Source organism: Ictidomys tridecemlineatus, chromosome 5 (assembly GCF_052094955.1).
Source record: "Ictidomys tridecemlineatus isolate mIctTri1 chromosome 5, mIctTri1.hap1, whole genome shotgun sequence".
In the NCBI taxonomy this organism is placed as follows: Eukaryota; Metazoa; Chordata; class Mammalia; order Rodentia; family Sciuridae; genus Ictidomys; species Ictidomys tridecemlineatus.
Window position 1 is genome coordinate 187,404,769 of NC_135481.1, and position 70,147 is coordinate 187,474,915.

Here is a 70,147-nt window from a genome sequence, read left to right on the forward strand (position 1 = left end):
GTGGGTGGAGCCTGGCGGTCATTCGGCAGCGCTTCCTGGGTGGTGGGGGCCAGTGGGGATGGCAGACCAGCTCCTGAGCGAGGGCTCTGGGGGCAAGACAGGTCCTTCCCAGCAGCCCTCAAGCCCTGGACCACAAGAGATGCTGGTGGGAGGGTGGGGGAAGGGCCCAGGTGAGCAGGTGGCGAGGAGGGGCACTTTGGGGGCCTGGGGACACAGGGCGCCCGCTGTGCCCGTGGAGGCGCTGTGTTGAGAACAGCCTGCAGGGCCTGGAGGCACCTTCATCTACAGCATAAGCTGGGGTTTTGTTCTCTAGATGATTGAGAGGCCCATCCTCAGCACTCTCTGGTAAAATCACTCTGTCTGAGTCGCTTCTTTGAAATAATTCTGTCTCCTCCATTTTCGGTGGCACAGAAAAATGAAGGGGAATCAATGGGCTCTTAAGCGCCCCAGGGAGGGACACAGTGTGCAGAGGCGAGAGGAGTAAGAACAGGTGGTGGGCTGCTCTTGCTGGTGATGATGGGTATGGCCTGGTTCACCCAGGGGCACTTCCCTGGCACCCCTCGCCCCCATGAGAATCTCTGTGGAGTGTGACGGCCTGCTCAGCCGACACAGCTTCCCATTCTACAGACTGGGTGGGCAGGAGCTGAGAATCCCCCAAGTACCAAGCTCATTTCCTAGGCCGCTGGCTGGAATCCACAGTCAAGTGGACCCGAGAGGGCGTCCATGCTCCCACCAGCGGCCCAACTGCTGTGACCCTGTTGCCAGGGCTCCAGGGGAGCCAGGGCAAGCAGCCGTCACATCCTAAAGCCTTTTGGCCCCCAGGAAAGTAAGGCCTTTGGCTGGCTCCCACTTTCCCCGACACGGGCACGCAGGCCAGACCCTGGGCCTGCAGCTGGTCCCCAGCTGGGTCCCGGCCCTGAGGCTGCCTTTGTGTCCACACAAGGGAGACTGAGTTCCTCCCCTGCTCCTTGACCCTACATCCTGTATCCATGCAGAAGCAGCCCCCTGGCGGGGGGAGCGGATGGTGCCAGCTGCCCCAGAGAAGGAGCCAGACCACCTCGGTGACCTCTGCCTCCTCTGGGGTATCTCAGGAAAGCCGGGCAAGAGCTGCTTATTGCAAGCCATTAAGCAAGCTAATGACCCGTGAAGGCTCCCAGCCCCTCCAGCCACTGGCCGTGCCTCCCCAGTGCTCAGGAGCCTGCTGTCTCCCCCTCACGTGGCCGCTGCCCACAACTACTTTTATTGTGGGGGTGCGTTTTCTCAGACAGGATTGGGCCTTGGAGCCAGGGCATTGTATACAGCAGGCAGTTAATAAATATTTGCTTGCGGCCAGGTCCAGAGTCACCTTGATTTCCAGAGCTGTGGAGGGACCTGGGGTCCAGGGACGATTGGAGCAAGGTGGCCTGTGGGCTCAGGACACAGCTAGAGATGTGAGCCCTCCAGACCTGCAGCCAGGTTCCTCATTCCCACGACCCCCATGGAAAAGGTGGCTGCCACCACCCCATTTGTCAGGACCTAAGTTCTAATCTCTTCCCCAGCTCCACTGGGATGAAAGACAAAAGGTAGCAGAGACTTTGTCATCCAAACTTGTGGGAACCTGGCTTCCATACCTGCTTTACTTGGGCCCCAGGTATGAGGAACAGACTCTGAATCCAGGATTGGTTTCCAGGAGTCCAGCCTACATTGCTTAGGATTCTGCTCGGAGTGAGGTTAGAGCCAAGGAAACACAGTCTGGAATGTGCAGGGAGCCAGATAGCCCTCCCTATAGGCTGTGGGACCCTGGAAGAGCCATAAAAGCCCATAGAGCCTCCACATTAGTGTGTGCTGTGCATTCTCAGACAACCTGAACAGCTGAGCTGGACCTGCAGCCGCCATCTTCCACCCCAGACTCCAGGGCTCTTGTCTGCAAAAAGAGCTTGATTGGCTGGATCTCAAAAGCCAGAACTAGTGGAAGAAGCTGGTGGTGGCCTGAGCCCCCTACCACAGTAGACACCAGGTCTGTTTTTAAGACATAGGTGTGGGGGAAAGAATGAGACAAAGCCAGGATGTGGTGTGGTCATATTTATTTAAAATTCAAGTGAATTCCACAGGGCCAGGGAGGACTCCTCTTACCCCACAGAGTGGGGTCCCTGGCAGCCAGTCACATCTTTCTGGGGGTGGGCTGGCTGAATGCCCCTGAGGCGTCACTTGGAGCGAGGGCCTGAGCTTTCAGCATGGAGCTGCCATGAGCAGGATCTGGGCCAGAGACAGCACAGGCAGAGGTGGGCAGCCTTTGGGCTCAGGTGGTGCTACGGGCCCCAGGGTGCAGGGGAAGCACAGTTTGCAGAAGCGGACAGAGGAGACCTGCAGATAGCTCGAACAGAAACAAACCCCAATGCTTCCACCCCAGCCCCTCCCTGGACCCCACCAAGCCCCAAGCTATCTTCTAAGACGTGGGAAGGAGCTGTTTCCGTTGCCACCCGGTCACACACAAAAACCAACCAAGGCCCATCTTAAGGTCTGATCTTTAAATTGCTTAAAATTAATCAGTGCAAAGTGAGGTAAAAAGCCTGGCCTCCAGGCCAAGGCGGGAGGCTGGTCTTACACGAGCCTGCGTCTCTTGGAGTCCCGACCCACGGTACCCTCCTGTGTCTCTGCCTCACAGCCCAGTGGGGACACCAGGTTCAGCAGGGGATCCTCAGAGGCTCCACCAAAGAGTGCCAGCAGAAGAGCCACTCCAAAGCCAGTGGCTCGTTCACCCTGTGGCAGAGGGGGGAGAAACCCTGAGCTCCCACAGCCTCCTCCTGGCCCTGGCCGGCCAGCCTACCAAGGCAGGTTCCCCCAGGCCTTTTCTTGGGGAGGGGATCCTGGAGCACAGCCAGAGTCCTGGGCCTCCCAGTCGCGTCCTGCCACCCTCAGGGCCAACAAATGGGTGAGGCCCTGGGCACAACCCCAAATGCTGTTCCTGAACCCCCAGATCTGCTCAGGATGGGGAGGAGTCAGAAGGAGAGTCCTGGGCCCCTTGCTGAGCATGGGGTAGCTAGGAGGGACAACACAAGGCAACCACTCTATTCCCAGGGATGAAGAGACCAGAGGTGGGGGGGGTATCACAGCTGGCCGGAGGCTGGGCCATGGACAATGTGACCCTTGACACAGACTGAGCTCGGTCAGCAGCTCTGGAGACAGAGAGGCTCCATAAGGACAAGAGGAGGGGCTGGCCCAGGCCAGCAAGGAGGGGTGGGGCAGGGGAGTATCCTAGCAGGAGGCAAGGACACCGGGGTGGTCCAAGGCACTTACTGCATGCACTGGTGCGGCGATGTCCAGGTGGACCCAGACCCCAGGCCAGTCGAAGCCGATGTGTGAGGCAATGAAGAGGCCCGCGCAGGAGCTGGGACTATTGTCACGGTCCTGCAGAGGCCAGATGCAGCAGCAGGAGGGGTTTGGGTAGCTCCCAGGTGCCTGTGGGGTCTCCCGCCATGTCTGCCCTGTCCCATCATCCCTCGATTGAGCCTCACCATGGCTGTGAGGAGCCCATGTGGCCAGCAGCAAATGTGAGGGGAGGCTGAGGTCCAGCTGGAGGGCCTTAGCCACGGGCTGAGGAGTCAGCTCCACTCCAGGACAGGGGGAGCAGTGGGGGACCCAATGTGGCAACTGACTCAGACCCAGGAGTGAGTACAGAGCCCCAGATAAGTGGCAGGGAGGCCAGCGAGAGGCCTGTCTGCCTTGCGAACTGAACAGGCTCTTCCTGGACCTGCAACTGTACCCTGACACGCCACACAGGAGCCCCAGCATTGCTTCTGCAGCTCTGGGCACAGTCTCCAGGGAGCATGAACCCCGTGGGGGTATGGCCTGCCCACCTGTCTGGGCACAGCCCCTAGCCTCAGACCTACCGCCACCGAGTTCTTCATGTCAGCCACAGCCGAGGTAAACTCGCTGAAGTGCAGCTCCGGGCAGTAGACCAGGGGGTGCACCAGGTCCCCGCACTTCCGGCCGGCCTTCACACAGGCCGCTTCCCACTCGGCGCTGTTGGTGAGCACGGCTGCATGGTACTTCCCTGTGGCGATGCCCTGGGTCAGCGTAACCAGGAGGAGGGCAGGAGAGAAACACAAAAGACAAAAGAGGGACAGAGAGGCAGACAGGGAAACAAAGAAACCAACAGAGAGGTGTGAGAACCCAAAAGAAAGAAACCGCACTGTGAGCTAGAGCCTGTGGAGGACAGGCTAGGGGTCAGGGTCCCAGCTCGCCTCTTTACCTGCGTGGCACAAACCCCTCCTGCCACCTCAGCTGAAGGTGAGAAGTTTGATGCCAGCATCCCCATCCCACCTGCCTTCCCCACCTCAGCCTCTCAGCAGCTACAGCTAAGCCTGGGGCACCCACCTGAGCCCCGGTCAGCGTGGCCATGTCAAGGATAATGTCTGCTCCAAGGTCTTTGCAGGCGTAGGACACGCCATCAGCAAGCACCAGCCTGCCCTCTGCATCTGTGTTGTTGATCTCCACTGTCCTGGGGGTCAGCAGAGAGCCCACTCAGGAATGCAGCTCTCCGGGGTGACGAGAGGGACTCCCCTCTGGGACCACAGAGACTCCATTTATTTTTTCAATATTGTTTTAGTTGTAGATGGACATAATACCTTTATTTTCTTTAATTATTTTTATTGATACTGAGGATTGAACCCAGTGCCTCACACATGCTAGGCAAGTGCTCTACTACTGATCCACACCCCAGCTCCACAGAGACTTCATTTAGAGCTCCTGGTCCCTCAAGATTCCCGACCATCCCCATCCTTCCCTAGGAGGCAGGGACACCCTGTCCCCCTACAGGGCAGCACAGATGGCATCATGGTGGAGTTCCTCCCACCCTTGGCTGAATTTAGGGCTGACTTGGCCTGACCCTGGGAAGAAGGCCACAAGTGCACACTATAGGGTAAAGGCAGCAAGGGATCAGGGAAGGGCAAGTCCAGCCTTACTTTCCCGAGTACAGCAGGTGGATGTCATCAGGCCTCGTGGCACGGGGCCCCACTGAGTTCTCAGCCAAGCAGAACACAGCATGGAGGTTGTCTTTGAAACCCTGGAGGGAGAAGTGGGCAGAGGCTTCAGATACAGCTGGAGGCTTAGGAGGGATAGGGCCAGCCAGGAGCTCTCAGACTCAAAGATAGACAGACAGAAGCTCCCAGGTGCACAGCAGGCAGCTCCAGGCAAGACCCGATGGGATGCCACCTGCTCCACCAGTGCACTCATGGGTGCGTCTCCTGAGCCCCTGTCCTCTGGAACCTGTGTGGTCTGGCATGACTACGTTGTGGTCATGTGTTCTAGCAGGACTCCCACCGGAGAGCTGTGTCCTTCCCAGAGCACAGTATCAGGAGGCACACCTCGACTGTGCCCCTGTTCTGGAGTTGCGCATGGCTACAGCAAGTGCCATGCTCCAATGAACACGGGCCTCTAACCAGCCTGCTTCCCACCTGCTTCCTCGCTCCACTCTTAACACCTGTTGATCATTTGTACCTGAAAGAATGATCACTGTGGTGTTGGCCAGATGACTTCCTATTCCCATTGTCCCCTCTATGGTTAGTGATCAGAATCCCATTGTAAGAAATGGTCCCTGGTTATTCTCCATTCATTTGCTGATCCCCACCAGAGTGGGTATGGGGCTTCCGAGGCTGCTCTGTGGGCTGAATCACTACGTCATTATTTATCTTGTGGCTCTCATTGAGGCACATTCCTTCTTGAGGCCCGCAGGAGACTGCAAACAAGATGGACGGCAGTGTCCACATGGAGCCTGTGGCCACGGTGCCTGTGGGAGGGGGATTTTTATATTCAGCAGGGCCCTTGGTACCCCTTAGGTCACTGGCTATGGCCCTGCAGGCAGAGGGGAACTGACACCCCTCATGGCTGCCCACTAATGCATCAGTGTGAACTGCCAAGGGGCTTCCTGTGAAAAGGGAATTCAAACTGGAAAGAGTCTGCTCTGCGGCATTTTCCAGCCAGCCTGTCCCATGTGCCAGAGGGCACCCTGCTGGAGCAGCAGTCAGGGTAAATGGCCCTATGATCCCTCCAACTCTCCCACAGTGAGCACCCTACAGCTGGGCCGGCTCCCTGAGCTCCCTTCTGATACGCATATCTTCCAGGGAAGTGAGGTCTGGATGTGCCAGTGAGGTCCTGGGGGGAGGAAGGGAAGGGCCAGGCAGTAGGAGTCTGGTGTCACCACCTGCAGCCCAGCAGCTGCGCCAGGCAAGGGCCTTATTGAATGCTGGCCGCTTCCCTTGTTAGTCTCCAGCCAGCAAGGAGCACAGACACCTGCTCCTTCTCCAAATGCCCCCACCTGGGCTCTGCAGGACAGCAGTGCTCACCTGTAAGCCCTAGAAGACCCTGTCCACGTGAGGCACTAGCAGGGCACAGGCAAGAGCCAGCCTGACAGTGGAGCAGGGACTCTGGGATGTTCCAACCTCTGGCATCCTGTACCTCCCATGTACCCACGGACCGGGCTGCAACGACTGTTAGAGGGAGCCACCTAAGCCATATGGGAGGCACACAGAAAACCAGGAGGCCCCGCACTGGCCTCTGGCTCCTCTCCCATGCAGGCTACAGGTGGAACACCTGACCAGTCTGAGCCACAACTGTGTCAAGACCTTCTGGGTTTTTGTTTTTCAATTTTAAGTTTACCCCAAGGAACCAGCCTTCTCGGGTAGTGCCTAAGGGAGAAGAACATCCTGTATCTAGTAACACTAAAGGGCTCAGACTCTCAAAAGCTGCCTTGGAAAAGCTGCAATAAGGAGCTTATGGCTTAGGACACCCAGGGCACACTCTGTTAAATAAGCATGTTTTACTGCTCTGGGACTTCTGGGCTTCCCAGGATGTCACCCAAGAGTGATCACAGCCAGCAGGCAAGGTCAAGTCTTGAGTTTCTACCAAAGTGAGGGAGGAAGCAGGCTGGGCATGGGAGTGGGGGAGTCAATCCTGGGGAGACATTTCCTAGAAGAGTGTCGATGCCCACAAGGCTGTGGGTGGAATGACTGGAACACTTGGGCGGGGGGCTCAGCCCAGGGTCCGTTCTTTGGGATCATGCTTACTGCATGCCACGTGGCTTTAGGCCAGCCTCCCTCAATCCAAGCCAGGCCTTGAGTAGTGGGCAGGGTGGACCTGCCCTCAGGCTCTCACAGTCTGAGGAAGACATGATCATCCAGAGCAGCCCTGATAAAAGAAGAGAAGCTCTGGGACCCATGAAGGACCCAAGTGCAGAGAAGGGACGGGCCCAGCTGTGCAGACACAGGAGGGACCCTGGCTGGGGCTGGAGTGGAAAGCGCAGGGCAGAGCCCACAGGAAAGCCCAGAACGAGCACCTGCAGAGGATGGGGTCTCACTCACCTGCTTGACGGCAGCTCTGAAGGCCCCCAGGACAGCTGCGGCACCCCCACAGTCCCGCTTCATCCCAGGCATGGTGGTCTGCAGAAGCACAACAGTGGGGCAGGAGAATGACTCATGGGGACATGCAGTCCAGCTGGCAGCTGTCCCTGCAGCCCCCACCCCACCTGCACAGCCCCACACAGGGCTCCCAGCCCACGAGGACCTGAGGCCAGGCCATGGAGCTCGCCCAGGATGCATGACACTGACTCTCGAAGGAGCTATTCTCTAAGCAGCGGGAGGAAACGGCCAAGGACGGGGGCACCCTTTGGTTTCAGTAGAGTTTGGAACTGCTAAGTGGTAACTGGGAGGTAGGGAGAGCGAGAGCCACCCAGAGCTCTGGATTCGCAGTGTGGAGCATCACGAACACCAGCACCACACTGATCCAGCCACCCAGCCCCCATGTCAGCCTGGGTCTATCGGCAGGGCCTCTTCACATCCACTTCTCCACCTGAATTGTGAGGAAGAAACCAAGGTGCAGGAAGCTTCTGTGGCTCCCCCAGGGATACCGGTCAGCATGGAGGGTCTGGACCAGGCTTCCAGGTGGCCATCAAAATTATGGTCCCTCCTGGACTCGGAATCCTGAGGTGATGAGCTCACCAACGAGCCAACTCGCTTGTGTTCTCCACACCTTGCAGGTTCCTGCCCCACACACTTAGGGTAAGGAAGGCTGCTGCCCAGCCAGCACCCCGTACAACAGCCTGGCAGTTGGCATTTGCATGGCTCTGGCTCCCAGCAGCAGAGCCCTGGCAGAGTAAGCCTCAAGGCTGTGGAAGGCCCCCCTGGGGGTTCTCCCTCTCTAGGCACAGCTTGGGGTGCACGGCAGCCTGTCCACTTGTCCTGAGCAGGACCCCACCCTGGTTTCTGACCTGCCAGCCTGGCACACTCTCACACTCCTCTCAATTCCTGCCCTTACCCTCCACCAGCACCTTCCCGGAACCACCTCCACCTGGCTGTCTGCCCTTTGCTGCTGCTTCTCTGGGTGGGTGCCTCCTGTCCCTGGTCCCCACCTCTAGCTGTCAGCACAACCTGGTCACCCTAATGTCAGTGCATCCCATCAGAAAGGGCCAGCTCCACCTTCCTCCACAGTTCAACATCTCCTGACTGAGCTGGGTCCCGGAGCCCTAGGTAGAGACACGCCCTGTGAGGATGGGAGAGCCATCTTCCATAAACTACAACCGCGAGAGTGCTTACACACGTCTACATTTTATAGGTTCCCAGCTGTAACTGACAAGTTCATATTTTAAATTAACAACAGGTGCTCAGACATAAAGATTTGAACTTCAAATTCACTGAGTGATTCTTGAGCCCTGATTGTATTACATGAGTCTTCAATTTTGGTGGAAAGTATTTTTAGATATAAACTGAGCTGCTTTTATAATTGAGTGGAAATGATCCATCTAGCACTACTGAAAACAAACTGTCTTTTCGCCCTAATTGTTGGGCAGGCATGGGGCTGTATAAATGGAAAAACGGGGCCTTGGGTTTGAAATCTAACTATTTCAAAATGATCTGCACAGAAACCGTCTCCAGACGGCTGTTCTCGGAACATCGCATGTCCTCGGAACATCACATGTCCTTGTCACAGGTGCCACTGTGCCACCTCCCAATCATAGGCAGAAAACTGCCAGGTTCACGAATATAGCTCGATTGATTGCACAAAGTTCCACCAGCCCCTGAGTGTCCTTTCCATCTTTAAAAAAGAAGCGATGATCCTGGTGATGCTTAGAGTCATTCACCCTTTTTGTTCATTAACTAATGGTGCAGAAGTCCAGGGAGGGTGAAAGAGCTGGAGCCCCCCACAGGATCACAGCCACAGCCCAAGAGAATGAGGAGTCACTGAGTTCCTCCCCAGGCCATCCAGGAAAAGAAATTTCACTGAGGAAGTCCCTTGCTGGAGCAGTGCAGTTGATTTTCGAGACCTCGACCCCAAGTGTAAGCACTATCACTGTTCTGTGTAGCCAAGGCACTGCTGCTATGTCTGCCAGGGTGGCTGGTCCCAGTAGAAGCTCTGTGGCCTCTGTTTGAGAGAAGGGCTCTACCAGTCACTCTGCCTAGGGGCAAGAGACAAGGGAGGCACTCACATGGAGGTATCTGGCAGGTATTTTCTAAAGTGAACAAAGTGAGCTTCTCATCTCCAGCAAACAGCCAACACTGGTTATCACCAATGGTAACTCTTGAGCTCTCAAGCACAGATCAGAACCTTGGAAAACGTCCACATACCACCTGATGGGCTCCCCCTGACACAAGGATTTTTCTGATGAGCTGGGCAGTGACATTAGCAAATCTGAGCTTTTGAAAGTATATAGTTAGATGTGTTAAAATGTGGGGTTTCTGCCTCCCTCTGTGAACCCATATTCTCCAAATGACCCATGAATGATATGACAAACACACGTCTAAGGCTCAACAACTAGTAGATGAGAGCTCAGAAGTGCACTGATGGCTTCAGATTTCATGTCATAACCAACCTTTAAGAAAATACCACTTGTCGAGTTTTGGTGTAATAGCAAAGAATGACTGATTACCCGACATATTTCTCCCTGTTCCAATCATAAAATGTGTGAGGCCAGATTTTCTTAATATATTATGAATGAAACATATTGCAATAGACTGGACACAGAGGCAGATACAGACCCCAGCTGACTTCTATTAAGCAGATACTAGCGAGTTGCCAAAAATGTACGATGCTACTCTTCTCATTATATTTTTTAAAATTTTTGGAGTTTTTTCACAAAATTATTCTGCTTATGTTAATGTGTAACAGATTTGTGTTGTTTTCAGATGAATTATAAAGATCTTTTACACATCTCAGTTTTAATTTCTAGCACAGTGATATTAATAAGTATTAATAGGTGTCACTATCAATGTCAATAGTGTGCTCTACCAAAAAGTCCACTGGTTCTTGAGTTTCAGATACATGATAAATAAAGCCTCTTTGGTATTAATACTTTTTAAGAGTATAAAGGGGTCCAGAGTAACATCTGAGACTTGCTATTCCATGCTGATCCTGATTTGCCTTTGAAATCTCTGCAAATGAAATTGCAACGGTTCTTGCAAACTTGGGAGCTCTGCTGGCCCCAACCAGCTTGCTTTTTGAGAAGGGCAATTGCTACACCATTTGCTCTTGAGATGGCCACTATATTTCTCCCTGTGTTGAGTTTTGTACCAGTCCTTAGGTGAGGTTGTGAGTACCTTCAGGTCCTGACTTGAATCTGCCAACTTCTGGGTGGGGAGGGTGGGGGCTCAGTGAGTAGCCCAGAGCCCAGCCTCGTAAGGCTCAGGAAAAGGCCGACTCATTAACAGTTCTAAGTGCAGGGGACAGGTGGACAAGTTCAAAGTGGATGGTCCTGGGCACTGGGCCATTCCATGTAGCACAGGGCCTGCACAGTACTCTGACCTTAGAAGGAGGCTGGGGCTGTCTCATTTTTGGAGAATGACCTGGAGCCATGGAAGGTACCCCATGATGTTTTCTCTTCTAGCTCTCCTGAGACCAAGGCCTCCCTGGAGCCACCTGTCTGAGACCAAACAGGTGAGTTAGGCGCCCAAGGAAGCAGAGTTAGAGCCATGGGCAGGAGATGTTCCCAGGAAGAAACCCTGCGTCTTCCTCTGGCCCTCCAACAAGCCAACCTTAAGAATGAGCATCGGATCCCAGGAGAAGAGAGGCCACCCTCTGCAGGCCAGGAAGCAGCTGCCCAGGGCAACAGCAAGGGAGTGTGGGTGCAGGGCAGGCAGCCAGTACCCGGTGGGGGCGCATGGCTTGTGCAGGATTTAAAAGTATTTGTGAGGGGCTCACAGTGGGCCTCCTTGTTAGTATAACTGTGCACTGGTGTCTCTAAGGTGTCAGTAATCAAAGATTTCTTTCAAAGAACACCCGTGGCTGGTGGAAACGTGAACAACTGCTTTGGCGTCTGCTGCATCTTAACCGTGTCTGTGAAGCTTTGTGCCCATCTCTTCCTCACTCATCCCTGGGCAGTGCCCTCCTACAGGAGGATATGCTGGCCAGCTGCACCCCTGCCCGCCTGCCAGCCACTGGCAAGGGTTTTAGGGACTGGCTCTGCTGACTGGGGCCCCGGCTGGTCCCCTCTCCCTCTGCCATTCTGTCCACACATGAAAGCCGTTAGAGTGGATCCTGGGGAACCGAGAGCATGGCCAGTGCTGCAGTTTGTGGAATGTCCTGTGGGACAGGATGTCCAGAAATCTCCACGGAGTCCTGTGGTGAGGACCTCAGTATCTGCACCTCCATCACCTCATGTGACCCAAATGCCTCACAATCTAATTAGCAGCATCGTTGCACCAGTGGTGACTAAAGACAGACAGGAGCTGGGGCTGCTTGTCGGACACGGATGAGTGGAGAAGGCTGATGTGAGGAAGGTAAGCCCGGAAAAGCCGAGGCCCAAACACTCGAGCACAGCGTCCATTACAACAGACCAACATGGAGGCTTAAGTTTTTTTCTATTAAAAAATCCGTTAATGAGAGGCTGGGGATGTAGCTCCGTTGGTAGAATGCTCGTCTCACATGCACAAGGCCTTGGGTTCAATCCCCAGCACCACCAAAAAAAATTTAAAAAATACACTAATGATATTTAAAGTATTGTGCACTGCTGGTTTCTTTACTTGTACTGGGATATTTATTTTCTTTTTAATTTCTTTACTAGCATATTAATATGTAGGGAATTCAATAAAAGAGTGTTCACTATTGGTGGGGCTATTTTTAAACCTTTATTATTAGTTTCATTTCCTGATTAGTCCTGAAAATAATTTTGTTTTTTTTTAGAGGAGGGATATTAAAAAACCATCATCCACTCCAGGTATTAAATACTTTAGGTATGCAGGAAGTACTCATCACAGCAGCACAAGTCTCTACCCTAAACACCAACCAACACTGGATCAATGTCAGGGAGGCAACAGGGAGTGGAGGGGCCTGCGACAAACCAGGGATGGAGGCTGTGCTCACGAGGTAGCCACCACTCAGCCCCGGAGGAATGTACCAGGTGAGAATCCAGAACTTCTGAGTTTACAAATGATGAAGAATCCAGTCTTTTAGAGAACTTTTCCTGTTTTGAAGTGTTCAACTTCTAAACCATATGGGTCAAGGGCATGCATGTGTGGGCCCTCTGGCTGTGGCCAGCTCCTGGGGCCTTCTCTGGATGAGCGGAGCTTGTTCTCTCCCCGCTGCCCTTTTCTCTCCTAGGCCCTCTTCTGGGTCTCCTAGGGAGTCGAGGTACTCCCTTCCCACTTGGCTCCTTCCCAGACCTTCCCTGAGAGCCCATCCCAGGCCTGGGCACAGTGGCTGCTCCACAGTGTGCCAAGTCAGCTGCCCAGATGGACACCCGTGTGGAGAGTGCTGGCCACACAGGTGAAGGTCAGCGCTGACATTCCTCAGGCATCCGGGCATGCCCTCGAGAAGCCATATCACAGGTTCTCCGTGGACAGCCACTCAGCACATCCCCCTAAGAAGTGCTTCCCTCGCCTTGGTGGAGCACCTGTTTCTGAGAGGCCCTGTTCAGCCCCGCCACACAGCATTCCTTCATGGAAACCTGGGGTGGACCAGGAGACCCGCCAGCTCTTCAGCCTGACCTCCCTGGCCCTGCTTCTCACCCTTTCACCATTTCTGTGGCTCCCCTCTGGCGACTGTCCAAGGTTTGCTGTTCCTGTGTCCTGTACCAAGCGTGAGCTCCAAGTGTCCCCACAAAACTGCTCCTTCTCAGAAAAGGAAAAGACTCATGGACTCCCTCCCTAAATCATCCCAACTCTGAGCCCTAGGGAACCTGGCTATCTCCCTACGGCCGCTCTGGGGGAGCACGATGAGCTGGCCTTGACCCAACCCTTGGACCCACCTCACCTTCCCTTTGATGCTGAGGCCCCCGGTGTCATAGACGATGCCCTTGCCTACCCACGCAATGGTCTGCGTGGCTCCGTCCGGGCTGTGGCTGAGGACCGCCAGAGCTGGGGGGTGCAGGGCAGCTTTGCCTACCCCATAGATCCCTGTAGGAGTAGGGAGAGGAGGGTGAGGTGCAGGCTGCACAGGCAGGGACTCCAGAAGGCCCTGGGCACATCCACCCCGGATACTGGCTCACAGATACTCTCCTGGACAGCTGTGCTGCCCTAGCCCTGGCCCAGCTCCCTCCTGCCCCAGCCTGCATGGAACCTGGGAGCGCAAATTAGTTCCAATGTCTGAGGCTGCTAGTGATCCTGTGCAAAGTATCATCAGGCAAGAAAATCTACTGAGCAAAAAAAAACACTGTATCATTTCCAAAAGGAAACGAACAGGCTCCCAGAGTAAAATCATTCTTGGATGACGCTTCAAGGCCACCCGGCCCACACTCATCCCCCGGCCCTGAGCCTGCCTGCCTGGGAAGCCTGTACTGCCTGCCGCAGCCCACTCCCACAACCCATGGCTTGCTCACCCCCCGGGTTTACATGCCACTTTTCCCAAGAAAAACAGAACTTCCCAGGGCAGAGGCCACACCCCCTGGTGCCTGGGCCTCTGAGTCAAGAGGTCATGGTGGCTGCCGGACAAGCTCCCGCAGAACCCAAGGCAAACACCACCTCTGAGAAACTTGCCCCAACCTAGGAGGCTTCTACCTCCTGGTTTATGTGTCTGTGGGTGCGCTTAGTGACCCCTCCACTGGGTATTCACGTCCTGTGCAGTATGGGCAAGTCCTAACCAAGAGCACAGCAGAGGTGACAAGATGCCTCTCCTGGGATGAGATGACAAAAAAGCAGGCTCCCACCTCCCACTCTCCCTAGAGCCCAGCTCTGAGGGCAGCTGCCGTGCTGTGAGCTACCCGTGGAGAGGCACAGGGCACAGCAGGGAGAGGCCCTGGGCCACGGAGGCATCCCCAAGTCCCCATGGAGGTGTGGGAAGCTGTCTATTGCCTCCAGCTGCCAGCTACCTTGGGGCTAATCTGTTTGGCAGCCACAGGTAACTACAGCACCGGACCCCCAGCCCCCAGCCCTGGGAAAGCCCCGGGGCAGCCCAGGCACATGCCTTTCTCTGGTTCCCAGGGGAAGGATGGCCTGAGCAGTCAGGGGAGGCCTCTGAGGACGTGCTCCCGCAAGCGAGGCAGGACAGAGACAGAGGTGAAGCAGGACAGCCCCCACCGCAGGATGTCCTGTGTGGAAGATTCCCACTGGAGAGCCACCCACACAAAGGTCCTGACTGGGATGTGAACTTGTGTATTCGAGGAACAGAGAGGCTCTGCTGAGCTGGCCTGGGAGTGGGATGCACAGGGTGTGGAGGCTGCTAGGGGGAAGGACTTGGGCCTAGCGGCTTCCAGAATGTGCATCAGAACCTGGACGGCTGCCCCTCCCTCCCCCAGAGATGGTCTGCTTCCCAGGTTCTGGCCTGGGCTTAGACACAGGATGCAGTTTGGGACAATTCACCATGTGATCGCTGTCCCCCTGCCACCAAGTGGCTCTGGCTACCCACACCAGGCCCAAACCTGAGGGCTCCAGCCCACACCCACCTCCAAAGCCTCTTGTCTTCAGCTCCTCATCGCGGATGATGGTTGGGGTGATCCCCAGCTCTTTTCCGACTCTGTTGATCTCCTGGACACATTCACGGAAAAAGCAACAGAGACCATGAGGAGGCTGGCCTTAAAGCGAGGCTGGGGCCTGCAATGAGCCAACATCCATGTGGTGGGAGAGGAGCCAGCCTTGGAGGCCAGCGGCTGGGACTCTTGTGATGAAGGCGCACCCTCCACCCTCGCCAGCTCCCTGCAGTTCATGGCTGCGGGCCTGCTGGGGTCTCAAGGCAGGCCTTGTCCTCCCAGTGCCCTTTGCTGAGGCTGCGGCCTTGGAGCTGGGTGGACAGCATAATAACCTCATGGGAAACAGCCTTAGGATTCCAGGGCCAGGTCAGAGAGTGTGGACAGCCCCAGGTTTCGCTGCTTCTGCTTGGGGTCTGCAACACCCACCCCAGTTGCCCCCCTGCCCCCACCATTTGCAAAGGCCAGGGACAAACCTCCAAGAAGGCATCGGTGTTCATCTCATTGCAGGGCGTATCCACAATGCGGGCAGCCAGCCGCACACCTTCCGTGGCATTTGTTAAACACTAGGAAAAATGAAAAAGACTGTCACAGGGGCTGGGGACCTGGGGGGATGGGGGGAGAGGATACTCTCTCCTCATCCATTTCCCCAGGAGCCCAAAGGCACCAGAGGTTCCCAGGCACAGGAGACAGGTGGGAGACAGAGGAAGGCCCATCTGCTCTCCCTTGAGACTGGGACCCACAAATGGAGAGTTCTACATGGTGACCACCCAGACCCCTAGCACTGCACAGCCCGGAGGCCCAACGCCCTGATTTCCTATTCAGGGTCCTTTCCAAAACTTCCATCTTCCCGCCGCCATCCTGCCACATCTGAAGGACACTGAATGCACGCTGGGCACAGCCACCTCTGGCCTCATTGGGTTCAGTACCCTTCCTTCACCTTCAAACTCTGGCCACCCTCCTCCTGTACCCACTCCCCAGTCACTGGACGTGCTACCCCCACAGGGACCCCAAGTGAGTGTCACAGGCTCCTGGGGGCATGCAGCTCCGACTGCCCTGTTCTCCTTGTCACTGGACAGCAGGCTCTAGGTACAGGGTTTGGGAGAGAGGAACTGGACTGAGCTCTACCACAGGGACCTTATGCGTCCACCCAGCACCCAAGAAAGCACTGAGAGGGGCCGTGAGGAACCCAGAAGCAGAGGTCATAGGGCCCAGAGACCTGCTGCTCTCCCACCTGCGCCCGCCTGCTCACTCTTGTCTGCCCACAGCAGACTCTGGAGGACCCCTGCCCCACAGTGGTTCCCACTGCCCACCCCAAGCCTCAGACGCTTCAGGCAGCTGGCTGCATCAGGGCCTCCTCGCTGGCCGCAAGGAAAGGATATTAAGAGAAAAGCAGCACAGTGCCTGCGGGGGCGCGGGCCACCGAGTTCATCATCAGCTCCCCCAGGCCCGGCACGTCGCAGAGGGCAGGCGCGAGGTCGATTCCAATAGCCTGGCCACCGCCCCCGCCCTGTCTGCTGGCTGCTTGAGCCACTGCCTGTCCCAGGTAATTAAACCCCGAAGCCTCAAAGGTAGAGACCCGGGACTTGACAGCTCAGATATGAGATGTGCGGCCCCTGACGCCTGTCAGCAGCTCTTGTCCTGTCTGGGAAGTGCATCAGTGCAGTAGCACTGGCCTCAAGGGAGGCAGCCGTGACCTTGCAGGCCCCACCAAGCTCAGCTCTGGCGCAAAGCAAGGGATGGCAGGCCTGTCTCCTTATCACCAGAGCAGGGCCATTCATTCATTCTGTCCACACTTATGTAAGGACCTACTATGTGCATCATCCTAGACTTTGGGGGTCCAAAGATGCCTGAGGGACTCAAGAGCAGCACATCAGGTCACCACACACTAATCCACGAAAGCATCAGACAAGTGGGCAACCACAGGACTCAGAGCCCGGGGGCGGGGGGCGGGGGTCATTGAGGAGGTTCCCTGGTGAGGAGAAAGGAGAAGGCTGTGTAAAGGCTACAGAGTGTCACTCCCTGAATACATTTGACAACTGAGGGACAGTTGAGCAGGAGGCAGATGGGGGTGTGGGGCACAGGATCAGGGTGGGCGAGAGGTGGAGGGAAAGGGGAATCCAGCCTGAGGTCTGTGGAATGGTGGGCCTGGAGCTCAGAAGAACTCCCTGGAGACAGAGGGGGCAGGGAGCAGGGGGGCCCAGAGGTGCCTGACACCACCCAGCTTGGAGAAGGTGGGCTTGGAGAGGCTGGAAAGGGGGCACGAGAGGTTGTGGCAGGTTGGGAGAAATGGGAAGCTGGCTCCCAACAGGCTGGAGCCTCAAGGACAAGGGACAAGGCTCTGGTCCAGCAAGCAGGACCCTTAAAAACAGTGGCAAGGGGGCAAAACCCAGGTTTGGGTGGTGGGTAAATAAAGGGAATTAAGAAAAACAATTGGACTATGTCATTTAAAATTCTGGAGATGAAGAGAAATAAGAGTTGATTCAATGGCAGAGACAGAAGCATGTTCCCTCCTTCTATGGCAAGGAATTCCATTGGAGGGGGACGTTACAGGGCTCAGAGAGGAGCTGCAGACAAAGCGGGGGGCCGAGAGGGAGTCTCACCAGGCTGAAGGCGATGGCCTTCCTGAGACAGAAGTGAAGGGGAAGCTCTGGAGCAGGAAGCAGGTGACTGGGTCTGGCTGCTGAAGCAGGGTGGCCCAGTGAGGCGAGGCCACAGCAGTGGTGTCAGGGCAGCTATGAGGGACCAGGGGCTTCAGGTCAGGCCCGTACACAGGCTCAGAGGCTGGAAGTGCTTCCAGCTTGGCCTGCAAAGGACCATCCTCGGGACCAAGTGGAATAACATCTATATAAGTGCTCTGGGAAGGGTGACGCTGTACAGGCATAACGGGGTGGTTGTGTAAATCCAGCCAGAACAGAATCCTGAAAACAGTGCCTCCCATGTTGGACTCCCAGTGACTGCCCCCTGGGGACTCCCAGGAATGGCAGCAGCCCTACTGTCCTCCCCTGGGAGGGGGCGGCATCTCTCAGGTGGAGAGCTCCTGGGGGCCCAGGGACAGGGTATGCACCTCTAGACACCCACTTGCAGAGTGGACAATTCCACTGGCCCGTTGTCCTGTCCCACTAGGAAAAATTCCACTGTGACAGTCCTCTTCTCTGTGCGACGAGAAGCCCCTGAGCGGTGGCTGAACAGAGGGAAGGCTCGGGCCAGGGCACAGGCAGAGGCGAAGACATCTGGTTGCTCACAGACCATCTGCAGCACAGGGAGAGAGGCAGGTGGGGCCCAGGACCAGGGGGCTCCACGGGCCACCCATAGCTGCTTTCTAGAGCAGCCCCAACATCAGCTCCAGATAAAGTCCTGCAGAATGGGTGCCCTAGTGATCCCATTCCTCAGGTGCCTTCAGAGTGACTTGAAGCACTTCTCGCTCCATAAGCAAGAGGATGTTGGCCACCAGCTTGCCAGACACAGGGAAGCATGGACATGAGGCTTAGCCTCAGGAAATCTAGGCTGGAGCCTCTGTTTGGCCACTATCACTGACCTGGGGTAAATCACTTGGTCTCTTGGGACCTTTTACAAGGCAGGGACTGTGATATGAGGTCCCAGGGGCCAGAATGTCCTGCTTTCCATAGACGGCCCTGAGCTCCCAGAGCAGCCCTTTCTCAGAGGCACTCACCAGAATGCAACGATGGGTTCCAGGTGGCAGGCAGGTCCGCACAAGCCTGGTGATGAAGTGGGCGGCGGAGGGGCTGTTGTGTCTGCTCACCCTGGAGGGCAGGGCTGCCACGGTGGCGCAATTCAGGTAGAGGGGACAGCTGTCCGTGGGGTTGGGGTTGAGTGTGGCCAGAGCGGCCTGCCAGAGCTAGATCATAAGGGAGACAAGAGAGACCAGACTTCAAACAGCCACGGGAGCAGGCCCTGCCTGCCTCACCAGCACTTCCCAGGCGCCCCACCCTGCAAGTGAGAGCTGTGTGTCCCTGGCTGGCACCTCCCACCCTCGTGGGATCAAGCCTGGGCCTGAGACGGTCAGGGGCCCCTCTGATTCAACACTTGGACACCAACTCGGTGGGGCTTGGCCAGTTTCCACTGAACGGGGTCAGGGGCCAGATGCCACGAGGAAGGCCGGCTCTGCAAGCCAGGCCTGCGCGTCCGTCCGGGGAACCAGGCCGGGAGGCGCGGGCGCAGCAGGCCAGGCTGGCGCGGGCGTCCGGGACCGCGGGGCCCGGGGCGGGCCGTGTCCGCGGGCGGGGCCTGCGCGCCGCCGGGCCTGGCTCCCAGGCGCATGGCGGCCGCGGCCCGCTCACCTCCTCGGTGACCCGGGGCTGCAGCTTCCCGCGGACGTGGTTCCAGGGCACGCGGTGCAGGTGGTGCAGTTGCCCGAGCAGCAGCAGGGGCCGGCTCTGCGGGTCCGCGTCCCCCGCGCTCGCCTGGAACTGCAGCCCCACGCTCGCCATCTTCCCCGCGCCGGCCGCCGGCCGCCGCGCCCCGCTCCGGCCCGCTCGGCGCCGCCCCGGCCCGCGCCCGCCCCGCCTCCCCCGCCGCGGGCCGCGCGAGACGTGCAGGGCCCGCCCGGGGCGCGAGGGGGCGCGAGGGGCGCGGGCCGGGGCGCCGAGGTTCCGGGAGGGCCTGGCCGCCGCCCCGCAGGCCCCACCGGCCTGGCCAGGCCCCGGGAGCGCGGACGCGCGGCCCTCGGCGGGGCGGCCCACCGCGGTCTTGGCCCCAGGCCAGCGCCCAACTGCTCGCGAGGCCTTGCCCTCCAAACAGAGGGTTCCTCGACGGTGACCAGACCCCACTTTGCCAGTCACACCCATGCACGTGAGAGGGGCGACGTGGACCTGGGTTCCCTTCCAGGCCGCTGCTTCTAAATGGCCAAGGAGAAATGCAGGCTCGCCCTGCCCGCTCGGGGCCCTTCCTCAGCCCACCACTTGTGACAGTGGGAGCAAGCTGCCTCTCCAGCCTTCTGCCCCCACTTGGGCAGAGGAGACCCACACCTGAGTCACCTCTCTGGGAAGGAAAGGCCCCCTGCATGGGTTGGGAGCACTTGCTGAGTGGTGGAAGGAACCCTGGTGACGGAAGAGGAAGACCTGGTGGAGGCGGGGGTCCTGACTTCTACACGGTTCAGGGTTTTTTGAAAATAGCCATCTGTTACCCCCTCTTCCCTCTGCCTGGTTGCTCAGGGCTGTTGGCACCCTTCTCAGTTCTGTACATCACTCCTCTTATTTTGAATTTCTTCTTCATCCATCTTGAAAACAAAAAAGCAAAGGCAACTGGGTACATGATATTCCACCACTGACCTCCCAGCTGCCCCACCCCTCTTGTCATGGCCCAGGAGCCACCTTCCATCTTCCCTGTCTGCACCCTCTTGTCCTACTTCCCAGGAGGCTGGGCCACCTCCTAGCAGCTACTGAGGCTGGAGTGGCAGCAGCCTGAAGCCAGGCCTTTGTGTCTGCTTTTGTCCTGCAGTGCCCAGCTCAGAGCAGGCATCCCCAAATAGCTGTGGAATGAGTGAAAGGAATTCCTTTGAAACCTGGGCTTTTCTGACATAAAAGTCAACACTAATTGGGTCTTATTTTCTTCAAAAGATTCTAGAGCAGCCGAATGTTTTCACACATTTGTAAAGGGTACTAAGAACCATGAAGATCTATCACTCTTTTTTTTCTGTTTGCAAATACACTGCAGACAGGCGCATGGCACTCCAGAGGGGGCTGAGACAGCTGGGGGATCTGCCTAGAGGGTGACAGACCAGAGTGTGTCCCCATGAGCGAGGCAGGACTTTCCACAGGCCAGGCTTCTGGAAACCCCATGAGAAAACACAAAGGCAGAGTATGTCCAGGGGCTATGAAGCCAGAGGGCAGAGCTGGAGCCGGGGGTGGAGGTGGGTGCGGGGGTCTGGTTTACTCTAGACTTTTGCAAACAGAGGAGGGATCCCAGAAGCAATTCAGAAAGCCAGGTCTGGCAGTTTTTCTGCACAGGGAGTTGAGAGAAGAGAGAAGCTGTCAGTAGAGATCAGGTTGGAGAATTTTCCTTCTAGAATTCTCCCATATTTAAGAATAGACTGGATAACCTCAATGCCCCCAGGCAAGAAGGAACAAGATGATTCAATTCAACCAATATTTGTCAAACACTTATTACACACAATGCAAGAGGAAAATGTTGTACGATGGTTAGAAGAAACTATTTCTGATTCTCGTTTTAAGCCACTCCTGAATTGAAGAAATCCAAACCAAACAGAACGCTAAGGAATTATTCCACTTCAAATGCCTGCCAATTCCTCAAGATGCAGCTTGTGACAGATACAAATAGATTCCAGGAAAGTACTTGCCCCTTCTCCCTGCAGAATTCACAGGCTCTAACATAAACAAGACAGGCAGCACGTTGTTTAGATAATTTTTTATGAAGGTATAATCCACGACTTAGTATATATTTCACTGTCAATGAAAAATTTACCTCTATTTAATTTTCTTTGAAAAATGAAAGTTTAAAATAAATGAGCAGATCTTTAACACAACCCAAGGAGCAACTTAGGTTTCTGATGACTTGGGACCCATTCCATAGTCTACTATGGGTGTTCAGACCTAACTTAGAAACAGAGGAAAAGATTGGAAACTTCTGGAAGAAATCAGAGCACGGTTTCCGGGACTTATTAGGAAGTGTTTTTGGTATAGCTCTAGGACAGGTTTCTGCAATCACATCATGTAAGATGGCTCCAGGTATCTGAAATGTGCATTTATATGCTAATTTCATGCCAGAGTCCACCCACATAGAATCTAATGCCTGCTTAGACACCGCTGAGCTCCAGGAGGTTCCCAGTTCCATTATATCCAATATGAGAAAAGGTTTCATGATTTCTGGCATTTTCATTTGTCTCTTCTTACACTTAACATACATTTACTGAACATGAGTTTTGAATAGCTCCAGGCCTGATCAAACTTTAGGGGGGTCACATGTGTGTGTGTGTGTTTGTGTGTGTGTGTGTGTGTACGTACCCCCTCCCCAACACACACAGCAAATAGTGATAAAAATCCAGAAACTCAGCCACTAAGAGAAGGCCGCCAGAGAAGGCCCCATGGACTAGGATGAGACCTCTGACTTGGGTCTTAATTAGTTCAAGTGTACCAAGCATCTGACTCTGACCCCTGCCTATGGAAACATTCACACAAAGTCCTGAAGTGGAAAAGGATGTCATCCATCGGGCACTGTCCAAAGCTCACACGGCAGGATATAAAGTGCACCCAAGCGCCTAAGATATACACTGAGCTGTAAAGTTTGCACTTGACCTTGCGGGTAACTGAAAGCCAGTAGCACCTCAGTCAGAACTAATGTGAAATGAGGGCAGGTCTCGTTCCTGGTTGACAATCACCTGCTACCTCGTGAGCACAGAGGAAGCAGAGGCTGGGTCTCTCCGATGACCTCCCTCCATCACACTGTGCGGAGCCGCAGGCCTGGAACTGAGTCCCGACCAGCCAACCGGGACACGCGTGTGAACCTCCTGAGCACTGCCCTGGGCAGTGGAGGTTTGCACCTTCCCACACCATGTCCAGGGTTCCTGGACATCAGGAAGTGCTTTGGTTACATTTTGTAACTGGTGGCGCCAGACGTGCCACCTAGATTTGCACTAAATGTTCCCTGAGGGAAGGAAAAAGAACTCACTGCCATGAAAAGCACATTTCTCTAGAAAGGTTTTTGAAAAATTCATTAACTTATGGAAAAGCTGAAAAACTAGTATAATGAGCACTTGCGTGCCTTTCGGCTAGATTCATTCATATATATATATTCACCGGCACATGTGTATGTGTGCACATATATTTAAAGTAAGTTGCATACAGTCACCCCTAAGTGGCTCAGTGCATCTCTTAGGAACAAGGACACTGCCCACACATTTACAGTAATGTCCCAATCATACCCATGGAGATTTGACATTGACCTAACTCTATCATAGTATACACCCACACTGAAATTTCCTTAATTGTTCCCAGATGTCCTGGATTCTTTAAATCCAGAATCCAAATAGAGATGAGGTGTTCCATTGGATGGCCAGGCCTCTGGTCTTCTTCAGTCCAGCACAATCCCTGCTTTTGTCCTTCCTGGCATTGGCATGTCTTATAGGAAGTCTCACACTCAGGATTCCTCTGTTCCCTCTTGGTTAGATTCGGGTTCAATGTTTTTGGTGCGTTTCCTACCGTGCCTCATTAGTCATGGGTCCCCCATCACTGGCTGAGGCTGGTTTCTTGGTGTTAGTGGGGACTGCCAGATCTCTATAAGATAAAAGTGATTTCCCCTCTTTATAATGGGTAGGACAAAAATCAATGTTCTGTTTATAACCTGTGGGGTGACAGCTGGAGACCATTAGAATGTTCTGGTTTCCAGTGATCTTTATCTACTCTTGATGATGACCTGGGCCTGGATCAAGTGATGGCTGCAACATGGTGGTTTTCTATTGTCATCCCTTCTACGTTATTACCCTGGGTTTCCTTAGCAAAGACCACTCTGCTTCCCCAGGGCTGGAGAGCTGATTCATGGAGTTCAGTGTAAAATGAAAACCAAAGAGAATTAAAGATGGCCCCAGTAGGGCATTAAACCAAGCCCAGGGCCACATAACTGCAGTGGCTGCACACCCACGAAGCAGGCCCTGCCCTGGGATGCAACTCTGAACCCATGTGGAAGTGCATAGTGCCCTTCAGTGCCTCTGCTCTAGCGTCCCCATGCCAACAACCAGGCTGGCCCCCTGTCACCTTGACACCTTCTAATGGGTTTTGAGGACTTTGTTCCTTTCTGCAATAATAAGATTTGTTCCTGCCCTGGCCCAAATCTAGTCACCCATTTCTCCGGAGTGGGGAGTGCTTGGTCAGAAATCGAGGGTATGGGAATGCTAGCTGCTTCTGGTCCTCCTGGGGGGCCAAGGTCCAATGACAGCATGAGCTCATGATGACTCCTTTTATCCAACCCCTCACAGGGCTCTTCCTCGCCTGCCCACCTCCCCTGCTTGTAGCTGGGGAGGTGGGCAGGCGAGGCTCCCAACCACCCTCTGAGTTAACACCGGTCCTCGTGACAATCCTGCAACCTTATCCTGGGAATGTATCCACTGGTGAGAACCTCATTTTCATGTAGCTTATCAAGTACATTTAGGCCCTCTGTTTGTATTCCATATTAATGGTTTGCCATTTTCCTTCTTTTTCCATTTTCTTTTTTGAATACAAAAGAACATTCACATAGCTCAAGACCGGACAAAGGAGTGAGCTGCTCGCCCTCACTTCGCCACTTGCTCTTCACAGGCTGCCACTGGATGAGCTTTTGGTTTATCTTTCTCTGTCTCTTTTTGGGAAAAATAAGATTCTACACATTCAGGGAGCTTTCACCAAAGGCAGCCTGCTGCTTGTGCCCTTTGGCATTTGACTTGACAAGCGCATTTTGTGACCTCATCAGCAAGCTCTGCATCTTCACTCCTCGCTCTCATGGCGGGAGGAGAGCGCACAGGTTAATAAAAATGTACTAGCAGAACCATCTATTAACAACAAAAAGCGCTCCTTCGGACATCAGTTTTTAGGACTTCTTGATAAAATGAGGGGCTGAAGCCACGCTCTCAGAGTCCCCTGCCCTCCCAGCAGCCTAAATTATTCTCCCAGGAAGGGCACAGTGTAAAACAGCAATAACCCTCCTGTCTCGGGAACTGAATTCCTATTTACTTCTGAACACCAGCAAAATTATTTTTTAGTTGCAAAAGTTTTCAAGGGCGTACTGAAGACCTGGAGCCTTGGGATGCAGAGGCTGCAGGAAGGAAAAGAGAAATAATTAACAGACCAGACATGGCTCCACATTCCTTCCAGCGTACTCAACCTGGAGACAGACGGAAAAGCCAAAGCAGGGGGGAAACGTTTATTTGGATCGTGAAATCTTTGTCAAAGGAAAACCTTCACTTATAGATCCTGCTAAACAGTACGTTTCCTCGGTGCATTGAAAGTGATTCAATCTTCAGTTTGCGTCACATTTTTCCCAGAAACACCCCTGTGTTTATTACATGTCTATCTGTGGTATCTGAAGTGGATCTTTTAAAAAGAATCGTAAATCTGTTGCTGAGGATTTTGGCAGCTGAACAGTATAAGGAAAGGGTGGGGAGGCAGAAACGAACCAGAAATTGTTGGGTTTTTTTTTTTTTTTGAGATGCAAAGGAAATTCTATATTTTTTCTTACTGAATCTGGAAGGTGCCTCATTTTGGTTATGGATGCAAAGTGCTATAATACACGAACCTTATGTTACAATGCAGGTTAAAATGCTAGCTTTGAGGTAAGATCACTTGTCCCTTCCCAGTAATTTACAAAACATGAGTGACATTACAGCTCACACAAAGTAAAAAGCATTCCAATCAGGCTCGTGGTTTTCCCAACATCTTCATAAATTCAGTAATACTTAAATATTACCTACAAAAACCATAAAAAGGCATTTTGAAGTCTTGTTCTCAACCTGTTAGAAGCACATAGTAAATATGTGCTATAAAAAGCACCATTTTAAAAGCTGAATTTGTTTTATTATAAACTAGGTAGCACACACAACCAGGTGGTGTCTGCGTCTTTCTTTTCCCTTTAACCAAGGGTGACTTTCCATGTCTCAATACTCTTGGGACCATAGAAAGGAGAGTAGGTAGCCGTCTGCTGAGATTCACACACTCATGGGTGGGTGCTGGGAATCAGATGGGCAGCCAGCTGAGGGTCCCTGCTTTGCTGGTACAGCTAGTGCGTGGCTGGGGACATGGGTGGCTCACAGTTGTACAAAGGTACAAAATGTGAGCCTCTGCAAGGCACCATGCCAGTGCTGAGGCTCTGAGCAAATCTAATTATTAGCGTGAACGGAAGGTACTGTCATTGTTTAACTCATCCGACCTTTTAAATGGATAACCAACCTTGAGGCTTAATTGGATTTAAAAAAAAATCAATTTCTAGCCATTGCGTAGTGTTGAAATGAAGTGCTACATTCTCAGGCAAATATTAAATCAGTTTTGCTCAAGACTATTTCTTATTATTTACAACTTCATGATGACATTATCCATCTTGGTAAGCGTTTTGTGTACATATACACCTTTTATAAACAACCCCAAGCTCACGTGTATGTACACCAAGTCATGTCACAAAAGAATCATTATTTTCTGTCCAGCAGCAGGCTGACTCATCGGCAGCAATCTCTTCACACCAATTACACAAAAAACTGAACTGGGATAATGACACACCACTGTTTGCAAATCTCTCTTAGCTGCAGCCTGGCCTCATCTTTGTAATAAGGAAAAAAAAAAAAAATCCTTGAGGAAGCTTTTTACCAAATCACATCTTGACCATTAAATCTTTCTTGAAGAAGGTCATTTAATTTTATGGAAAGAAATGAACAATTAAAATGGCATAAGCAGAAATAGTGCTGGTCTGCAAATTAGAGAGCTGATGATTCTAGTTCCAGCTCTGAGTTACACTTTCCGTGTGACCTTGGTGAGTCCTGCTGCAGGCCTCAGTTTCCCCATCTGAAAAAGGGAGAGGCTTGGGGGTTTGAGTTGATGAAAATGGAGATCTAGGGCTGGGGATATAGCTCAGTTGGTAGAGTGCTTGCCTTGCATGCACTAAGCCCTGGGCTCAATCCCCAGCACCACAGGAAAAAAAAAAAGAAAAAGAAAATGGAGGTCTGTACTGGTGACCCATAGCTAAAGATCAGGCTAAAACATAAACAATTAAGAAAAAAACGTTTGATTTCCTCGAACCTACTTTGAGGAAAAGACACAATAGCGCATACCAGAGCCCTTTGCCTCTGTGAGGACATCTATAAAATGAGAAATCTAGTGATTACTAATGGTAGAATCTGGATGATTAGTTAAAAGCAATTATAGGATTGCAGTTGACAAACAGAAAGTGCTAAACCTAGTGGTCTATTTTAACTGAGTCTGATTTCAATGTGCATTGTGTTGAATGGAGCCTCATCTAAAATGGTCCATTTTAGCCAGATTATGGAACAAAAGTGGAGGACCACACAATTATCCTGAGCATTCAGGACAGTCCAGAGAGCTAATTTGGACAATTGGACAAATGATTATTTTCTTTTGCCTCAATTGACCAGATAATTGTGTGTGCAAGTCTCTGCCATTTGGCTCTGTGGAATGTCTCTTTGTGTTGTAAGAAAACCCACAGACTGGTACAATGACAACCATCTGAGTTGTTGTGGAGTTGGGGACAAGATGCACAGTTGGTGCCCACTGAGTCCTAAACGGAAACCTCTGTGTGCCCACCTAGGGCCTTCATTCGCTCATTTTGATACCCATCAACTTGAAGGGGGCTGTTTTCCCTCAGTTTCAAAACAGAACTAAACAAAAACACCAGGCACAAGGTTAAAGGTGCCATCTGGGTGGTCGAGAGGATTTGCAGATAGAAAAGCTGGGGGTTTCAAAGGTGGGTGTGCTTAAGGAGAGCTGCAATGCAAGGCTGACACTGGAGTGTGTGCACAGTACCAAGTTCCAGGGTGCAGCTAACATCTGCCTCCCCAGTCTTAGAAAAAATCGAAACTTCCCGTACTCATCAGTGATGTGCACCACCAAGAAGCAGGCATTCTTCCCTGCACCCAACTAATGACCGGCCCCTTCCCAGCAAAGGTCTTTCTGCATGGTTCCCATATGGTTTGATGAGAAAGAGAGACCCTGATGACCTGAGGCAGCATGTGGAGAAACACACTGGCCATTGTGTGTGGATTCAGGTCATGCTGGACAAGGGCACTTGTTTCCCTGCGACTACACAGTGGTAGCCATCCAGGGAAGACTGCGCTAACTTTGGGTTGACTGGACAACTAAACATGTAGGCTGTTTGCTACACTTGGCAGAGTAAATCTACATCCAGCCTTGCTCCCACGGTCAAGGTGAGCATTCAGAGGGGATGAGTCAATGCTCCACCACCTTCAGGCCAGGGCCTAAATCTTTGGAGTTCTCTGCTCAAGAGCAACCTTCTGGGTTTTATCTGACTGGGCTGGCAAGGACTCCATTGGGAACATAACCCAAGAGGTTGCCACTCAGGAAGCACACACGCAGCCGAGCCTGCAGCCACCTTCCTGCCATGTCAGAATGGATGACTTCTTTAATGTGATCACCATTAGTTTGTACATCCTCAAATCTAGAGCAGAAGTCTGTCCTTTGAGAGTGGATCTTACTCTCAGGCAGAGACATGGCTGACAAGCAAATTGGGCGAACTCTAATTTCTAGTCAAAGAACAGGGCAAGGGTACGGGGGTGGCAGCTGCTGCTTCTTTGGTCTCAGGATGAAATGCCCAGTACCAAGGACACTACCTGGACTGTGATATTAAAGCAGTCATACCCCATCCTGATTCACTGGCAAACCTTCTGCCAGCAGTATCCATGTTGTAAGCCAGTACTTCCTGACAAAGGGCTACCCAGCTTGCGAGGACCAGTCTTGGCTTTGAGTCCAACTGACAAACAGTATCCCTCAAGTTTTCAGTACAGCAGGATGGGAAAGGCGCAAGGCCATTTAGAAAATCAAGTGTCCCGAATCCTGTGTTTTAAGAATTACTTCAGGAACACTAGAGTTTCATGTGAAAATTTCCAAATGGTTCTTGGTATGTGTATAAAATGTTTTCAAAAGAAAAATAATTAACTCCTTTTAAGGCAGTTTCCCTTTTTTGTATATTGGACAGCAAATAGATTGGTCCCTTTGAAAGCTTTCATTAGATAGACAGATTGACTTTCCGACACTCAGGCAAAGGCTTCAGGCACAAGATCACAGACCAGACCAGGCCAGGTGCTCCCCTGACACAAATGCATCTGAAGGAAACGGTAAACCCGCCATTAAAATTAATACCAGGACTGCAGGATGTTCTTTAATCTACACAACTGCTTTATTGTACAAAAAGTTTCCAGTGACAGTAAATTAGTTCTTAAAAAAGGACAAAAAAAGTCATTTTGGATAGAAGCATTTCACTAATTGCTTTATTTAAGCATACAAGAAAAAAAGTCTTATCTGACCAATTAGGTTGAAGGGTTTTATTACCTTTAAGAAGCCATTAGCTGGGATAAAACACTGCAAGCACTTGTGACAAAACAAATAAATAATGCTCTCTCAATTAGCAGAGAGAGTGGTAAATCCGTTAAATTAGAGACGCGTACTGCTTCACGTGGCATGGCCCAGCCAGCACCCACCACCACCACCAGAACCAGACAAACAAGAACAACAGACAGCAGTTTTCAGTTACAATCTCAGGGAAGACCATAAGCTTGGAGAACAGACACAACCACTTCCATTTGAACTGGCCCTGGACACTTGGAAGAGGGCATGTATCCAGGTTAAGCCTGAGGGTCCCACAGGGCCCTTCCCAGGCCAGGGGAGAGTGGCCCGGGCAATCGATACCCCCAAGGCCCAACCACTGACAGGAGCTGTGGCCAGTTAAAGGTCCACCTCTTTGCAAGGCAAAGTGCTGCCCTGAGGTACCAGGCCATAACAACTGGTTTTCCCTTAACTTCCTCAAATGCTACTCATCCCCCTCACCCCTCCACCCCCGCCCCCCAACAGGCTCAACAAAAAACACAGTGATTTGAGAACCAACAGTCAATGCACAAGCTCTGGGGCTAGCACCTGGCTGGGCCTGTCCGCCTCTGCCTCCGGGACCCCAGTCACAGCAGCAGACAGCAGGGCTTGGCCAGCACTGCCCTGGCTGCAGGCAGAAGGGGACAGTTTCCCCTTCTCCAGGAGGTCCTGAAAATAAGTTCTAATTAGGTCCACTATGGTTTACGGAAGAACCCAAATTACCCTATTCAGGGCAATAAATATTTATAAATAAGTGGAGAGCTGTTCTAAAAGGGTCAATTTGCTTCAAGGGTTGCAAAGACCCTACCTTTTTAAAAACTTCAACAATCATCAAGCACAGCCTCTGTGGATTGCTTCTGAGGCAAGACCCCTAACTGGGAGAGCTACCCCACCCCACCCTGCCACCATCTGACTGTGGGGTCCCAGAGGTCTCTAGAGTCCCACACCTTGGAGATGCGGGGGAGGCATCCATTCCTCTTCCTTCATAAACATCTGCCTGGGAACGGCAGGCACACCTGTGGCAGCCCCTCACTCCACCCTGCCTCAGAAAGAGGAAACCGGAGGCCGCCTGGAGGCAGACACAATGAGAGAAGGGGAGGCCAGGCCGGGGCTGGGTGGTAAGCCCACGATTTGTTTGGATGACTGGAGTCTATAGCTTTGAGTGTATATTTCTGGAAACCACTTCAAAGTCAATTCTAGAGAGGCATTTTATGTGACCGGTTCAAGTAAAATGTAATACATTTAATGGGGTCATGCTCTTCTTAAAAATTTTAAGAGAAGCAAAAACAATGAAAAAGCTATAAAAAAAATTACACAAAGGCCAGTAAAATTAAAGCTGGTATCAATTAAAACTGGGCAAGTAAAACTCAAACAGCCTCAGTTTTCAGAGTTATCACTGCCCCCACCCCCGGCCCCAGTTCCTGGAACACAGAGGGAGACACTACAATGACACAGCGAGGAAAACCAAGTCCCACTCCCACGGGTGAGGGTTTCCCAGTTGCCGCCCTGGGGAACAGGACTACTTTCCCAGCATTGCTGAGTGGCAGCAGAAGAGCCCATAAATCAAACCACTGGTGGAAGATTTTACTTTGAAATGGAGTGATGTTTGGTTAATAATTTGAGATCCACTAATCCTAAATGGGGTGACCCATTTAAAATGGCCTCTGTGTAAATTCACAGTTCATTAGATGGAGTCTGGTTTGAACAGGTCATTATGTGGTTAGTATGTAAGTGATGGAGTGAGGACAGCCAGGGACAACCAGGACACACCGGCTCAGTCTGTGACATTCATGACACAGTCAAGCTTCCTCTTAATGGTAGGTTGGTTCAAATCACCAACTTTTCAACTGAGATGGTTTTGCTTAGTAACCCCTTTTGATTTACAGTAGAAATGTGCAAAAATTTTAAATGAGGAATATTCTATTTACAATTAATTTAAACTTATGAAGCTGTTTTAACTGGCCCATCTAAATGTGTTAATTAACATCAATAATGGTTTCTTATTTTTCACACTTTGTTACTCTGATCATTAGCAGTGATGGAAAAGCTAAATTAAGTTAATGGGGAACAGATTATAAATTCTTAAAGGACTTCTTGGTTTGTTTCAACTGGAAAATATAGAGACAGATGAAAAGGCATTTTTGCCTCTACTCATAAATTTTTGGTACCAAATTTCTTAAAAACCACATGGTTTAAAAAAAATTTTTCCAAAAATTATTTTAACATGCTGCTCAGACTTGACTGCTAAAAAAATAGCACGTAGACGTACCACACTGAGCAGCCACAGCAGTGCCAGAAACATTCAACTCACCTTCACTTTGTAAAAAATATGAATTATAACTGAGCACAGAACCAACCTCCACCCTGTCACAAGAGTAAAGGTCCTCGCACCCTGAAAGAGATGAAAACAAAGGCCCACTGCCTCCACGCGGGGCGCCAGTGCAGTGAGGGGCAGCAGCAGAGGTGGACCCTGCACCTGGTGCCCGTACAGTCCACGGATGCAGCTCTGCAGTAGCCGGGAGTGCGGGCTGAGCCCCCACACCCAGGAAATCAGCGCAGTGGTGTGAGAACCCTACACTGCTAGCGAGACTTCACACCCACGAGGACAACAATGAGGACGATGGTGACGACAAAGAGTATCAGGATCACCAACATCTTCCGGTTCTTCTTTTGGTACTGTTCTGCCTACAGGGAGAGGAGGAAAGAGACAGTCATTTCCCCAGAACCCAAACCCAGTAGCCTTGCTTTCTGGAGAGGCTTCTGACACTTTCTGCATAGCAAGTAGCAATGTGTCTGCTAAAGACCAGGCCACATTAGTCAACCATCCCTTGGTTTAATCATGGACTCGGGAAACATTGTTGGGATCTGCTGTTAAGACAAAGGCTGTAGAGATGCCAAAGACTGTGCTTCTGGATCTGGGTGCACCTGATTTCCCCCCAACTCTGGCTTCCTCAGCCTCATAGAAAGTCCCATGTCTAGACACAGGTGCATATCGCCTTTCCTGTGAAAGAGAATAGAACGTACAGTTCCCATAACCAGGAGGTACAGAACAGACGGCAATAGACGGCTGAGGCTCATTTTCAACTTCCCCTAAACTTAGAAATAAAAAACATTCATCCTCTGAAACAGAAATGGGTTAAATGTGCCCCATAGCTGTTGTGAGTAGAGCCCACCTGAGGCAAGCCCTCCCAGTGCCAGGTGCTACTCAGAAAAACGGAGGAGCTCCCAAAAACCCAGCCTGGGGAGGCCCATCTGGGAGAGCTCAGATAACCCAACATGCCTGAGGTGCAGAAATGCCAGCACGCCCCTTGCCACTGCCCCTGACAGCCCCTGAGAAAACCTCTTCCTAGGCAGGATAGGAAGGCAAGGGGCCAACATGCACTCCAGGGAGTACAGGTCCCCTCCAGATCTGCAATCCCAGGTGGATGAGGAGAACTGGCGAGGACATAGTTTTTTCTGTCCCACCTCCATGCCCCCTGCCTTCTTCCTTGGTGAGCCCCCCATCCACTGGTGGAGCCCCTTCTCAACTGAGAGGAAATGGCAGGACAGTGAAGTGACTACTAAGGCTCAGTCATCCTCAGAGGAGCCATGTGCCAGGACATAGCTGCCTGATCCCACTGCCCACATGAGGCCTGAGGGACCAGGGTGCACCCCTACTGTCCTAATGAGTACACCCAAGCCTAGGGCCAATACCCAAAACATACCAGAAAGCCTCTTGCAATGAGGCAGACAATACAACCCATGAGGACATTTCTAGTCCCCCTAGGTCTGTTTATTCCTGAGGGGAGGTTCCCCCCCCACCATCCTTTTTAGAATGCAAAACATACCCCACTCATTGTTATTTAAGAAACTTCAAAACCAATGCATAATGCAGCAGCATATCAGAACCTGGTATCACACTGTGAAGAACTAAAGTTGATTTTCACTTTAATATACAGGGCTTGGCAACTGGGTTAATCTAAATACTTAAACAGCCTCCGCAAGGTCAGGGCATGCCTCCCTCTTATTGGGTGCTGCTTTCAGTCCCTCCTGTGCCAGCCATGGCTAGCACCTGAGGTAGACTATAGACTGGTCACTCTGTGAACCCTGTCATTGGTATTAGGTGGTCATCTGGGCTGTCTGGCAACTGGTTTTAGAACAGTAATATCGTATTGTGTTAGAGAATTGGGAAAAGGCTCATTGTGTGGCTAGGAACACTACTGGGTCTCATAATACAAGGAAGTGGACACAATTTGTTTTATCTGTGAAGCACTATTATATTCCTTTAAAAGAAAACATGTGCACATAGTATTCGTGGCATGAGACTTCTAAGATGTTTCCCACTGATTTTTAACAGAAAGAAATGAACAAATATCATGAAAACATCCTGAAACAGGCACCTCATCAGCAAAGAATGAAAGCACCAGCGCTCACACTCCCACAAACTCCCTCTTCTCCAAGTAATGCACAGACTTGGCGTGGTCAGCAGAGGGAAAGTGAGACCTCTGTTCTCTCCAGAGGGACTCTCCACCAGCAAGGGGGCTGGAATCAGTAGCTGCTCCCAGGCAGATACCCCCATAGAGAATAAGAGATGACTCAGGAAAGGAAAACTAAGTCCCTTCAGGATTTACTGTCACAGTAACATGTAACCCCAGACTGCAGCACATCTGGATCAGTTAACTGCAGCAAAATGGCAACAGCACCCCGCAAGGCAGCTGGAATGAAATGGTGGTGTGCGTTGACACAACCACAGAGAGCTGGCCATGCACTGGAATGCCAACGGTAGCCATGGTGGACATCTGTGAATTCTCTCACAAACTCTCCAGAGTTGCTGACATTTCCTAAAAACTCCCAACCAACGGAAGATGATATTACCTTGTGAAGCTGTTTCAATCCATCTTCGGTTTTGATACAGGACTGTTCAACATTATAGTCAATTCTATCAAGGACCGTACCCTGAGTAACAAAGGACACACACGCAGGATCAACAGTTGCAGTGGGGGAACTGAACTTTGAATACAAGACATGCAAATTTATAGAAAGAATCCACCCTGCATGTTCTGACCACCTAACTGTGTGGCTAGGGGGCTCAAATGGAAGTGCAGGAGTCGACCCTCAAGCAACATCAGGTACTCCAGCCCAGAGTGCAGGGTTAGTTTCAATGAAGACTGGTTAATGGAAAAGACTTGACAACTTGAGGTTTTGTTTTTGATTTTTTTTTTTTTTTGGATTTAGCCAATGTCTGATACACTGTATTCAGACTTACTAGGGATTTAAAAAATATAGAGTTCAATGGAAATAAGCTCTGTGCAGCAAAGAGACAACTTTGTTGCTCAACCTAGTCATGACTAGATCTGCTCATTGACCATTACATCTACAAAAGTGAACAAGATTCTCCACAGGTCGGAGCAGAATACGGAAAGCTCCAATCTACCAACTAAAATTTAAAATCTAGTCTCAAAAAAAAGTGTTTTTAATTATTTAATTTCCGGGGTTCCTATAGGAAGAAGGGGACACTGGGCTGCAGGGAGGGCAGGACTCTTATTGGAAACATGCTAGATCAGGAGAGATGGAGGTTCACTGGGAAGCACGGGAGTAATTAATGTAACTGGATCTCGTGTAGCCTGAACACTCCATTCTGCAGTTGGTTTCAGGGGGATCAGGACCCAAATCCCTGCTGGCAAGATAATAAAATGCTCTAATCAGATTTTAACGGTGAACAGCAATTTAATTCTACTTGGAAGCTGGTGATTCTAAGCGCCATCACACAATAACCCGCCAAAATCCGAGAGGAAATCTTCTCTATTGCCAGAGTTAGGGCTGGGCTTGCTCGGTCCCCACAGCAGTGGGCTCATATCAATGCCCTGGGGCAGAGGCAGGGAATATTACAACTTCTACTTATTTCTTTTTATCTGAAAAAAAGTTTATTAATATTTTTATAGAGAAAGACAGCAGCCAATGTAAATCACTTGTAAGTATATACCTACTATGTATATTTCTGTACACATGCACACACACAGCACAGTTCAAATCTTTCCCTGATTGAAATACAGGATTCAAAGGACTTCGAAGAAGGATGCACATCATAGCAGGAAACTTCACAGATGGGGAAGGAGGACCTGCATACCTGTTCTACAATCATGGCTCCTAAGTCCCTAAAGATCTCATTGAGGTCAGAGATGGACTGCACGATCTGACGTATATCTCGCTCCCGCTCCTCCACCATCAGCGTGTTCTGCTCCACCAGCACCAGCTGGTCGTCTGTGAAGCCCTAGCGAAACAACAGCATGGAAATTCCCCACTGGGAAAGCTATGGCACGCCAGCTCAGATATCATTTAAAGAAAACGAATTCTGAAAATATTTCTATAAAGCACATGACAATAAGCACTTATTTTTCCATAATAGGAAAGATCCAAATTCCCCCAAGCAGCGGGATCTATGGCACTGTCACCAAAGCAGGGGACATAGAAAGAAGCCCAGTCTGTAGCCATGCAAGGGCTCAGGGATGACCCTGTGCTTCCTTGGGTTCTTCCTGAGAAAGCGGGGTAAGACTGCTTTCCTAACAGTTCTGGAAAGCAGACTACAAGGTCTCTCTGCGGGTTCTGAAAAGGAAGAAACAGTGTGGCTGTTCTTCCGCCTGCTGCAAAGGCTACCTGGTGGACATGGGAGTCAAGAGCACACTGCATCTGCACTGCACTGCACAGGAGTCGAGGTCTAGGACAGGAGGAAACCGAGGAGTGCCTATCACAGCAGTCACTTTTGCAGCCCCTTCACGTACCCGATCATACAGAGTATTATCGTCTCCATCATCCATTAGTGGTACTGATGTATCAAAAAAATGCTGGGATCTTTCCTCTCGATTCTTCATGCCTATCATAGATAGGAATCCACTTTACTTGAATATGTAAACCATTCTGGTTACTGTTCCACCGTTAAAAAGGGGAAATCTAGAGTAAAACTCAACAGTCAAAGTGGAGATCTCCTAGAAGCTTCAGAGAAGCAGCTCTAGGGAGGGGAGGAGGGCATTAATACATGCGAGGGTGTGCCAGCCTTGAGAGACCTTCAAGACAAGTCCCACTCTAGCTGTGCACAGCTCACCTGATGCCAAGACAAAACGACACAACCATCTGAGAATCTCTGAGTGAAACAGAAATGGTCACTCTAACTGCTATTACAAAACATTAACAACAACAACAAATCAATATTTTCTCTAGGAGCATTTCTATTGAGAATCTCAAATAACCCTAATCAAATTTCAGAGGCAATACAATTAAAATACAAATATTGTCAATTGTCAGAGGGAAGGGAAAGAGAGGTTTTTTTTTTTTGTTTATTTTGTTTTAAGCATGTGGGGACTTTATTGGCTGGTTGCAATGGTAAAGTAAAAACCCCATTTCCAAGGTAAGTAGAATGAGGATATGACTGTTTGGCTTTGAACTGTTTGGGAAGAAAAGGTACGCTGAACAAAGTGGTGGTGAAGGCAGGAAGTACTTATAAGCTATTCTCAGAGGTTTGTTAGGCATTCTCCAATACTTCAGTTGTTATGTAAATATGTGGCTTCATGTGATGACAACTATTTCTTTTACCTATTTATGAGCAGTTCCCAAGCTTCAACAGCTAGAAAACAGCAATTTTTTTTCAACACGCTAGGATGATTTTCAAATTCCTCAATTTTGAGATGGAATAAACATTTGCTTAGATGTCAACTACTCTAGGATCCTCTGGTTAACCTGGGGAGGGGACCTCCTTTTGTTACAAAAAGCATGAATGGAAAAGGTACAAGGAATAAATAGAGAAAGAGTTGCAAAAAAGAAACAAAGAGAACAAAAAGTAATTCTTTTCTCTAAGTCCCTTCAGTAGGGCAGGCAGCACTCACGTTTGAGGTAGCCCGACTGTGCATGCCGGAAGCTGGTGGACAGCTCCTGCAGGGCCTGTGCCAAGGAGGCAACCACATTGCGTAGCAGCCGCTCCTCCTGCTCCGAGCAGGCCCTGCGGGCCCGGCTGGGCAGGGCCTGCACAGCACGCTGGCACCTGTGGAAGAGCTGAGAGAATGGCCATGCTCAGGGCAAGAAGGCCTCTGCCACATAAAAGTGGGGGAGGGCAGTGCTGTGCCATGTAGCAGTGCAGGGAAAGCTGCCGGGATGGAAACCACCTGCAGCTTCACTTGTACACCCAGGAGGATGCAACTGGGTTCCCCTTCCCACATCCCTGTGCCTGTAGTGAGCCCCACACTGCATGTGACCTCATGCCATTTTTACCAGCTACCCTGCTATAACTGCCCTCTTCTCCTTTAATTCCCATGCACACACCGGAAGGCAGGTACTAGCATTGCTGTCATTCCCACTTTTATAGGAGAATGCTGGAGTTAGAGGGATTCATGGAGAAACCAGTGTTCCCACGTTAGGATACTTCTCCTCTGAAGACAGGCATGCAAGAGATTCAAACAAATAAAAATACAAACACTAATGCTTAAACATAGCCCATGGTAGTTAAAAATTATTCAGATTTAACATTTTATAATGAATCCCACTATTGTGTATAATTATATATACCAATTTTTTTTAACATTTATAAAAAAATTTAGTATGCTGTTTTGTTTCAATTATGAGAACTGTATTTTAACATAAATTTTTAAAGCACTAGTATATAAAAGAAATTGTATATTTAAAAATATAAATATATTAAAACAATTAAAAAATAGTCCCCACATCTCCAGGTCACTGCACCCATATGTTGCTACCTGGTGGGCCTCAGGACCACTATAAGTTCCTTTGAGAACTTCAGGCTTGGAAGTGAAACTCTAGAATGGTCCACCAACTGGTTTAGAGTGGCAATACTGTGTGGCTTTTGAGATGGCCTCAAGGAGACTTGGCCTGGCCATCAACTTCCCAGGATCCTCTGTGGTCTCACCTGTGTGATCTCTTGGGTGGTTATTTCAATGGCGTGTTCCTCCTCACTGCTGTCATCCAGGGTGGGTCTGTTTAAATGCTTATCGTGAAGGCTGGCTAATTCCTTCATCTTCTGTTTAATCCGGCCAACATCGTATTGTATCTGAATAAATGAAGTCACCATCCATGATGCCTGGCAGGTGTCTAGGTCACTGAGACAACTACACTCAGAACAGGGCTGGGCCTTCAAGTTACCCCGAAATTAAACGTTGTCCTTGAATAACATTTCAATTTCTTTCTATAATTCAGGTGGTTACCACTAACATGAAAACTGAAGCCAAGGGCTGGGGCTATACTTCATTTGCAGAGTGCTTGCCTCACACCTATAAGGCACTGGGTTCAATCCTTAGCACCACATAAAAATAAACAAAATAAAGTCATTCTGTCCTCCTATAATTACAACTACAAAAAAAAAAAAAAAAACAAACCAAACCAAAAAACAACAAAACAAACAAATAAACAACAACAACAAAAAAAACTAAAGCCAAATCATTAACACATACTTTTCTTGTGTGATATGTAAAATGAATAAACCCAATGCTTAAGTATTTCATCTATAGTCACAGTAGTTTATATGGCAGATATCTTAAAACATGTTATTATTACTTAAAAAAAAAATGAGATACTGAGAAACTCTCATTCAACTTACTTCATCCACTCCATCCACCCATTTTGGAGGTGACCTCTTTGTCACACCAATTGCTGCTTCTGGGTCTAAGCTAATGCCTGACACCAGTGCCATACGGTCATCAGCAAGCTACAGGAAAATAAATGGACATTAAAAATTTTTTTGGATTCAGTTTAGGTAAGGAAACTCTTCCTCCCTTTTAAATGTGGCTCCCTAAAGAGCTATAGAAACATAGGAGTAAATGCACTTGCCTGTATTATAAACTTGCTTTTGACACTTAGGATTTGGAACTGTTTTCCTATCTTTTCATGCATCAGTTCTTAATCTCCTTGGGCATACTTGTGAACATGAATCTGACTTGATCTGGCTATAGAAATGTAATGAAAAAGTCAACAGAAGATCCTTAAAAGAAAGGCCTCTTAGTACCAATCTACAATAGAATGGCATGAACCTCAGCAATTAATGTGAACAGATACAAGTAAATAGAAATCCTAGGCTATAAACGGAATACAAAATTTTAATAGTAGCAAGGTTTATTTACATCCACTCAGCTTATTTTGTAAATAGTATTGATCCAGTTATCTCAGTCACGAGATCATCAACCATGTGCTAAAGCATGTGAAAGAGCTGCCTGACCCAGGCAGTCACCCACAGGCCAGAGCGATGCTCGACACCCGCAGTGCAGTCTCACCAGTCATTTCTCTCCCCACTTAGAAACCCAGAGGCAACATTCTCCCTTATTTTGAAATGATATTGATATTCCTTTTCTTCTCTCTCTCTTGCTCACTTTTTAAGAATGGGAAGAAATCGCAGATTTGCAAGGTTAAGCTTTTTTTTGGGGGGGGGGGAAGCTGGAGGCAGTGAATGGGTTGAAAAGATTTGGAAGTGACCTCTGGACTCAGAATTTTTAAATGGCATTTCAGAAGATCCCAATGAAAATAAAAATATTGGAAAATGGTCTATGAAAGCCCTTTATAGATAATACTCTTGTAAATTTCTAAATCATACTGTAGAACTAGGTGAGGAATTTCTATTCCTTTCTCTCTACCCTTCAATTATCTAAATTCATTTTTTTTTATTCATCTGGCAAAAACTTATTTGCTTACCTAACAATAAAGAAGTAAAGACAAAATTTTAAAAACCCACAGGTAAAAGAAAACAAATATCACATATAAGGAAAAAATCTAGATTAAAAGAACTCTTCAAGTAATAAGCCCTAAATACAGAACAGGGCTCAACAGCAAAATGCCTAAAAGCAAACTGGTGTCTTCGCCTTCCAGACCCCCATGCCTCTCCAACCTGGCAGCCAGGCCCTGCCTTGCTCTGCACTGGATATCCTCTGTACCACGGGCACTGCATCCACTCAGGAAATGAGTCTTGTGCAAGGACCACACACAGACAGGACCAGACCCCAGGACTAGCCCAGAAGGCCAGGGAGCAAGGATTCAGTCTACTGCATTGATCCGAGGCCTAGAGCCACAGGCCCAGGGTTGCCTCCATTCCTAAACAAATGGTGCATTACCCAAACCTGCACTGTCTGGGGTTGAAGTGGTGGACTCTCCATCACCTCCATTACCACCTTTTGTTTGTTTTTAAGAGTTCACTAATAGAAATTTCACATTCTTTTTATTATTTCAATCCTCACAAAAACTAGGTGAGCTAGGAACTATTATTCCAATCTATAAATACAGAAATTGAAACTCAGAAAAGTAGCTTGCCCAAGGCCACAGAGCTATTATGTGACAGATTAAAACCTGGGTCAGCTGAATCCAGAAGACCCTTCCACCCTACAAGCTGCCAATCACTCTGGCAGGTCCATGAAATATAACTGCAATTTGCTAAGAAAATGAATCAGGACAAGCCATCAGATTAAAGCTCAACAAAACCCAGAACTTTGATTCATTCCCCAGCAACTGCACAGGCTCCATAACTGTTAGGAAAAAAAATGCTCTCTTCTACCAACAGGCTGTGGAGCAGACACAAAGGTGGCCTGCCTGTAGACAATCAGGGGCAGTGCTGGTGACTGCTCCATGTTCCTGGTTCAGGGCCACAGAGGGGCACATCCAACTTTGTGAAAGACACACTGTCTAAGGCAGAGGGACAAACCACATGGTCACTTAACGGCACACTGACAGTGTGTGCTGAATAGGGAATAACTTATAATAATAACCTGAACTTTATACTCCAGCTTTTTATACTAAGCAAAATCTAAAATTGCCATATCTTTTGATAAGTGACAGATTTTCCACTATACCACTTATCTAATCTACCATATGTTATTATTATGCCATATTTCAATATAGCAATAATGATTTATGTATAATGATTTTGTTTCTATAATGATTTATAATGAACAAAATAAGTTGACCTGTTCACACTTTAGCTTGATATACATCAAGCTAAAATTTACCTGTACTGTGACTAATACTGTTTTATCTAAACAAAATATTATAAACCACACATAACAGCTAAAGTGGATCCAATTCTTTTAAGCACTATTTATACAAGAAATGTGTTCTCCCCAAGTTAGATGTAAATCAAACCTGGGGCAAATGTACTTTTCTAAGGGTCCTAAAGAAGCTGGCTAATGAGGCAGTCCCTCCAGGAAAGCTTGGTCACCAGCCCACCCAGTTGGATGTGAGTGTTCCTGCACACCACATCAGTAGTTTGCCAATGAGAGAACAGCTCATTCTTTGGGATAGCAAACTTCAAATGGCCAACAATTTGTCCCCTTTTTGATAGCATCTATAGCCATAACTCACCATGATAGAAATGCTGCCCTACTGAGAAGAAATGTATCATTTCTTTTATCAGTACCAATTGGTAATGTACTATTATAAAAGAAGACAGGATATTTTGGGAAGGGAAACAATTGAGAATAAATGTCTATTACTTGAAACAAATATGAACATAAAAATACATTTTAAGTCTCAAATAGTCACCCTTTCAACTTCTAAAAATCTCACTTGCCACTTAAAAACATGTTTTCTTGTTTGCTGAAATTCCAGCATACATATCGACTTTCAGTTGCCATCCTATTCCACACAGACCTTAAAAAACTGTAATTTTCATTTTATTTATTCTTGCCTAATTTCAACATGATCCCCCTCTCTAAAAATACGGTGTTGGTTATTAAAGCTTTTCTTAATTAACTTGTGCTTCTTAAGTAAAAAAAAAAAAAACAAACAACAACAAAAAAACACCTTCCCTTATTTTTTAAATAAGAAAAAATTGTTACAAAAGCTGTAGAGCAGGGTGTGGTGGTACATGCCTGTGATCCCAGCTAATCTGGAGATTGAGAGCATTGAGAGTTCAAGGCCAGTTTGGGCAACTTAGCAAGATTCTGCCTCAAAACAAAATAAAAAGGGCCAGGGATGTGGCTTAATGGTTAAGAATATTCCTAGCATGCTCAAGGTCCTAGATTTAAACACTAGTATGAAGGTGGGAGGAAGAGCTGTACTTAAGACAATTAAGAACTTAAGAATGCTTATCTCTTTAACTTGGGGTTGTCCTCCAAGAACCATGGAGTATACTACCCTAACCTGTAGAAATGCAGGAAAAACTCCAGCAGAGGCTCAGACAGCACACTTAAGTGACTTTCTTGCTAGTCTCATCTTTTGCCCTTGATCCACTTCAGATGTGGACATTAGTTCTGTTAAAGAGCACAGTGTAGACAACTTCCTGATCTATGGAAGGAACATGCTCACTTCCTCTCTAAATCCCACTTGTGCGTGCAGGCTGACTTAGTATGCTATAAGATTAAGGACATAGCACAGCCTCCTAGGGATAGGAAAGTCAGTAAGCTAAAAACTAAACCAAGCCTGGCCACGATGTACTGGGATGAGGACAACACTGACAACTCTGAGCTGCCCGGAAGAGGGCCATTTAAAGAATGGCCAGAAGGACGCTAAAGACTGCAGCCCAGACGCTCAGCTTGCAGGAGGCGTGCACACTGCAGAGCGGCAGCACCATCCTGAAACTCCAAAGCTTCTTGGAGGGGTGAAAAAGCAGAGGGATGAGAGAATTGAGTGTCAGCACTGTGTATTTTCAACATGTGCCGATTTAAAAACAATACTGTTCCAGATTATGAAATGACAAAATATTTTTTTAAACTATAAAAATATAGAAATAAAAAAGTTGGGAATCACCCACCCTGACATGAAACATCATTAGTTTCACTGATTCTTTTTTCTTAACTAACCCTTAACCCTTAAGGAGCGGGGTTGGGAGTGGGGAATGGACCAGCCTGGGCGCAGGGACTTTCTCAAGGCCACACAGACATGATCAGAGACCTGACCCAGACACCAATACACCACCTGCCCCTCTCCAAGCTATGTGGTTTGGGGGCCTGACATTTATATCTTGTGATTTTTTTAAAAAGTTTCTCTATTTTCAATTTTAAAAACCCAACCATTTGGGAGATGACTTGTCATAAGCAGATGAGAGGAGGAGGACAAAACAGAGGCCAGGCACTTCCCTGGCAGAGAGAATGGCAGTACTGGATCTCTTCCTCAGAGGACATCTTGTTGAGCATTTTCTGAGAATGAAGGTGGTGTCTCCAGGGTTCTTGATTGAGTAGTAGAGTGACCAACTGTCAGAGTGACCTACAGAAAGCCCTGGAAGGAACAGGCTCTGGTAGACAGAGGCCTTTTCTGTGAGGGCTCAGACAGAGAGATACCAGGGTGAAGCCTACCCTAGCCCAGGAGGAGTCTGAGTAGACCATCCCAGTACATCCAGCTCCTGGTTCAGCACCTGGCACTTCACAGTGATGAACACACAATTAGCTGGATGAATCAGCAGTAAATAATGGGATGAATGGAAGAGGTAAATAAAACAAGTCATACAATTCTGGAAGCTACACTCCATGAAAAAACCTAATGGTGCTGGAGGAGGAGAAAAAGTGGCAAGTGAGACACACAAGGGGGTAAAGTAGCCACAGGCACCCCAGGTAGACAGGCAGGAAGAGTTTGTCACACTTGCACTTCCGTCCATGAACAGAGAAAAGGCACTTGGGATCTCTGGTCACCAAAGGCTGAGCCTGGGAAAGGAAAAGGGCCCCGCTAGCTCAGACGGCACACAGGCAGTCTCTGAACTTGCTGACTGAAGAGGAAGCGGGAAAGGGAAGATGGGTTCAGAGGGCTGACCCTTTGGCAACCAGGGCCACTGTGTGCCTCCCATGCAAATGCCCCTTCACCCAGAGTCCTTCCTGTATTTGCTTTTGTCCCTCATCAGACATTGCCCTTTGAAGGTCACAGGTTTTAACCTTACCAATTGCTCAGTAAGGAGTAACATCTATTTTATATTACACTTATTTTAAAACTGCCTGCACTATGTGCCTCAGAGCCTTAACAGTGCTGGAATTTGGTCAGCAAAACCATCCATGTCCACTGCAACCCAGATATCCTTAACTTCATTGTGACCTCTCCTCTCTGCAGACCCAGGCTGGGTGCTAGCAGGGAAGCTCTTGAACAAGGCAGGAAACTCCCACCAAGGACTGGCGGCACCTGCTCAAGGAGCTTCCAGCTGAGAGTATGCTTTGACAACTGACAAAAGTCACCTGTGCACGTGTTGAATGCATCCTCCGCCAGAAAAAAAGGGTGTGCAGTAGAAATGGAATGTCCCTTCCAGTCCCAGCTTCTCTTGGGAGATATTCACTGCTAGTGGTTTTATGTGTATCTTTTCAGTTTTTTAAAGTACATACAAGCATAAATGTGAGTTATTTTCCTTAAAAAAAAGTGTGTGGGGTGGGGGTGAAAGGTAAGATTCACATTACCCACACTGCTTTGCCTGTGGCTTCCTTCCCACTAAGCAGTGTGGCCAGGAAGACAACTTGGGGACTGAGGACATTGTAGGATTTATTTAATGGGCTCCTAATGAAGGATATTTCAGTTGTGTACTAGACACTAGTTAAGGTTTTCTGAATTTTTACATAAATCTTAGTCTATCAGGACCCCACATGTTCTGAAGGCAGTGGTCCTGTTCGAAGCTCACTGTATAAGTCTATAACTAAAATCAAAGAGCCCTTCCCCGTAGTCACTCATTGCAAGAGTCATCCCTGGTGAGAAGTGCCGAGATGGATGGGTGGCAACAGTGTCATCTCATTTCCCTCGACCTTTCTAGGAGAGCCAGAAGGAAGGTGCCTGTGCACACACTCCCTCCACCTGCTGGGCAAGATGTAGTGCCCAGCTCCAGAAACGCATTCCACATGTCATCCCAGACACAACAAAGTAGAAAGACGTTGGAAGACCCTCTGGGGGCTTCAGTCCCACCTCCCTGGGCTTCTGTCAGGCAGCATGTCCTCCTGTGCTCTACTTGAGCCATAGTATCACTCCCCTCTAACTTCACATTTTAAAAAACACTCAACTTTCGATGCTTACAATGGTGAGACACCTCCCAAGAGGTGCAAATGCTGCCCCACACCTCCTTCTAATCACCAGCTCATGCAGGGTGAAGACACTCAACAAATCTAAGCATCACTTTTGTTAGACATATTATAATCAAAACAAATGCTAAAACATATATAATGTCCACTAGCATTTTATATATGAGCAAAGACTTTAGGAAAAAGAGGTACTTTATAAACTAAAATCACCTCACATGCAAAAATATCCAAAACACAGTACCTCATCCAGCTCCTGCAGATGTGTTGTTGCCGTCAGGTGGGTCCAGGTAGGGAGAGCAGGAAGAAAGGCATGGGGCAGACAGACAAGGCACCGGCAGGTGAGAAAACAGGTGTTAAGCAACTCTAAATTGACTAAAAATAAAGATCCACTAGTCAAGGCATTTAAAACTGTTCCCTTCTGATTCTTGCTTTCTAAAAAATAAAAGCTGCATTAAGATATATTTTTATTTTTATTAACTGTGGTTGCTTTGTAAAAGGAAATAGGATATAAGAAACAAATAGTTGTAAAAATTAAAATACAATGGAAATAAACACTTTGTTTTCACTAAAGTATACTAGTTAAACTGTTTCATAAATATCAAATATCACATACCATGCCACATTCTAAATTTTCTGCGCAAGATTAAATAAGAGAACAAGCTACGATGTAATGTTACTGTGTCAAATAAATGCATATGTTAACATATAAATCAGCCCTGCAAATGCAACAAAATTAAAAAATGAACAACCCTCAAAATTGTCTACTGCATTCAGCTATCTGAGCGACCCCATGTGTAAGAGCTCTACAAACAAAATCCCACAGACATGGCTTGATCCGTGGTCATGGAGAGCCGAGAAACCACTCTTTCCCGGGAAAACACAGGTGGGAAAATAAAAGAAAAATTCTCAATACTTGCTTGGTATGTATTATTATCAGTCTAGAAAGCACACAATCATCTATAAGACTATTATAAAAGCAAGCAAATAAGACAAAACAAAAGATAAAGAGAGCTGTCTGTGAGGGGGATTGGGGAGGGGGAGTAGAGCTTCTATTTCTAATAAAGATTCTTTTTAGATCAACGTGGAACTCTATCTTCTGAATAGACAGTTACTAATGACAGATAATCTAAACAACTAGGTCTTTTTTTTTACAGTATTGATCATGGAAATAATTAGTGGTGAATTGCAATAATCAACTGTGTTGATTTTCTTGTTTAGCAGTAAATTTAGAAAATTAAAAAAAACACACAAAATGTTCTCACTTAAAAATTAATAGTGCAAATGAAGTTGGTCTATCAGGATCAAAACAGGACTACACAATGATAGCAATAAAATGTACTCAACCCACACTTCTTAGGTGGAACTTCAAGAGGTGACATTCTAGAAACCTGAAAACCTTCCTCACTCCTACAATTTGCTGGGGGCAAAGGAGAACGGTGTTTATAAATACATGCCCCTCACAGTAGTGCCAGAAGATACCGGGAGAAGAAAGTGTCAATGGAAATCTGATCTTATTTCCTTTTACTTTAAAAAGGAAAAATGTTTGTTTTATAGTTTAACATTTCCAGCAAGAAAGCATGACACCTTTTATCAATAAAACTAGATGCAAGCCAAAACCCTAACCATGGCTGCTCCGACCTCTTCCCGCTTTGCAGCATTTAATCTTTGAACAAAATATCATCGCAAACCCCGGTCAGGATCTCTGCTGTGCACTACAGCCTTCGATGCTGGAGAACACACACCCTGCTCTTTTGATTTCTACAATTATTAGATGAGAAGAGGTAAAACTGCAACCTGAGATTCTAGGGCTACACACAACTCTTTTCTTATAAATAAGAAAACTAAGCTTCAAAATGCATTGCCTAAGGTCACAGAGCTTGCTGATGGTTAGGATGGGGACAGCCCCAGTGTCCAGACCTCTTTCCATGCCATCCTCGGCCTCCCTAATTTTATTAACAATTCAGGACTTATTGTAACAGCCAGCTGCCACAGCACAGGGATTAAATTCAGAAGGCCCACTTTTCATAGACCCCCCCCCCCATTTTGCTACTTAAAAACAGAAGGCTTTCAAAACCCCCAGTCACAAAATTACCCGAACATTTAGTGAAGATCTGAATGAAAACATTGAGAATCACCACCAAGAAAAAACAAAATACAGCCGAATGAATACACGTTTCTACATATCTACACCTTCTAAATCTTTATAATGTCTAAATCTTAAGTTTCTGACCTACCAATGGCATGAAATCAAGCAAATATTGAAAACTCCAAGTAGCATGTGGAATTTATAGTCTAAAAAACTTGCTACATAAAACTGAAAAATAAGTGGAAACCCATCTGTGTTTACTCAGGAAGTCTGGAAAAGTTGAGCAAAATGAGTTGGAAATACAGGTCTATGCTATAGTGATATTTACTTTATTTCCATTACTGCCAAAATAAAAGCTTGCTTCACTTTTATCCAACAAAGTACCCTTATTCTCAAGTAAGCCTCACTGCTCAAATGGAACCTTTAAAAGCAGAAAAGCAAATAGATCTAAAGAGAAATATACAATGATTTCATACTTGGATTCTAAAGACAGAGAACTGATTTTCCAACAGACAGCCTGAATAGGGCTCAGAACCTTCACTCTGCAAGTTGGAACTGACTAGGGAAGGCCACAGAGATGAAGAAAGACTCCGGCCTACTGCAAGGAAAGAAATGCACCTTAACAACAAATCTTTACATTTTCCAAGGTCTGCAACCCGTGTTCTAGAAAACAGCCAGCACCAGTGTGGTCCAGGAGGTAAGAGCATGGGGCTCTAGCCACATGAGCTCAGTTCCACCCAGAGCCCCCCATTCATGAGATAGGTGATGCTCGGCCAACTTCCAACCTTTCTATACCTATACCCATACCTGTATCACAAGCACCTAGGAGGTGGGGCACTGTGAGGATGACATGAGGTTACTCAAGGAGAGGGTTCAGTGCAATGCCGGGCACACAATAAGCACTCAATAAAATCTTAGCTAATATTATAGTCAACACTGAATAAGGAGCTTAGATTTCTTTTACCTAGAGTTAATCCTTATTTTCTTTTCTTCTTAAAGCACATATTTGATTAAAAATAATGTGCTAGTTTCAAACTAAGACCAATTAACTCAAGCTTCCATTTATAGATTATGCATTATTTTAAAGCAGAGCATAGATTATGTGGTAAACCCTACCAATGTAGCTCCAGCCCTGCATTAGATTCATTACAGGAGATCAAAGAAAACAAAAATCCATACAGCACCTCATCAAATGAACAGCAGCTCAACTTCCACTTTTCATTCATTCATTCAAGACTTTACACTTTTTAATGATTCTTGAACTTGTACATCTATTTCAGTTTCCTGAAGCCAAACTGCCTGGAACTGCTTGTATGAGTGGCTATTTTAAAACTTACACTCAGCCGATACCACATCAAAAAGTTATTTCTGCTCAGTATCAGGGCTACTTCTCAGGATTTTTGTCAGTAAACATGAACGGACAGCCACAATACTGTTGTTGACTATGGGTTTTTCCCTTTTCAAAATACTAGTTGCTTTGGTTGGGAGAAACAAACAAACAAAAAAAAGCTATGTGCTTTGGTTCAGAGAAACAACATATTCAAAAAGAACTCGAGAAAACAACTGTTGAATACACAGGACTACTATTAATTCAAACTTCTCAATTTACAAATGAGGCAAAAGAGTAAGTCTGCAACAGAGTGGGACTCCCCTGAGTTCCCAGACTAACCATCCACAGCTTTTTCCTTTATTTCATGCTGCCTTGTGGCACAAACATGACGGGGTGCCCAAAACAGAGTGCAAGAGAACGACCCAACAAGTGTGTTTTCCTGAGACTAAAATCAAACCCCAGTCTGCTTTTAACAATTAGTTTTACTAATATTAATGCAACAAAATGCACTAATAAGTAGAATTTTGTTCAGTTTTGGGCACTGAAATTTAAGAAAGATACAGAAAAACTAGACCTTATTTCTAGGAAAGAAATTAAACCATGCGTCTGAGCCGGGACTTCTAAACCTAGGGTAAAAAAAAAAAAAAAAAAAAAAAAACACACCGGGGAACAAGGCTTCAGGGTCTTCATGCAGAAGGAGAAAGAGCGTTCCTGTGACATAGACCCTAGGGGAAAAAAAGTAAAACTAGGACTACAGGCTGGGAGACATAGACATAATTGAAGTCAATAAAGGAAAAGACGCTTCAGTAGTAAAAGGTATGGAATGCCGAGCCCCGCTGTCACAGAAAGTGATGGGGCAAAGGCGGGCAGTTGTCAACAATTGGGAGATATTGGGCCAAATGACTTTTTAGTCCCTTCTGGCCCTTGAAGATTTTCATTTTGACACGGTCACAAAAGGTTTAAATTCCTGCTTATCTGTGACATATTTAAATTCCTGCTTATTTGTAACATACTTGCCTGAATGCTATAAAAAATCTCAATGCATATATAGGTACCTACAATAACCCCTACTACCAATGAACTTCTAGCTTTTTCTTCAAATTAGTATTCAAAGAAATGTGGATTTAAATTTTGGGGATAAGTATTAGATGTGCTTTGTTTTGAGTTGTCTGTGAAACCACATATACACAGATGCCACTTTGCAATCAATTTCTGCAGTTTTCCCCTCAAACAGGGTTGTAAAAATCCAGCATTACATTTTTTAAAAAAATCAATTATTTGAAGTAATTCATTTTTAATTGTGCATAAGACAACAAATGCACCAAAATTAACTTCTACAGTTTTTATTCTAAGTAGGAACTTAAAATTTCATGTTACAATTTCAATTTTTTAAATTAAATCTTGTGTTTGGTTACTTCCCTTTTTAACTATCTAAGTTTAGATATACATATTTATAAATTGTCTCTTTAATTGTTTTATTTTTCTATGATAAACATATTTCTTTTAAGTTTTTATTTATTACTTTTCAAACAAAGTATGTAAAAATGGTAAAATATCCTCTTACATATTCATCTGTAGACTTCACAATTAATAGCATTTTGCTTTATTGGCTTCCTCTATTTTTGAGGGAAATTAAGTATTTAAATAAGTAATAGCCGTTTTGACATTTCATTTGGAAACATTTCAGTAGGCATCTCTACTAAAATTAACAATATTAATTATTAGTTATAATTCATCAGTATTTCTTAGTATCTCGTAAAACCTAGCCCATATCAAATCCGACAGATACAGTTTTGCTTTGATATATGGCTTTAAAATTATCAAGTCAGAAATGAGGTTTTAAAATATTTGAGCTAGATGTGCAGTGAGGAACACTGAAAATCATGGTTTTTAAAAAAATCAGTTTTTTAAAAATCACATTAGCCATGTCTTTTTCTCCAAAATATTTATAATTTTTCAAATGTCCAGAAAAGGTAAAAAACGGTAATCTCTACATATATTCACACCTGGCTATATTTGATTCTGTGTGCGCATAAATGGTTTCTGTGAAATCACCCGTAAGCAAACAGAAGGTGTAATACTTCGCCCTAAACACTTCAGAAATTGATGGCACGAAGTATCTAATGTACACAATCAAAATTCACAAATGTGCTTTGTTTTAAAATTCTAAACTTAGGCAAACTAATTTTGTTAGACTTCAAGATCTATTTTTTAGACTCTGAATTGACTACACAGATATTTGAAATGATCTGATTGTTTTTAAGGATCAGAAAAAGATTTTAAATGCTCCCACTAATATAGGCATATAACATTTTCAATGGTGTGACATAAAAATATTTTTAATGTTCTGACTTAAAACATGTGTTTTTGTTAGATTTAGAAATCTACTTTCAAGAAACTGAATTAGCTAAATATATCTATATATTTCCCAACATATCTATTTTCCCAAAATTGTACACTTCAGTAATTTATTTTTAATTATTTTAGTTAGTTTACATATTTAAAAAAAAATTTGAAATTAGAAAAGCATTTTAAAATGTGGTTTAACTCAGAAATGTACTTTTAAAAAGCACCCGTCTCAGACGCCAGGTTTTTAAATCATCTGACTTAAAGATTAAAAAAAGAAAGAAAAAATTCTCAAGTTACACAAAGGTTCAGGGTGTGTTGAATTTTATAACTGAGAAATTAAAATGATGTTTTATTAATTAAAAGTGAGACCCCAGAAGCATAACACGGGTTTTAGTTCCGTGTTTTCCCCCTACAAAGAAGCATAAAATCAAGTCATTTAAGGAGCATGCAATTCTTCCTATTTAACATAACTAAAGACCCATTGAGGAATTTCATTCCTTCAGTTTCTGCACTCTATTTCTTGGCTTATTTCAGGGCACTGTTTTCAAAATTAGCGCTAGACATAGCCTGTTTCTGTGCTTGACAGCTTCACGTTTATTTCTGTATAATACCATTTCTTTCCTTTTATAAATGTAAAATGCCTTCAAATTCTCATGTAAATAAATAGAAACCCAATATATCCAGTCCTTGCTTTCTATGCTTTTTGACCAAAGTTTACATCCTTTTATTCCTGAAAGTGCACATATGGCTTAAAATCCCTTTTCAATGAGTAATATGGCTAAAGATATTTTCCACCACGACTTACAAGAACGAAAAACTGTATTGGTAGACATGTCAATAATTACAACAATTGCCATAATTTTTCTATTTAGTAATATGGATAAATAATAAAGAAAAAAATTAAAAGGCAGTACAGCTACTATGAGGTGAAATAAACATTGGATTTCAAAGCTCTCTTTCAAGCATAATCCCCAAGAATCAGATCTTGGGGGTACTGTTCCCCCATGTTCCAGTTGTTTCCATTCAAACCTAGCCTGGCTAGAGCAGGAAGCCCCCTACTAACACGAGCTTTGTATCTTCACTTTTCAATTAAAGATATTACAGAGCTAATAATCAACATTATTGTTTGAATCACCCTGACCCGCCCCCTTATTTAAAAGAGCAGTAAACTGAGGCTCAGAAAAGGAAAGTTAGCCCCACTAAAAGCAACCCCAAAACAGTAATCTTTCTAAGACCTTGCTTTAAAAAAAAAAAAAAAAAAAAAAAAAAAACACCTCTCCTGTTAGGCTAAGTGAAGGTTCTGGTTAATAAAAATTTAAAAAGAACATGTGCTATTTTGAGGGGTTAATTTTCACATACACATCATGTTTTTTAAAAAAGTTCGAATGCAGGGGAAAGCTTAATTTCCTGTCTGGGAAATGGAAAATGAAGAGCCTCGCACCTCACAGTCGCACAAACATGAGCCCCCAGGAAAAACAGTGAAGCAATTATTCATAGGGAACATGGCCACACAGAGGGCTGCGAAGCCATTAAAAGAAAAGGGGTGGAAAACACACACACAACAACAACAACACAACTCCTTCCTCTTTGGGGGAAGGGAACTGTTCACTTGCAAAGATTTGGGTCTGCGATCCCGCAACTCAAGTCTTTAGGGCCCAAGTGAAGCCCTCCATGAGGGCGGGGGGAGCTTCAAACAAAACAAAACAAAAAGAAGTCTTCAGAAAAACCCAATGCTTCCAAATCCAAGTGTTAAAACATATGTAAATTGGAAGTCACCGGTCTTGCAGTGACGAAGGCGGGAGGGGGGAGGACTGGGAGGGCTGCGGAAGTGACAGGGCGAGGCAGAGGTGGGGCAGGGGCCTAGGACGGTTTCCCCAACCAGGGTTATAGAGGCCCTCTGACCCTAGCCACGACACCTTGCATTTCCGTATTATTCTTAGTCTTATTTTTCTTCTTCTTCTTATTTTTTTTTTAAACAGAGAGACAGACAGAGACAGACAGACAGGCGGAGCCGCAGTGCACACGGTGCGTGTGTCGGAGAGGCCGCCAGGAGACTCACCGCAGCAATGCTACGTGAATGCAGAGGGCTGGAGGTGGTGTGACTACTCACTTGCTCGGCTAACAGCTGCCGGTTTTGGATGGAATTATTCCGCAACAACAAGAAAGCGTCGGTTAAACGCCTGGTGGCCATGTCTCACCCTTTGTGACCCCCCACTCAGGGTCCCCCCGCCCACTGATAGTCCTGATTGATTCACTTTCTCTTGGTCTGGCCTAGCCGGCCCACCCTTTCACAGAAGCCTCTCTTCACGAGGCCCAAAGCTGAAAAGCGCAGCTTTGCGCTCCGCCAAAGCGCAAAGACCCCTCCCCAAATAACCACCTAGGCTTTCCAATTGTCTGACTCCCCCTACCCAAGACCTGACTTCGATCTCTAAGCACTTGAATCCCCCCAATCCTTGCTTAGCGGGCCAACGTCCCAGAGACCCCACCCCAATCCAACCTTCGATCTACAAGCGTCTAACTCGCCAATCCAGCTCGGAAGTGGGAGGGCCTGAAGCCCCCTACCACTCTCAGTTGCTGAGACCCCCAAAGGTCCTGGCCCCCGGGCCCTAGCGCGGGTGCTGCGCTAGGCCCCGCCCTGACGCCAGGCGCCTCGCCCCCCCACCCGCGCGAGGCCCGCTCTAGGTTTCTGTGTGGACAACCCGAAGCAGGCCCGAGCCCTGAACTACAGAGCGCCTGCAGCTCCCTACTCGGCAGACCGAGCTTGCCAACGCTCAGCCCGACCTCCTGACCCCTTCCTTTCCTGAGTGGCCTGGTCCTCCACTGCTAGCAGGCTGCCGGCCTCCAGGAGGTCAGCAGGGCCTGCCTCCCCGGCCTTTTCACGCCTCTTCTCCGGCTCCCTCCATCCCCGGATCTGACTGAGCCCAGCCCCGGGCCGTTTCCGTGCCGTGGTCCCGGGTTCTGGCGTCCCCCCTGGCCCTCTTCCTGTCCGTCCCTCGCGAGTGCCCCCCTGCGACGCTCGCAAGCTTTGCTTGCAACGTTCCGGGAGCGGGAGCTCTTTGCCCCCCTGTCACTTGCCCCCCTGCCCCGGCGCGGGAGCGCTCCGCCCTCTCCCGGGGTTCTCTCGGGGCGCCCGGTTTCCCTTTCTCTAAGTAGGCTCTGTTGCTGAGACCGAAGAACCGGCCAGTCCGAGCCTCGGCAAAGTGGCCCCCACGCTGCGAACCGCCGCCAGGGGCCTTGGCGCCCGCATTAGAGTGGAAGTTGTGCGGCAGGCAAATTTGAGCTCCAGCAGGGCCGCGCTGGCTGCGCGGAGCGGGGGCGGGAGAGGAAAAGTGGGAGACGACTGCCTCTGCAGGCCGAGCACGCTCCACTGCAGGCGGCGGCGCGACTCGCTCGCTCCCTCGCTCTCTCGCGCTCTCTCTCTCTCTCTCTCTCTCTCTCTCTCTCTCTCTCTCTCTCTCTCTCTCTCTCTCTCTCACACACTTTTTTTTTTAACTCTGAAAAAAAAAAAAGAGATGTATCAGAAAAACAACCAGAGGGAAAAAAAGGAAGAGCGTGCTCCAGGCCGCCCGGGCCGCGCCTCCCGCAGCAGTCGGGGGTCTTGGGGGCACCCACCCTCCCAGCTGCGCTTTCTGTAGGGGGCACTGCTGGGTTGTGGTTCTCAAGTGGAAAAGTTCGCAGAAAACTTTGACTGCCCCCCGCGAAATAAAGCCCACTTTGTCATCTGACTGTGCCCGCCTGCTGGTGCCCGCCCAGCCGGATTCCAGGGCTCCGCGGGGCCCATGGAGTCCCGCTGGCGCCCGAGCGCGGTGACGCAGGCAGGCGACCGCCAGGCTCGTGGAGGTGTAGCCTCGCTGTTGCGTACGTTGAAAACTTTCTCCCGCACGCGCAGGTGTCCCTAGCCTTCCCGCGGGAAAAAAGACCCGCAGCCAGCGTCCGCAGCTTCCGTCGGCCTGCAGGGAACGCGCGGGAACCGGAGTTTTTCCTCTAAAGGAGACTGTTTCTGTGCGTTCTTCGTGTAACTAAAAATTATGTAACAAGTATCTTTGAGGCAAATAACACAATGCATAAAAGAAAACCGAGAGTGCCAGCGAACAGGGTTGAGCGCATCGATGGCCAGGGCAGGCTCCATCCGAGCGCCGCGCGCCAGCGCGCACAGGGCGCACAAGGCACTGGCTCCCGGACCTTTAGCAAAGGTAAATCCGCCCATGGCCCGCGACAGTTCCTGCAATGCCCGCCCAGCTGGAACTCGCAGGGCGTGAAGAGGCGCCCCTGCAAAGCACTGGCTTCGCAAAAGGCAAGCCGGGAGCCCTGCGTGGACCCCTGGGATTAGCGGACACCCGGGGAAATACCTGCCCATCAAGGAAGAGTTTGGTTGATTTCCCCACCAAGATCTGACCCTAGTCACATGGCCAAGCCTCCTCCCTCTTCAGGGGACTAGTATTGGTAAATAACAGCTGGCCTTCTGCATGAACATCAGATTCGAGCCATGGTCCCCATTCTGCTTCATTCTCTCCAGCTCTTGTTCCTTTGCAAAGAATGGGCTTGTTTACTTGTGCCTAGAACGAGGCCTTCCTCCTACGCAGCACTGTGTTTTAGTCATCTTTGTACCCGCTGCCATCTCGTCCGGTTTGCTACAGGCTTGGGATAAATGCCTTTTAAATATGTACATGAATGAATGACAGAACCGAGATGTAGTCCCCAGACTCCCTGACCTTTACCAGTGACTCTAAGCCTGTATAGACCTTTTTTGTTAAGAAGGTTGGGGTAGGGGGAGAAATGTTGCGTTTTCATAATCCCTGTAATCCATGCCCTGCCTGCCTCTCTGGGGTTATTGTGAAGATCAAATAAGATAAGTGAAAACACTGTGTAAACTATCAGGTGCTGAACAAATATTACATAGGATGGTTATTCATTCATTCCCTCCATTCGGGAAGCTTAACTAAGTAATTCCTGGTATTGTGTTTCAGTAGATGGCCGTCATCCTTCCTGGTCAGTCTTAAATATTTATTGTGGGACAGTCTCTATCGCACATTTGGGAAATCAATCAAGCTTCATTTCTTTGAGAGAAACGAACAGTGTTTGCACACATAAATAATGAAAGAGAAATCCTTTGTTCCCCCAATATCCACCCGGAGCAACCCAAGAGCCCCAGAGCACAGAGAGGGGGAATTGTCCACAAGATAGGCATAGCACCCTGAAGGCCACATCCAGGCAAGGGGCTACATAGCATGAGATAGTGCTAAGTGAGAAAAGGGGCGCCCCTGAGTGGGTATGCACACTGCGGTCACATCCATGTACGCCTAGACCCACGTTGGACAGGAGCCGGGGAAGGATGTAAATCATTATATTTGAATGTTCCTTGGCTGTTTTATTTTCCTGTCAAGTGGCTTAAGCTTGATTTTTTTTTTTAAGCATTCCCTCATGGCCAAGTATGTGTTTCCTTGGAATTGAAATCTAGGTTGATGGTTTTATATTTTAAAAGCTTTCATTGTGACTCATTCCTGGCCTGGGCTAGGATTCTGTAATACTCCCCAAGCTCACAGAGCCTCGGTGTCCTGTTTCTAGGGCTTTGTACCCACTTTCTAACATTTTGCTAATGGATCCAAGAAGTCACTTTTGGGGACAAGTGTTTTATTGTGTGTTTGTCATTCTAATCAGTGCAGAAAGAGACCATAAACATGGACTTTTCCCAAAGAAGCCAGATGACAGGGGCAGGGGAAGGTTTTTGAGTGCTAACAGGCCAGTGGTTAGACAGTGACTGGGCAGTGAGAGAGTCCTACCCATGGTGAGCAAGTGTCAGTGGGCCCCATACAGGCTGAGCACAGAGTAAGCCCTCCAGCAATAGCCATGTGATTTCTGCCACAGCAGGCTTGCTGTAGGAAGCTCAGGAGGGCGCTCCTCTTCCTCAAGGACATTGCACACTCCAAAGAGGAGAGCATGGTGGTGGGAACAATATCAGAGCACATTTTTGAGATCCTTACTCATGGCTTGGGAATCCAGATGTGTCTTCAATGTACTCTCATGTAGAAGAGGGCTTTGGATAGTCCCAAATGGACATCTTTGAACTTTGGCCTTTTTGGTGCCTGTAGAAGGAGAGATGGTTATTCTTTTATCAGAATGAGCAACAAAAGCCCCCAAGCCTCAGAAATGTCTCATTTGCACAGAGCCAACCCAACAAGCAGATTCAGAAGCAGGAGTTTTGTAGTCTGTCTACCGAAATAGTTCCTCAAACCTTGAGGGTTTCAACTTCAGAATGCACTTCTGTGCTGTCTTCAGCTTTGGCCACCCCTCTCCCAAGCAGGGACTAGTAAGAGACATCAGTTTTGTTTTGTGTAGATCCCATTAACTTTTTACCCCAGACAATTTGAGTGTATAAGGACAAAATCTAGTGGTGACTGCTTCTTGGTCTTGCTCAGAGACAGACTTGAACTCTTAACCTCAAGAAACTGCCCAGCCCCTCCCTTTGCCCGAATTATGGTTCTCATCATGTGTGCTTTTCCAGCAGCTTCCAAACCACCAGCCAGCTCTTCCCCTCCATCCATCCTCTACCCTGCAGCCGCAGTGACCTTTCCAAGGCACAAATCTGATCATGTCACTGCCTGATGGAGGCCCCAGAACAGCTCCCTCTGGCCATAGCAGCTGATCTCCGTCAGTGCTCAGTAGAAAGCCAGGTGCTCCCCAAGCCACTCCACACTGGGCGGTTGCTAATGTGAACTGATGATGTTCTTCTCTTGGTTGGCAGACAACATTAAGCTAAATGATGGAATGGTCTCCATCTTCAGTGTTTCTCCTTTACTCTCCTGAACCGTTGGTCCCTGCTACTTCGTGGGAATATTAGAATACAGTATAGGAACAGCTTTGATTCATCCCAGGAGTGAGCATTTCCTCAGGCTTTTCTTGGATCCACCCTTGCTGGTGTTCTGCACGCAGGTGTTCCATTCTCTCCCATGGCAGACAGATGGAGGGTTGGCATCCACAGCTCTTCCCAATAGGCCTCACCCCTGTGGATTGCTTTCTCTCCAGGACGTGGGTCAAAGACCCTTCTCTGCAAGGGTGTGCCCTTCCCCTTCTGCTTGGGGAACACTTCTTTCCAGACTCCCCCCCCCCCCGGAAAAAAAAAGTCTGTGGAATGGGTTATGCATGGACTGATAGGTCGAGAGCTGAGATTGGATGTATTAAGTACCATAGAACACTGGACAGACAAGACTTGAAGTGGGTGACATGGACAGAGAGTGGTTCTGTCACCCTCTCAGTGTGGATTCCTGCTGTTTAGGAGTCCACCTTAGCACTCACTGCCTCTTCCTTCCTGGGGTCTTCATGGGGTTCCTTATCACCACTCAGGTCCACTCTAGGTAAGGCAGGCCCCTACCTTGTTCAGTATACAGAGGGGACTCTGTTGTTCCAAGGCCCACGCTTGGTCAACCTTGAGATTGAAGTAGTGTCTAACATTCTGGCTTTCTGTCTCTGAGGCCAAGAAAGAGGCCTCTTTGGTAATAACACATGCCAGCAGGCATATCTGCATTCTCCCTTTTTGCTTTTTTTTCCAGGATGATGTTGACACATATGTACTCAAATAAATCAGCCTCCCATCTTAACCATCTCCCTTGGCAGGAACACTAAGTTGCTGTGCCAAGCCAGGGCTGGCCAGTATGACCCAACCCTTGAAATATAAAGGAAATCGTTGTGTTTTCATGCTAGCAGTTATTGACATGAGGCCAGCTCCTCAGTTTCTAGGTTTTTTTTCCCATGGCCATAACCGCTGACCTGCTCATGGTAATTTGTGTGATCTTTCAGTCCAGGGCTGGACTCTAGCCTTCTCTAGATGCTACTTTGTCACCAGAAGCCGCTCATTAGTCACATGGACATGCGTGGGTCAGGACACCTTTAGTTGCAAATGACAGAACTCAAATTAAATTGGCTTAAGTTTAAAAGCTAATGCTTTGGCACAAGTAAATAAAGAAATCTAGGCATGGCAGGATCCAGAGAGTCAACAGTACCAACGAATCTGCCTCATCTCTTCCTGTTTGGGTTGGATTCCTCCTCAGGCCGACTCTCAGGTTGATATGAGGAAGTGCCACGCTGGCATTACACACAGTAGCACCTTGCAGGAAGAGTGCTTCTCCTGCCCAGTGGTTTCAACAGAAGTCCTAGAATTGACTCTCATTGCCCTGTCTTGGGTCACATCCCTGTCCCTGCCCCCTAAACTGTCACCAGAAAGGATTGACCAACAGACTGGTCAGGTCTTGGTTACATGGCCATTCAGCACTCAGGTCAGCGAGGGTTCAGCATCAGATCTACTCTAACAATATGAACCACAGCTGGCTTTTTCTGAAATCAGGGTGTTGCAGCCCAGAAAGGGCTGTTGGTTGTTCAAATGCAACAGATTTCTGCCTCCAGCCAGTGCTCAATCTACCCTGTCCTCTGCACATTGCCATAGGTCTCTCCTTAAAATGTATCACCCTGGCTTCCAGAACTTTGTAACTTGTTCTCCTTCTGGATCTCGGTAGCTCACCCACCAAATGCTGACTTTATACAAGGTTTTATCCCAGCTATTTTGATGTTACCTACCATGATTTCAGGAACCACCTGCCTCTGGCCTTCCCCTCCAAACTCCACCCTCAGCCCTCACCTTCTCTCTGTGGACCTTGAGCTTCCAGCTAGCTGCCTGCACAGAGCTGCCTGGTTGTCCTGCATGTCCAGCATGAGCCACTGGATTCTGACCAGAGTGTGCTCCCCTCCTCAGTTCCTGATTGGTCACAGTGGTCCCCTAAGTGGAGCCTTCAGGACCATCTGTGGTCCTCGGTCCTCTTGGCTTCTGCTACCTGCTGACATCCATGACCAGATTGCAAAGGATTCTGCACTCTCACTGTGGCCCACGTCCCCTCCTGCTCCTCCTCACTGCCACTGCATGGCTCTTGTCACCTCTGTGGACCAGCTAGCTGGTCTCCACGTCTCCAGAGTCAGCTCCTGGCTCAGGAGGAGCTCTAAAACATCACCTTTCTGAAAAGGTCACTATTGGTATTTTCTGCTGAGAAAAGGTCTGCCTTGTCTCCCAGCTGTCTCCTGGGAGAAACTGGCCCAGGCTTCACCTCCACAAACTGGAATGCACTCCCCCACAGTCCCCTGCCCAGCCCACCTCTGACACCATAGCCCTTCCCCAGAGAAGCCGCTGGCCTTGGGGGGTTATCCTGGATTCCCTGACAAGCCCTTCCCACCCTCAGCCATGGCAGCACCTTTCCTTGGAGCACCTGCGTGGTGATCCCACCTGGACCTGTGTGTTGCTCTACTTTCTCTTCTCCAGCTGGGGAGCTGGTGGGGGCAGGCGTGTTGGTGAGAGTGGGCCTGCCCCCCTAACCAGGAGCCATCCCTGAGCTCAAAGGCCTGGAGGGGCCTTGGGTTAATGAGAGGGTTGTGGACACCCAGGGCAGCAATTCTGACTTTGTGTCCCCTCTTGGCTAGTTCCCCCTCCCTTCAAAAGGCCAACTCCTCCTTAGCTGATGTCAAAGTCAGTTTGCACCTCCAGGTGAGATTGTCGGTGAAAAGCATGTCTCTGGTTCCTTCTTTCCCTTTTTTCCTTCCTAAGTTCAGTTCTAAACTTCGGTCAGTATTTCCTTTGGCTCCATCAGATATGACCTACCCACGCCACCTAAGGGGCTCCAGAGCCTGCTTCCTCTCTTTTTGATGGAAATAAAAGTTGATTGAGCCAGACTGTATCCAGTCTTGTCAGGAAACATGGCAGGCTATGGGGTCTGGGTGCTCCATTTCCTCTGGAAAGCAGTGGTTCCAGAATCTGGGGGGGTAAGTCACACGCCGGGTGTCTTTGGAAGGAGTGACTTCCTGGGGGAGATGCTTCGGTCTAGGAATTAGGGTGACAGGACATGATGTGACTGAGAGTCACTTGCAGAAGTTCCAGACTAAGGGGGCAGGGCAAGAGAAAAGCCTCCTTGAGTTCCCTGTGTGACACATCTCCCACCATGGCAGTTAGCAGGACGGTGACTTTTAAGCCCTTGCTGATTCCCTGGGGACAATATCCAGCAGCCAATGAAAGAACCAATCGAGCCCTCCAGACAGGAGCATCAAACAAGCCCCACATGGTGGGAGACACCAGCGCTGAGAAAGATGCTCTGCACTCAGAGATCGCGCGTCTAGCCAGGACACAAACCAACAGATGGGAAACAATCAGTGAGCAATGGGGCTTGAAGAAATATGCCCAAGTGCCTACAGAGGCGGCGGCAGTCCAGAGAGGGAGAGGCGGTGTCTCAGGGAATGCTGCCTTCGTGGAGCTATGTGAGGAAGACCTGTGCCTTGAAGGACAGGAAAAGGAGGGCGGGACCCCAGACTGGGACAGTGCAGTAAAGCTGGAGAAGCAGGACTCTGAAGAAGGCCGGAGGGCCAGCAAGCAGCGATGCCTCTGGAGGGGAGGGTGGTGTGTAAAGTAAGCGTGTGGGATTTGGAGCCTTGAAGAAGAGATCAGCATCTTAAGTCTGTTGTTCTTTGGATACACAGACATCTGTTGAGTACCTGACTGTGCGTCAGGTACTGCAAATTGTCTTGGTGACTCAGATGAACTTTAGGACACAGGGATAGCAGACACATCAATATCTTATGGCGAGTCTAGGTACAGTGTGCCTAGAAGCCAAAGAAAGGCAGCCAACCTGTGTGAGTCAGGTTTCTGTCACTGTGACAAAACACCTGAAACCATCAACTCATAAGGAGGAAAAGGTTGATTTTGGATCACAATTTCATGGTTGGTTGGCTCCTGCTTTGGGCCTGGAGCAAGGCAGCACATCATGGTGAGAGAACATGGTGAAGCAGAGCTACTGCCCTCATAGCAGCTGGGACCAAAGACAGAAAGAGCAGAGGCCAGGGACCCAAGAACTTCTTCCAGGACATGCCCCAACAACCTTACTTCCTTCTATCAGCCCCACCTCCTTAAGATGCCACTGCTTCCTAATAGCCTCACAGACTGATAACCAAGCCTTTGCTTTGGAGGGTCATTTAAAATCCAAACCATAACACAACTAACTTCTAAAGATTTAGGTGACTATCCTGGAGGAGGTAGCATCCCTACTGAACTACAAATCAGCCAGGCATAGATCTTGGCGTGTAAAAGGACCTTCACTGCAGTGCTGTTTATCTCCATGAAAACGGAAGCCATCTAAACATCCAACTGAAAGCAACCAGTCAAACAAATTGTGGCCCATGCCTGTGGAATCCCATGCAGCCATTAAAAAAAAAAACCATTCTATATATTTTAATTTGGAAAGATATACAAGATACAGTGTTAAAAGAAAAAAAACCCCACAAAATCCAGAATTTCACATAAGTAAAAAATATATATTTTGTTGGTGATTAGGCCATCTCTGAAAAGAGACATAAGGAACACAGTATAATAGCTGTTTCTCCAGTGAAGGGAGCTGGGAGGGAAGGATGGACAAGGCTGTGATTCAGCCTTCGAGTGAAACGGCTTCCAGAGGTGTTGTGCAAGGCTGGAGTCTTTCACGGTGCTAAGGGTTCCTGCGGGAAGGTGGTGGCAAGGCTCAGGGTTCTGGACTAAGGGGTCAGCCCCAATGGGCCTGGGCTGTTTGGGGAGGGAGGTGGGGACTTGGAATAAGGATGAGGGGCAGCAGAGGCTGGACTTCACAGAGATGGATGTGCCAGTCTCAGGAGGTCCTGCTGGATCCCAGAGCCACCCCAACACTCCATCAATCCTGGCGGCTGTGGACCTGCGATGACGGCTGGGGAATGTGCTCACTTGGCCAGCCCGGCTGCATTTCTTGGAATTCTCTTTCTTGTGTATTTACAGTTCTGATGGGCCTCAAGGGAGCTTCTTGCAAGATGCAGAAGGCAAGGGAGACAGCAGCCATTTTTTGTGGCTGACACAATTGCTGCTGATCTGCTGACCTGGCTTCATTGGTGTGAGGCAGCTTGAAGCTCTGCCTGCACCTGGGCCCGGCACCAATCCTGCTGTCTGACCCCTGGCCAGGTGCATATGCTCAGCTCTCTGACAATGGGCTCAGTGCCCACAGTGCTAGGTGCCCTTGCCACTGTGGTCAGGGGCATCAGTAATAGCCACAGAGTCCAGCGTGTTGTCCTGGAGCTCCAGTTCATGCATTCCTCGTGACAGACGAGCAGCAGCCTCGAGGTTACTCCTTAAGGAGGTCCCTATACAGCTCCACAGATGTCTCAGCCAGTGTCCCTGCCGCAGCCCCTCACATGTTCACACCCACGGAGCTCCTCCTGATTCTGCCTTTCTGGTGGATAGGCCCGTCGGAGGCCAGGTGCTGTTCCTGATTCTGAGAAGACAACAACAAAACCAATGCCTTCCCACCCTTCATTTTCTAAGAGAAGGATCCAGAAGGCAAGCCACAGATACTGTGGTCTCTGAGAGGGATAATTCCCAGAGGAGAGGAAAGAACGGACCGCTTTGACAGGCGTCGGGTGGAGGGGTAGTTCAGGGAGGCCTCTCAAAGCCAGTGACATCATGCCCCAAAGGGCTGTGGGGCGCAGCCATGGAAGAGCCCTGGGTAGAGAGTGCTGTGAGGGCAAAGCCCCGTGGTGGCCTGGACCCAGAGTCTTTGAGGAGCAGAAAGGAGCCAGGTAGGCAGGAGGAGATCGGAGGAGGGAGAGCGGCCAGCCGAGCTGAGGACCAAAGGCTGGCTCTGATCTTATTGGGCTTGGATGCCAAAGTGGGCCTGGATTCAATTCTCAGAGCATCCTGGAGTTCAGGCATCTTTCAAAGTTGGCCAGTTGGAAGACCACACGCGGTTTTCCTTGGAGCACCATGGATACAACACAGTCTTGTGTGTGCTCTCTTGAGAGAATGACTCCAAATGGAGGTGCAGTGTGAAGCTTCCATCTTAAAGGGTAGGATTCCCAGGACAGATGGGTGAGGCTCAGGTTCTTGGGACAGAAAGAGAGAGAGACTGTTCTCCGGGATTGCCTTGGCTTGACTTACAGGCCTTTCCAGCCTCCTGCGTGCCAGGAGGGCCCAGCTTCCTGCTGGCCTGGCCAGAATTCCATCTTTCCAAGGAAACCAGACTTGTTCCCACTAGAAAACTCTTTCCAGGACCTCTGATAAAAACATCATGTGAAGTGGAATAGCTCACTTGGCCTTTCCTTGGGATGCCATTAGCAACCTCAAACACTTCTGTCTTGATTCAACACAATTTCCTACCCTGATCTGCCTGGAACCAAAGCAAAAGGAAAAACAGAAGAAAGCGAAAAAGAAAGGTGTTAGGAGTTGGGTTGGAAGCAAGGGAGCAGCCAGGTAGAGTGGGGTTTCTGGAGTTCAGCAGAGAGGAAACGGGGCAGGAGACAGCCATGCCCAGGAGCTCACCGGTCAGCCCACACGCTCCGACCTCTACTCCGTGCCTCCTGGCCTCAGCATCTCTTGGAAATAAAAAGTTTATTAGTTAGTTATTATGCCTAAAGATCATATAGCCCAGGGAAGGGAAGCTATTTGCCCCAGGCCACACAGCTAAGCAGGGGCATTTTGGCCTTGAAGCTAGTTCTTTACACTCCTGAGTGCACCACAAAGAAACATTGCCATCTTCCCCAAGTCCCTGAGAAGAGCAGGACCTTATCCTATATTTGGTTGATGGGACAATGTTGGTATTCTTTCTGTCTTTGGGTTAAGAGCACTTAGATCAAGGTCCAGTTCAGAAATGGGGTGGACAGGTGTGGCAGGCCAGCTGAAAGGGACCACGTACACATGGAGGAAGGACTCAGGTCTGCTTGGAACTGTGCATTACCGCTTAGCAGACAACGGTCAGCAGGTGGACAAGGCCTGGTCCGCATGCCGGCTGTGCTCTCCGCTCATTTTAAGACATGAAGCTCTGCCTTCGGGAAGCCTTCTGAAGAATGAGTAGATGCTTTGGTAAGCATCGTTGGCAACTTGCTCTATTACTGGACTCATGGTCATCCCAGCAAAGGTCTCAGAACCGAGTCTCAGTGGCCTGAATTGGGTGACCAGTCATCAATGGCTATCTCCAGGGGACTGAGCCTCTGCCTGGCCTGAGCAACAGCTGGACCAGGCTCTCAACACAAGGGGTGCTTTCTCAGGGAAAATTGGGGCGTTGTCACCAGCACACCCTGGTAGGCAAGGAACAGTGAGCCCCACAGACCTCAGATGTAGCTTTTCTTATCTTCCTTTCAGAACCACGAAGAGCTGCAGGATTGTGTGTACCTAATTCATTTCTGTGCTCTCCTCACCCAGAGTGAGGGCTTTGTAAATATTTGTTGGGTGAATGAAAGAATAAATGAATAGTAAATGGATGAATGAACCTCTTGGGAGATAAAGGCAATCCTCTCTGGGGGGGGCGGATGAAGCAGCAACCCCCGTGCAGTGCGGTCAGGGGTGGCTGTAAGCTTTGTGCTGTGGTGTGATTGGCCTGTGCTACAATCTCTGGTGGCCAGGCTGTTTGGACAGTGTGCAGGGTGGCAGCAGGCAGCACCCCTGCCAAAGGCGCTTAGGCCTGAAGTTAAAGAGGGTGACTGTGTGAGCCGGCATGCTAAGGATGGGGCTGTGAGCTCAGGGTGCAGCTTGGTGTGAAATGAGGGACTATTCCTCTCAGACGTGTCAGCCTTGGCCAGGGGCCCTGGTCCCGGAGAAACTTTGGGGCGGCAGGTGGCTGTGGGCTGACAGGAGAGAGCCCGGAGCAGGGCATTTTCCTCCTTGGGAGCTGAGGCTTCCACCATCCAGAGTGGAGCACTGACAGCCTGTTCTTGGAGTCAGGGGTCTGGGTGGGCTCCTGAAAGTGGTGGGGGCCTGAGGAGAGCTTTTGGGCAGCCACCTTTCCCCACCTAGCATGCATGAGGCACTGGATTAGGTCCCTGCCTGGCTGGTGTCCCAGCCTGTCCTTAGTCTAGCAATCTGGGTTCTGGCACGCAGCGCTGGGCGTGTGTTGATGGCCATGGGACCAGCCAGGCTTCTTTGGCTTCCACACGGGAGGCCCCAGCAGGCCTTCTTCACTGGGACCAACCCTGGCAGAGGGGCCACCATGTTGAAGTCCAAACAGGGTCGCTCTGGGAAGCTTCTGATGCAAATCCCGCAGCCAAAGGCTCCACATGCAGAAGCAGAGTTTTCACCACTCCATGGTCCTTCAAGATGAGAGGCACATGGGGGTAACCAACATGGTGTCCCAAAGGACCCACTGGGAAAGAAACACCCAGGTCTTGGCACTCTGATTGAGGAAATGGCTCAGCCATGCTTCTCGTTACAACTGCTCAGCACCGGAAACAGGTGGAATTCTCTCCTGCCTGCCTGTCCCACAGAGAGGAAATTTCAGAGCTCCTGAGACTGACCTGAGGTCACACAGAGGCACAGTCAACATGAAACTCATGCCCAGCTGGTTCCAGGGCCAACCTCCTCATCCCTTGGTCATGTTGACTTGGGTGGGGGATACTAGCATCACCCATGATGGTCTTAGGTCAGACCTAAGACCCAGGAGTAGCTCCGCAGAAGCATTGCGATGTTGGCAGAGCTGCTACTGTATGCCAGGCATCAAGCTGGCTGTTGGGGACATCACGGCCAACAAGACACAGGGTCCTGCCTCATGGCAGACAACAGACACACAGGAGGGGTGCCAGGGAAGGCCTCTGGGAAGAGGTAATGCTGGAGCAGAAACCAGGAGTTAAGTTGTGCGGCTGTCCAGGGGACGAGGTCACAGGGAGAGGTACAGCAGGAAGGGAAGGGTGAGGTCTCCTGGGCGACACAGCTTCTTGGGGTAAGTGCTCATGGGCATCTTGGGGCTCCAGCTCTGACTCAGAGCCTAAAGACTGAGGTTCCTGGGGGCAGAAGTTCCTCCAGGTTGGAAGCACTGATGTAGCCCTTCCAACCTGCAGCCATGGAGAAGGTTCCGGGGCGGCCTTTCCTTTCAGGGGCAGGCTGGCGGGCTCCCACCAACTGGGTGGTCTCAGTCCCACATCCCCGTGGCCGCCTGCCCTGGCCACTGCTTGGAATGGAAGGATTGCAAAGCCCCTCTCCAGAAGTCTCTACAGAGCCTCTCCATGTGAGGCAGGCACAGAGGGCCTGTCGGGGGGTCTACCAGGGTGAAGCCTCCCTCCCTCTTTCCTTCCTTCCTTTTTGATTTTTTGGCCTCTCTGGGATGGGCCTCCAGTTGGGTTCACTTCTTTCCTCTGGTGGGGACAGATTGCAGGGACATCCAGGGCTTTCTCTTCACCCATTTTTATTTGAAAGGTGTTCTAGGGGGCTGGGGCTGTAGTGCTTGCCTAGCATGCGTGAGGCACTGGATTAGGTCCCTAGCACCGCCCAAAATAAACAAATAGAGCAAAGGCAGGCTGTCCATCTACAACTACAATTACAAAAAAAAAAAAAAAAAGAAAAAGGAGAAAAGAAAGTCCACCAGGCCTCCCGTCACAGAAGAGGACAGGAAAGAGAGGAGGAGTGAGCTCAGTGAGCGGCTGTCAGATGACTGCCCTGCCTTGGGAAAAGTCTCCCCCTTGGCCCCTGGCTGGCCTGAGCTCCAGAAGGGCATGCCCACCCCATGGGGAGCCCGGGGGACAGAGAACACCTCAGTGGCCTCAGTGACAACCAGGGACTCGAGGCAGCATTCTTTGGCCCTGGGCACAGGTGGCACTTGGGCCATCCTGTCACTCCCTGCAGGGTGCTGAGCAGCATCCTGACCTCTGTTGCCAGATGTCCTCAGCAGCCTCCCCCACACAATGCAGCCAACACTGGCTCCAGATATGGCCAATGTCCCCTGGAGACCTGGTTGAGAACTGCTGGTCTTCTCATGCAGAGGCCCAAGAAGATGTCCCCTTTCTGCTCTGGTGGCCCTCCAGAGGCTCTGGTGACTCAGGATGGAGCATGCTTACACTGCCAGGATCAGCTTCCTCCATGCCATCTCTGACCTCAGACCACAGCCACAGAGCAGTGAGAGTGAGCTGCCACTCACCTGGACCAGGCACAGGTCACCCATGAGCCTTTTCTGGTTCCTCAGACAGGCAAGCAGAGGGAGGGAAGTATTGGAAGCCTTGGTGGCTGCTGCATTGTTCCTATGGTACACAGGTGTATTTGTGAGAGTCTTGGGGACAGAGGAATCTGAACATTCCCAGCACACCAGGGAGCACATGGTCCTAGGGAGGGCCAGTGGGACCAGCACCCTTCAAGAAAGCACTCTCTTAAGGCCACCCCAATGTGGTGGACACAGCCTGAACTTTACTTTCCTTACTTTTTCATTTTCTAGCTTTTCCCTGTTCTTGGCTCTGGAAAAAAGTGGAAAAACATCTACAGAGAACATGCTGTGGCTGTCTGGCTTGCAAGATGGAAGATCCCACAGAAACGAGAACCAGGACTGACGGGGGGCCCACACAGCACACCCTTATCCTTGCAGGTGGGGCTCCATATGATATTTCCTCATCTTAAGTGAGTTTAAGCTCTGGACACTGGGACCAGGACCCATTAGGTAGGGTCTTTCTCTGGCCTGCCAAGGGCACTTTCATAGGAGTGCTTGTCAAATGCCACCAGAGCCCTCTTTCTCTGCTGAGTTAGGAGGCAGGAGCTGCCACCAGGGCATCTCAGCTCTAGCATCCTGCCTCTCCAGGAGGCCAGCAGGATTTCTTGCATAAAGCTCATGAGCTTAGACAGGTGTCTTCCTGGGCAGGGGTCCTGGCACTTTCAGCATCTAAGACAGTGCCGGGCGCTGTGCAGGCCCACAGGCTTGGAGAGAGCAGCCCCTCTTGCTCCATTGGCAAGATGGTCTCCTTGTCTGGCAGGCGTCTCTCAACCCCCATCTGGCAGCCAGATTCTCCTACCCCTCCCCTCTCTTATCTCTTCATCTAGCTTGCGGTCACCAGGCTATAAAATAACTGTGGAATAAACTGTATTGATCAAACAGCAAATATTTTTTAAACATCTATCAAGTGTATGCCACTGAACCTAGAAAGTGTTTGGGGCTTTGAGAGAGGAACAAGATGCTCAGTTATGAAGGATGGCAAATACATGGCACTCCTGACCCTCTCCTCGCCCATGTTCCTAGCAGACACTGCTAATCAATCACTGCACATGTAGCTTCAGAACACTGATTGACATAGAGCTCTGGACTGCTCCTCCTTGGCAAGGTCTTTTGGAAGTGGCTCTGGGAGATAAAAGGTCACCCCCTAGACCAGCCAGATGTGTCACATCTGTCACTGTGGTGACCAGTGGCATAACAGACATCATGGACTGATCACTTATTCTCTTGTCCTTCCAGTTGCAGCCTGAAATGGCTTCACTTGGAGCTCTCCAGCCACATTCTCTGGAAGTCTTCCCGAAATCTTGGCACCTTTCATTTCTTTTATGTTTATCTCTTCCCACAGGACATTACAGGAGCTGCCTGCTCACAGGTGGCTCCAATCTTCAGCCAGGCATATTTAGGTACTTGATAAATATCTGTCCAAAGAATGCATAATGAATAAAGCTGCAGTGGCTGGGGGTGGGCCAGGGAGGAGGCAAAGATGGCAAGAGGCCACACAAAGTCCTCCAGGGAGTGGCACCTGGTCTCAGGTACTTTGTGGAAACCTGCTCATGACTCTCAGTTGCCCTTAACTCTTGCTTCATGGGAATCCTCATGGCAACCTGCATCCCTGCAAATGCTGGTGGCCTTTGCTGAGGCTGCGTCTGCATCTCCCCAATCCTGCTGCCGCAACACTTCCCCAGGGAGGTGGTGGTAAGCACTAGTGGGCCATCCGGGGGCAACAGAAAGCAATCAAGAAATCTCCTACCTGGACATGGGAGGATATACCGCTGTTCTGCTCACACCGGCCAGGGCCTGTCCTGGAGGGCAGAAGTCGAGACCAGGTGTGGCCAGCTCCCGGAGCAGGCTTGAGGGGAGGATCCTTCCTGCCTCTTCCAGTCTCTGGTGGCTCCTGGTGACCTTGGCCCATGGCCGCACCCTTCATGTCTGCTCTGTGGCCACATGAGCCTCTTCCTCTGAGTCTCCCATTCTTCCCTCTTGTCATGAGGACTTGGGGCCCCTTCCATCCAGGATGATCTGAAGATCTGTAGGTGATCAGTCTGCAAAGTGCCGATTTTCATACAAGGCCACTCTCAGGCCCCAGTTGGATATGGGCTCACCCTGGTTAGCACCAAGTGCCCTACAGACAGCTCAGAGAGTCCGGCTTTGCTGTTTTCCTTGGGGGCCATTTGGAGCCAATGTCACCTTGGATTCCCTCCTCTTCCTCCTCTTTAGTTTCTACGTGTGTGTGTGTGTGTGTGTGTGTGTGTGTGTGTGTGTGTGTGTGTTTCAAAAATTTGTTCTGTGTTCTCAAAGGCTCACCAGGGCAAGGAGAGTGACTTTTCGGATCTTATGACATTCACTACAGGCTGACAGACGGGCCATTGTCCCTGGAGTGGTGGCCCTAGGGGGAGATGTAGGTCTCTTTCCTTCTGGGACCTGGGGCTAGTCTCAGCTGCCCCCAACTCAGGCTTTTGCTGAGAAGGAAGCTATAGAACAGACCCCGTGAGAGTCTCAGCCTCAGGCAGGAATGAGACATGACTCCAAATGCTCAGATTTGAATGAAATCACATGC

General features: G+C 49.1%; 2 protein-coding genes and 1 long non-coding RNA gene across 10 annotated transcripts; 1 reads left to right on the forward strand and 2 right to left on the reverse strand.

The window, feature by feature from the left end:
* Positions 1–2,046: 2,046 nt before the first annotated feature.
* Positions 2,047–19,372, reverse strand: Npepl1 (aminopeptidase like 1). 2 transcript variants are annotated; one of them, XM_078051872.1, is made up of 12 exons: positions 19,165–19,372; positions 18,537–18,722; positions 17,945–18,115; positions 15,340–15,429; positions 14,843–14,924; positions 13,216–13,358; positions 7,338–7,415; positions 4,944–5,044; positions 4,357–4,480; positions 3,870–4,046; positions 3,277–3,387; positions 2,047–2,739 (listed from the first exon to the last, which is right to left on the reverse strand). In XM_078051872.1, the coding sequence occupies exons 1-12, from the start codon at positions 19,312–19,314 to the stop codon at positions 2,581–2,583; spliced, it is 1,572 nt and encodes a 523-aa protein (XP_077907998.1). In that variant the 5' UTR covers positions 19,315–19,372; the 3' UTR covers positions 2,047–2,580. The 2 variants fall into 2 exon arrangements, with proteins under 2 accessions (XP_077907998.1, XP_005327144.2); XM_005327087.5 differs by lacking the exon at positions 19,165–19,372 and adding an exon at positions 18,923–19,158.
* Positions 19,373–19,489: 117 nt separating this feature from the next.
* LOC144378148 (uncharacterized) lies at positions 19,490–25,146 on the forward strand. The gene is made up of 2 exons (XR_013439740.1): positions 19,490–23,945; positions 24,061–25,146. It is a non-coding gene; the product is annotated as an uncharacterized LOC144378148 (long non-coding RNA).
* Positions 25,147–28,704: 3,558 nt separating this feature from the next.
* Positions 28,705–53,648, reverse strand: Stx16 (syntaxin 16). Of its 7 annotated transcripts, none has more exons than XM_005327083.5 (9): positions 52,674–53,632; positions 45,091–45,102; positions 38,489–38,596; positions 37,802–37,942; positions 36,768–36,933; positions 35,670–35,761; positions 35,018–35,161; positions 33,766–33,846; positions 28,705–31,596 (listed from the first exon to the last, which is right to left on the reverse strand). In XM_005327083.5, exons 1-9 carry the CDS (start codon positions 52,803–52,805, stop codon positions 31,492–31,494), a joined length of 981 nt encoding a protein of 326 aa, XP_005327140.1. In that variant the 5' UTR covers positions 52,806–53,632; the 3' UTR covers positions 28,705–31,491. The 7 variants fall into 7 exon arrangements, with proteins under 7 accessions (XP_005327140.1, XP_005327142.1, XP_013214977.1 ...); XM_005327085.5 differs by having other exon boundaries at positions 52,725–53,611; XM_013359523.4 differs by lacking the exon at positions 45,091–45,102 and adding an exon at positions 38,719–38,834 and having other exon boundaries at positions 52,725–53,598.
* Positions 53,649–70,147: the final 16,499 nt, after the last annotated feature.

Excerpts from the sequence above, each read along its gene's own strand:
- Stx16 (XM_005327083.5), bottom strand. The coding sequence starts at position 52,805 with ATGGCCACCAGGCGTTTAACCGACGCTTTCTTGTTGTTGCGGAATAAT. Across the intron at positions 36,934-37,801 it reads CCACCCAAGAGATCACACAG|CTCTTCCACAGGTGCCAGCG; the intron begins GTGAGACCACAG and ends CCATTCTCTCAG. Across the intron at positions 35,762-36,767 it reads ACAGTCGGGCTACCTCAAAC|GCATGAAGAATCGAGAGGAA; the intron begins GTGAGTGCTGCC and ends TATCTATGATAG.
- Npepl1 (XM_005327087.5), bottom strand. The coding sequence starts at position 19,144 with ATGCGCCTGGGAGCCAGGCCCGGCGGCGCGCAGGCCCCGCCCGCGGAC. Across the intron at positions 18,116-18,536 it reads GAACCCATCGTTGCATTCTG|ATGGTCTGTGAGCAACCAGA; the intron begins GTGAGTGCCTCT and ends CCTGTGCTGCAG. Across the intron at positions 14,925-15,339 it reads ACACCGATGCCTTCTTGGAG|GAGATCAACAGAGTCGGAAA; the intron begins GTTTGTCCCTGG and ends GAATGTGTCCAG.